Raw genomic sequence first — 72089 nt, forward strand, 5'->3', positions numbered from 1 at the left:
ACTGTAAAGCTGTCAGGAAAATAAAAGAAAGGAAAACTGCGGAGACAAAAATCACTTATAAAAGAAGATAAACACCCCAGAGCCCAGAAAAATGGAACACTACTGTGAAAAGAGTAGACAAAAAATTGGATTTAACTGTGTGCAGAGTACTTTATTGTTGCCATACATAGATGATTTTGCATCATTTTAATATCACTGAGATTTCTGCTTTCACTCTGATAGGGTGGTGCTCAAATTATTGCAAATTGTTATAAGCATTTTCAGCAGAACCATCGCATGCAGTGTTTCTGTCACTCTATATGATTCATAGACCTCACTCTCAACTGGACTATTTCTTTCACAAATGTTACTTGTGAATTTTCTATGCGGTGCTTTGACGATGCAACCTGCCCAATTAAAAATAATGTTTATGGCATACTCTGAACTCTGGGATTAGGACACAGACTAAAGGTCACAACACTGTTAGCATCCACCCAGGCCGCTTCTCTTGTCTGTGCCATTCTTCATTTCTCCGTCCCCTGTCTTTTACACTCATCTCTCTACTGCTGGCATCTAATTAGGGAATAAAACCTGCCCCTAAATTTGACCTCACTTAATATAGCCTCTATAGTTTCCTATAGTATAAGGTAGGTGCCTAAAATGACGTTTCATAAGTCTCATTGCCATTTACTGCTGTGCACAGATGCACAAAGATGACCAAACCCTGCCCCCGTCTTACTTAACCACACACAACAAGAACTGACCTCTGTCGCGTTAATACGCCATCTGATCCCTTTGGCAGCTGACACTCATAAAGCCCACTGAAGCATGCCAGCCATGCCATCTCAGCCCTATGTGCATGTCCCAACACTCCCTGAATACATTCTACTGTGGATGACATCGGCCAAATTTAGAGGAGCAGTGGGTGACAGGTAAATGTGTCATCTTATCTACACACATTGGGTTTAATATAAAATGAAAAGGTTCTGAGTTTAGTTTGTTAAAGTTACTTTACACTGCCACAGTGAAGAAGTTGTGCATTTCAGTTTCCAAGTATAGTTTCTTGTTTGGTGTTCAAATGTGACAGAAAGGTGACAGAGGCTGTGGTTTCACCGAAGAGTAAAGTGAAAATCTGAATAGACGGTGACTTTGTATTATTACCATTACTTACCAATTTAACTTACCACATTAAAAATAGTGAAATGTTCAGTAAACTTCAAACTTTAAAACCACACATATTCTATGGGTCAGCAAAGTCCAGCTCACTGTTTGTGGAGCACTGCAGTATTATTAACCTTACTGAAACCATATACCCTTAAAGCCACTTTAATCAATTCTTTAACCCATAAAATGTGTTTAATTACTATGTCTGTTATGTACTGACAAACCCATGGAAAATTGTCACCTGATGTTCTGTGGAGCATACTAGGCCATCTGATCACATTGTTTTGGTTTCACAGCCTCCAGTTTACTGTTTTAAGTTATTCTTTCGACCATGGCGAGTAGCTGTTGTCAGTGAAACTCGTATGCTACCTATTTAACACCGAATTAGCAATTAGCTGGTGTAAGGCTCAAACAGCACTACTTCATGCATGTTTCAAGGTTTGAAAAGCTTTATTATCATTCCACAATATAACCTGACATACAGTGAACTATAGTTCATCTAGGGCCCAGGTGTAGGGCACAGACCAAAAGGCATGTAGAACTGCAGGCACATATACACCATACAATGTCATCTCAAGGACAAGCAGATACAATTATAGAATAATACAAAAACACAATTAAAATGATGGTACAAATAAACAGCGTAAGTTTAAGTAGGGTGATGCTAATTGCAACATTACGCTCTACAGAAACTCAATGCAGACATGATAAAGGGAAAACTGAGTGAAGTTAATAGAAGTTAAATGCTAAATATGCTGCTGCTAAGTCTGCACAGAGCCGAGGTAAAGAGAAAACAATTAATGGTGCAACAAGACAATTTAAAAAAACACATTTATATAAGAATGTGAGAGTTCGGGGTACTACATTGACCTTGTACAATCAATGGGCAGTGCATGAATTGATTTTCTTCCATAAAGTGGTGATTAATACAATTTGTAACACATCTATATCAAACACAGAGTGAAAAATTATATTTCAGGTAGAAATTGTCAGAGAAACGGGCCATTGCTCCTCTAACATCTGGAGTTTACGCATTCGCATTTATAGCCACATAACTGGGTTTTATCTGATCTGATTTTAATGCTGGTTCCAAGGCTTCTTCCGTTTCTTTGTGTACTTATGACACAAACTGAAAACATTTCATTTTAACATCCACTTAATTAAGATTTATGAGACAAATATAATTTAAAAGCCCTGATCGTCTAATGCTTAATTTCCACAACATTTAAAAGTCTGCAGTATGTGAAGAGTTAAAAGCTTTTCTGTTACACAATCAGACCCTAGTTTAACCTGTCTTTAATGACCTGCTGCTTTTTATACCTTTACAAGACCCATTAAACCAGGAGTGTGACCTTATGCTTTCTTCTAGGAGGCCTAATTGTATATCATTTCAAACAACAGGTCTCCATTCAGAACGCCTCTTTAAGGATGCGCGTGGGATAATCTCATGCATTTTAACTTGTTTGCCGAGCTGTAATTCGGGCCCCTGCTGCTTCTCACCTCTTTTGTAATGCAGGCCAGGTTTATAATCCACTCCTGGCCCGGGCCACTTCACACCTCACTGAACACTGTGGTCTCCCGCTGAGTTTGGATGGGATTCAATGACCACCCCTTCACAGGACACACATACATAAACACTAGAGAACTCACACACCTGCTACCCAAACCAAATAACTCCCCTGTTTCTCCTCTGGCGTTCTGGTGCCTGATCTCTTTGTCTTGCAGAAGTCCATTCCTCAAGTCAAACAGAGAAGCAGGGACAAGTCATAGCTAACCATTACTCAGAGAAGTGATGTCAACAACTTTTTGACCTTAGAGGTCAACAGTGTAAGAATGTGAGCTTAATGACCATCAAGGGAAAGATAAATATTCCAGAGGTAATTCAACAGACAGAAGGTGAGGTGAAGATTTCCACAATATTCTGGTAGGTGAATGGAGGAATTGGGGGAAGACCTAGAAGATCAAAGCATTCCATTTGCACAGTGAGTATTCAGGGTGTGGACTTCGGTCACTGAAGATATCAGACATTTAATAACAGTTCATCACCCATGAAAAAGAAGCCTCTAAAAATAGGGGCAAGTCTAAAAGATTTGACCAAAAATATTTCTGGCAGAATCAGCAGAAACATTTACTGTTAGTGGAGGCAACACCTCCAGATGTTCTGGGCAAAATGCCTCATTGGTAGAGTAAACATACATTAAAGGTTTTTAACCACAACCAACGTGCTCTGTGAATCATTAGATTGATGGTGCTATATATCCTCATGTGGACGGAAACGGAACTGCTATAAAAGTGCAGAGCCATTGCAAACAGAAAAAAAACACACTTGAGCAGTGGTGGAAAGCACTGAAGCACATTTATTTAAGTATTGTGTCTAGTAATTTTGCTGAAACTTGATTTATGTTTAGATGTACTTATGTACACATTTTTCATAGAAAACATTCATATGATAATCTTCACCAAGTATGGCTCGCTTAGCATAAAAACTGCCAAGGTTTTATTTATTATTTTTTTTATTTTTTACAAATAGCAACATCATTCAGTGGCACTGTCATATGTCATGAGCCCCATACCTGTAAATCAGTAAGAGCATGTTGTCGATAGTTTCCTCAGAGTATGTTGTTCTTCATGACGCCATCACAGTGCCAATATGTCACATATTTATCTTGAAAACTGCAGCTATCAAACATGATCTCACTCTGACAAAATGCTGCATTTTTTCTAATTTACATCTGTGGTAGGATCAATGTGTGTTTCAAGTATTATTACTATTTGCTGCAGTCAATTTTAACAGAGACACAAATCAAAATTTTTATTAAATTAATTACGGACAAATAAGTGTCAACTAAAATACCAAGGAGGTAAAAACTGGCCCTGACTTTATTACCTAATATATAATATAGTCCCAATGTCAAAGATCATGTCGAGACCCACAGACAGAACGTGTGTTTTTGTGGATGTTTTGTGTCTCTTTGTAATAGTTTTTTTTATTACCCGGTGATTGTGTTTCATCTTTTTCTGGTTGGTTTAGATCTATTTGTAGCTGTCTTGTGCCTTTTTGTGGCTGTTTTTTGTCTCTTTGTAGTTGTTTCCTATTTTTTGTGATTAGTTTATATTGCTCTTTGATTGTTGAATCTTTTTCTGCTCGCTTTAGATTGATTTGTAGTTGGGGTTTGTTCTCTCTTTTTGATTGTTTGACACAATTTCATGGATTTTTCACCTTTTTGTAGTTGTTTGGGTCTCTGTGGTTGATTCACATTTCTCTGTAGTTGTTTGGAGTCTCTTTGAAGTCATTTTGAGTGTCTTTATAGTTTTTTTCAATGGACTGTGCCTAGGAAGCCTTTTCAGTAAATCATGCATGTTAACGTATGTTTTCTGTATACATAAAGACTGTATGTTGGCATCAGCAAAAAGCAAGAAACTGTAAAATCCCATGCATTTTAGGGTTATTTTCATTGATAGATGATGATGATGATGATAGACGGTATGTTCTTTGCACACAAATAAACTCCTACTGCATCTTTCCTACAGTTAGTCATCTCTTTTTCCTCACTGTGATATCCAGTGTTGCCTTCAGTGCCAGGGCATTTGGCATAGCCATGTGGAACAATGACAGCTGTATGGGAGTTCAAGTCTGGGGCAGAACGAGACCGAATCTCAACCACCATCCAGCAGACTGGACCAGCGTCAAGGGCAAGAATTCACAACAGGTGCCCTGCGAGCTTAGATTTGTATTCAGACAGTAGCAGGGCTCTGCAGTGCTAAGCTTTATCAGTCACAATGGTTCCACTGTTCACTGGGGTCTGTGTGATCATTAACACTGATGTTTAGGACCCGTCATGCCTTCAAACCTCTATAACTTTGCCATCCCACCCCTCTTTCTCCTCTATGTGTACCCACGCTGCGTGCCAACACTTCCCGGTATGGAGCTGTTTTTTCTGATACATAAACTCGGGACACACAGGTGGCTTTGGGGCATGCTCGTGCAGAGTATCTCTCACATGCCTCTCCGGGGAGGCGGAGGTGTTGAGGGATTAGTTGTGGCATGACCAGCAAAGAAGCTAATAATATGTTGGGTACATAACAGGATCATGGAATGAAACACAAACACTCAATCAGGCTGCACAGTTGCATTGTTTTATATTGTTATGACAAGTAAACACATTGACTGACACTTATTGCATACGGGTATAATAATTTAGTGAGTACAGTGGTGGCATTGCAAGGTGGATTACCATACATCTGACAACACAAATGTTACTTTTACATGAAGTATTAAGTCAAGTTATTTTATTATATTTAATTTTTGTAAAGTTAATCACAAAACGTTTATTTATCTGATGTGGAGAGACAACAGTGTTATAGACTAGCGAGGTGAACTTGTTTGTGCATTTTTTGGTTATGTTGACTTAAAAAAATAAACTGTTTTGTTTGTTATGTCTTCAGTGCTGCAAAGTAGAAACAAAAACAGAACTTTCAGTACGGATATTAAAACAGTATTTATGAAGAGTAATTCATTGTAACTTATTTTCTGCTTTTGCTCTCTTTCTTCTCTAATGTGTATTTTTTGTAATGAGTGTATTAGAAATATTATCACTAAGAGAATATTTACAATAAATTATATTCAGGAATAAAACGTGTACATACACATGTATAATTTACAGTTCAGAAGAGAGATTTTTCTTTAACGTATAGCACCATCTACTGTCTGTATGTTGTAATTACATCAAGTATAATCCCAATAACAGTTCTCAGCAAGGAGGACTTAAAAAAACAGAGAGACATTTGTACAAGGTAAAAAAGTGAAAAGACGAAAACTCAGATGAAATGAGCAGAATGGGACAGGTTGCTACAAGACAAAAGGACAAAATAGCATACATACAAAATAACATAAAAAAATTACTTATTTCTAAGAACTAATTTAGATGTATTTTGACTGTTTTGTTCAAGGTTATCAAATTCACCTTATAGTTTCAAAACGTGCAATAATCTGAAACAGTCACAAAACCACTGCGAGCTAAAACCAAAATCACACAAACTTAATTACTGTATTTGGGAAAACAGGACCCAGGCCACCATATTCCTACAACAGGAGATTCCTGAAAGAAGGAAGTGGGCCAGCCTTCCAGCTGGATTGCAGAGGTGAGGGAGTGGCCACCTGCCACCTATTTGCTCAACTAACAGAGACAAACTACCAGGCCCGGACTCTCCGAGAGGAATAAGCAAATCTTTCTGTCAAGCTTCAGTTCTTGGAGGAATTAAATCAGGTAAGACTCAAAGGTTATAGATCTTTATATCTATGTGTATGTATATATGTCATGTGTGGTGAGCGTAACAACTTATATCAACTAACAGTGGCTGCTGTAGGCCCACATTTACAGAGGTTAATAAAATAAAAACGTATGCCACCATTTACACAGTCACATGAGTTGAAAAGTCCTGATTAGTTATAAGCAATTGCTCCTTGCTGGTAGGACAGTGCAGAGTGTGAAACACAGCGTTGAAGTTAGATTAAAAAAGATTAGAAAAAAAATAGATTAAAAGAAATGGATTGATTATAATATTGAACAACTGCTGTCTTCTCCCAGAGAGAGAGAACATTGTTCACTATTGAAGCATGTCTGTGCAAGTGACGGAGCAGCCAGCCACATTCCAGTGCCTGGGGTCATGACGTTGCAATGTGCAGACCCACGGTACAGGATAGTTCAGGGAGCAGGACCCTCTGAATGTCTCGCTTGTGTTGACAAGTATCTACCTATCAGGAAAAGAGGCTTCACAGTGGCTGCTGCATGTTTCTCATTACTATTATTATTTATGCACTGAGAATCATATTTCTATTGCTACAACACACTAGACACTTCTGTTAGGTTGGCAGCACATTATGACTCCAGAAAGGTGGTTGCTGACAGTTTTCCTAAAATGCTGTTTCGCAGAAACCCTATACTGTCAGCAGTACGTGTTGTAACAGATTCTTGCAGACGGTGTTTTCCATTGCAACACTACTAGTTTACTTTGAAGGACCGGAGCGAAACAGTCAGAGTTGACTGGTACTGCATTACTGAGGTTAAGGATGATGTTGCTATGTCTGCTGATAGTCATGTACACTCATTCTTTGGGCTTGAATTACAATCTCTTGTTTCCCTTTTTGTAAGAAAGGGATTACAAAATGTTTACTGATTGAAAAATCAATTGATCAGTGTTTTCTGATGGTCATTCTTGGTCAGCATGATTGGTAAGGCTGAAACAAACTACTCAACATGATTAATGTCACATGGTCAGAAAACCTAAACTTATTTAGTTTATAACAATATAAAACAGTGAAAAGCAGCAGATGTCTTAATTATGAAAATAGTTGTGATTGCCTTTCTTTCATTTAAGTGGATACACTTGACACCTGAACTAATAGGGGCTAATGTCAGTGGATATTTTACTTTATTTTATATTTTAGAGCCTCATATTTCTGTAAAAGTGCAGCCTTGTTGAAGCTTGCTGCCTCTCCACAAGCTCCTTTGGAATCTCATTCTCATTTGTCACATTCTGAATCAGTCCCTCTCATTCAGTCTCTCACTTCTCACTATTTGAAGCAAATGGTTCAGAAATGGAAGAATAGTGGCAGTAAAGTACATCAGCACATCTGGATAAAGGACTGGGTGCTGAATATAACTATCTTTCATCCCACTGCAGCATTTGTTGTGACCGAGCATTGAAAGACTGTTCGCGCTGCCTCGGTTTCAGCTCGTAATGAAAATCTCCCTCGGGAAGAGTTTTTACCACAAGTGGCAGCATGACAGTGTGTGAGAGAGGCAACAACACAGTGTGCCTGGAAAGTGTTGCTTGTATTCGCTGAACAAAGAAAGAAAAGATAAAAAAAAAAAAAACAGCGTGGTCTTCAAAACAAGCAAAAGAAAAGGCTTCATGTTGTCATGTCAGTTGTTTTAAATACAAGCTATTTTTGCTTTATATTGCTTAGTATCTACTGTTTTGTGAGGGATCAGCTTGAAAGACAATGATGTATGAATCTAATTTGATTCCCTGATTGTTCTATGAAACTTATGTATCCAGGTCTGTCAATATTCTGTTTCAGTCCAGGAGACAACCAGTAGCCCAACAGTGACAGGGATTTATTTTTTAATCCCATTAGATGGAAAAAAACTGTATAGCCTCACAATCAACTACTAACTTGTTTCAACTTGTTTCAACTTACTACAAAGACATTTTGCTCACTATATAAAAAAAATGATTTTAAACCAGACCTCAATTTTTACAGTGCACCATTTTGTAGTTTTCAGTGTGTTAGTGTAAGAGATAAAGACTAGACAAAAATCACATACTTGTTACCTGAACTAGAGAAGAGATTTTTCTTTAGGCATTTGTAGCATATTGTAATATACACATGTCACATTCATCACTTCCTCTTCCTTATGAGCTAAAGAATGAGTTTCCACAACTCCACATGCTTTAATTGCATGTTTTCTTTTTCCCAGAGGTATTTTTAAACTTCACCCTCTGCCTCCTCAATCTTCTCATTCAGGCCTCCCACACCCAGGTGATGGTGCAACATGCTGGCCATGCTGCACATTCATCTTTTTTCTTGTCTTTCCTCTTTTTTACTACAAACACACACACACACACACACACACACACACACACACACACACACACACACACACACACACACACACACACACACACACACACACACACACACACACACACACAGCCCTGCTGGGGAATTCATGGCCTCAGGCTAACATAACACAACCCTGTCCAGCTCCGGCAGCAGCGGAAAGCCCTGAGAGAAACTAACATAACTCAGCTCCCTCACTGCGGACTAACAGCAGGAGACTTCATTTAGGAGAAAACATGTTATGACAGCTAAAAAGCACCTTACTGACGGACACCGCTGTGAGGTGGGTAACCTGCAGAAGTCTGATTTGGAGTATTTAGCTCTCTCCTACTGTTTGCTGAGTTGATATGCACGGAGAGTTTTGATAGACAAGGCAATACATTAATTAATGTGAGGAGTGGACTTTGGAGTTTGGGTTCATATGGTGACACCTGCTCTGAATGCTTTTGTCACGTTTTTTTAATTTGATGTTGTTTAGTATCCTTCTCAACTTCAGATGAATCCTTAAAGTTTAAAGACAAAGGGTTTACAGGTTTTCAGCTTTCTCAAATGTAGACGTGTAAATGTACATTAGACGTGACACGCTGTATTTGTGCCTGTGTCTGTCATTGTATTTATGCCTTAAAGGAATAGTTCACCATTTAGGGAAATACAATTTTTCGCTTTCTTACCAAGAATTGATGCAATCATCAATATCACTCTCCTGCGTGCAGGAGACCTTCTTTTTGAAGATTAAATACTTACAGTATATAGTACTTTTCTACCTTCTGAGCAAACAAGGCACTGCTGCTTTTCATTCTTCCATTCTCATGCATGCAGCAAAACTGACATGCAAAGCACTGGCCTGACCCACCAGAAGCAACTTTTAGTGTCTCACCCAATGACACTTCGGTCGGGGATCGCAGACCCCCTGACCAGACAACTGCTGTTTCTCCTGAGCCACAGCAGTCCCACACAAACACTGACCCAGTAAAGTGTTACGCTGCCTCACACTGCACCATTAAATGTTAGAATAGAAAAAGTCTAGGCCATTACATGACCTCAGTACAACAAACATTCTTCACTTATTGTGTATATTAAACAAAATACTTTAGTTTATTTGTGATTAAAGTTGAGAGTTTCCTGTTAGCAGTTCAGCAGTGGTATCTGTGTCCTCATTCATACTCAGTCAACAATGAACAAGATCAACAGCTTTCAGCTTTTCCCTTCAGGGATATGGGCTTTTGCGCTGGTTTCCCTGCCCCAACCCTCCCCCTTTTTTTTTTATACAGACTCTGGAACAGCACCAAGGTGGCAAAAAATGCACTCAGCTGAATACTTTTCAAAGTTACAGTGTTTTATGTACAGACTTCAGTACGGCAGCAGTGTTTCTTTGCTGGTCTGTGGTAACAGAAATTATCTATGTATACGTCCGTCACTTAATATTTAATTGGGATTTTATTTATAGAGAGGTGAAATAATTACAGTAAAAATAAACGGCTTCTCATTTTAGACGGACAAAATTAAAGCTTCCCCGCTGTTTTTTTTCATCTAGCTCTGAGATGTTGGACAAGTCAACAGAGATTGCATAACAGCCGAGAGCTAAGAAGCTTATGGTTTGGTTAGTCATCACTCAGCCCTGTTGTTTGCTCTGAGATTTGGAGTGTTGTCTGGGTTTCTGAAGATTGTCTCCCCCCTGTCAGGTCCGACATTAGACTGGTAGTTTCCCCACAGGAAGTCAAGTTTATGTTGCATTTTCCACAGTTATATGCAAAAAAAACCTACGGATTTGTTTAAAGGAAAAACTGAGAAATATGAAGTTGTTTTCCCTGTAGATTAAGATTATACAAGTCTCTACACTGTCACAGTTTTGCTTCATGAGTACCGCAGGCCCTCACTTGAAATCTAGGAAGGAATGTAATCATAAGATCTCAGAATCAAATGGTGTGAGTCATACGCACCACATGGCACGAGATCACAGCTTTACACTTTGGTGCTGAATACAGCATTTTCCTGATAGGCCTTTACTCCCACAGATGCACTTTTTTTTAACCTTGAATTTTAAAAAATTTGCTTATTTATGTAAAAACAAACTCTTCTGGATTGAAACTGGTACATGGTAAAAAATGTCACATTAAATATTACAGAATGTTTCTCATGGCATCATCCCTAATTCAAACTTTTGTCTTCGTCTAAAGGATGTTGGTGCTCACCCAGCCTTGAGAATGTATGAGGTGATGTCCGGTGACACCCTGTCCTGGAAGGTGCCCGATCCAAAACAAGGCGGCACCGAGTCCAACCCCGAGTCACATTTTACCGGGGAAGGAGGGCCTGTGAAGATCCTCAAAGTGTGCTTTTGCACCAACAACAACCTCGGCAAGAACTTCAAGTTGGTCAAATGTGACGGATCCTGGCAAATCAGGGTGAGGGGTAATCTGAGGAAGGGTGTGGACCTGTCACAAGACATTGATAAATACAGACACTTTGGTTTATGTGTAAATTTAAAAAGATACATTATTTGAAGCATGTGTTTTTTTAGTACATGAGTTGAAGTAGATTTTAATAAGTTCTAATAATTCGCATGGTGGCCAAAAAATCTAGGATATTTTTGTCTCTTTAAGGCCATCATTCAGTCGATTCTGGTCAGCGGTCGACTGGGACCAAACATTGAACGCACAAGATGTTATGGTCTCCTGCTGAAGCATCTCAAATCTGAAGAACTTCATTGGCTGCATCCAGATCTGACTGTCGGAGAGGTAGAACAACGCTACGAGAGCCATCACGTGGAAGCTGAGTGGAGGTAACGATGGATTACTGAGGTGTCTGTCCCTGATTTCCCTGGTGTTAGTCTAAAGTTTAAATATTTCAATTCAGTTCAAACATTTAATAAACTTGATTATGATTATGATTATGATGATATAGTGGATGATGATGGCTATGTTTCTTCAATACAGATATGACCTTCGTATTAGATATATTCCCGTCAATTTCCTGGAAAATTTCAAAGATGACAGATCTACCTTTCTGTATTTTTACCAACAGGTAAAAAACTTACTGACTGGTAGCATTTAACATAAAATTAAATTCAGTTATAAGTAATGTTTTAAATATCATATTAATATTATTAAATTATATTAAGTCTGTTTGTTAGCGATATAAAAATTGTCCATGGCAGTCAGCTAAAGATATATTTGTTGTCCATCACTCTGAAGTATAATTTCTACATAATGTTTACGGTAAACAAATACTGTACATATTGTACGTATTGATTTTTGTGTTTAACTTCATAACAGGTGCGCAGTGATTACATGCAGTATCATGCCAGTAAAGTCAGTGATGGGATGGCGCTGCAGCTTGGGTGTTTGGAGCTCAGGCGAGTCCTTTCATTCCTCTCAACGTTTTATGTTTTCACCGATAAACATTATTATTTCAGTTGTTAGAGAGCGATAAGAGCACAAGGCGACTGAGTTGAATACGCCGTCCATGATGTGTTAATACAGCATGAAATCCTGTAATCTTCCTGTCTTAGTGCTGGAGGTTTGGAAAAATACAAATACATACATAAGCTGATTATCTGCATGTGGTACAAGGACGTGTTGTTAAGGATGCACAAATTAAAATGCTTTGTTTTTACTCTCATTTGACAGGAGGTTCTATAAAGACATGAATGCAAAAGGTCTAGAAAAGAAATCAAACATTGAGCTGCTAGAGTAAGTTTTTACGTGTTTTTTATCTGAAGGATAAAATGGCCTTTTATTGGTATTGTAGCGTCAAGTTTATTATACCATTTTTAAATCCCCACTGGAATTTGACAAAATACTTTCTAGTCTACTGAAATTTGGAAAATCATGTTGCAATACTCATGTGTTTTATTCCCCGTTTCTTCTTTACAATTGTAGAAAAGAAGTTGGCCTGGACCTTTTCTTTCCTCAGCAGCTGATTACCAGCATGAAGGTGAATTGTTATTGATTTTCCTTTCTTTCAATAGCTTTGGCTCAGTTCTTGAAAAATTGGTTGCATGCATTTGTCAACACAGTACAACACTCAGCACCCAAAACCTTAAGCTTATGTTTCAAAAGCAGATCCTTATGTCAGTGATGTCCAAATAAACTGCATGTTGCGTAAATCAAGGTGTGGATGTTTAGTCAGTAGAACAATGAAGCACTTACATTTACAGCAACTTGTGGAAACAGTTCTCTCTTCCTGTAATATGTAAACTGGACAGTAAACACTCAGTTTTGACATAATATTTGGTCCTGCTGTGGTTATACACAGAACCATCATATTGGTTCTGTGGGGTTGACTCCTGGACCTCACCCCTTATAAGGTTTTTGGCAAAAGAGCAGGAAAAGTATTGTCTGGCTTGTCGTTCCCTGTTCTAATGTCATCACATCACAATGTCATTTGGTTTAATGGCACCAGACCACTGATGACGACTGGTGAGAACGGACCTTGTGCCCAACAATCGCATAGTTCGACATGTCTTCCCACACCTCTCTGATTTTCATGCATGACCTCCCTTAAGGGAGCAAAGATGTCAGTATTTATAAGCACACACTTTTCTGACATTCCCTTTACATTCACTGTAGCTTTGTGGAATTAATTTAATCCAAAATCCCCCAAATTCCGCTTTTCCATTAAAATATAAATTTACGCTGCAGGAATACTGGCAGAACTGAATACTGTGAATACTAGCACTGTTTTCTAGTTTTTCATACAAATGGAACCATCGTTAAATGTCCCTGATTGTGACTCAGCCCAAGCAGCTGCGGAAGATGATCCAACAAACATTTCAACAGTATGGAACATTCAGGGAGGACGACTGCATGGTAAAGTTTTTTGAGACCCTCAAAGATTTCATCAGCTATGACGAAGAGGTCTTCCCATGTGAACTTGTGGTGAGTAGCAACGTTAAGGTGCGGAAATGACAGAGCAGCAAAGGGTCTCTCAAGATCTCATTAAATACGCTTTTGTCAACAGCAAGGTTGGAGTTTGTCAGTGGAGCTGGTCATCGGTGGGAGAGGAATTCGCCAGCGTACACAAAAGAACTCAGCGGTAAGCATGGTGTGGATGTACAGTAGGTATTAACTGAGAGGGCCTTGACCTTTCATCATATAGATCTTCATTTTGTGTTATATGTCCGTTTTTTAACTTAACTGGATTCTAGCTGTAAGATTTAGCTCAGAAGTGGAGTTTAAATATGAAGTTAGAGCCAGCAGCCAGTTAGCCTAGTTTAATTTCAACTTTCCATGCATTATACGGACAGATCTTAATGTACCTTGTTAAATATCTAAGCTAACTGGCTTCTGCCACAGGTTCATATTTGTCTATATGGAAAGTTTGATCAAACACATTTTGTCTAGATTTGATGTGCAAAGTTATTATGCAGCTAATTAAAATATAAATCAAATACATTTACATTAGATCTAATACGTGTCAGATGACATCAGTAGCAACATAATTACACAATAAAGAAATGTATTTACACTTTACAAATTCTCTTTGCGTCCATCTTTCTTCAGGCTGTGTTTCTAGCTGACTTCAAACAGATCAGGAAAATACAATGCTTATCTCAGGGTGAAGGAAAAGCTCTCCTAAAAGTCGATGTCGAGGGGGCCAGACAAGTATGTACCACTACAACAACACTGTCTTAATCTGGGCAGTATTAAAAATGAAAGTGGATATGTTACTATAGCTAATGTGCCTAAAGGTCATGTCTTTGTGATAGAGTCTATCAGTCAATGTGGCCTCAGTCCCTATGGCAGAGAACATGATGGACCTTATTGATGGGTACTGTCGCTTGGAAAATAACACAGATGATTCGGTTATCTACAGACCAAATAAAGGTGTGTACAACTGTTTCCTCAACATAAGTGTGGTTCAAGTTTGAATTAAAGGGTATGAATTTGTCGACTTAAAGGACGAAACGTTGTGTGGTGACTTAAAAAAACAATTGAATTTTTTTTTTAAATTTGTTACTCAAACCTAATTGTTTACCCTAGATGCCAATCAGCGATGTTCTCTACCTGAAATCCCTACAATGTAAGTGGACCTTGTGCTCTATCTCAGCCTCAGTGACGCCGAGTCTTACGCGTTCACTTTGGTTGTAATATGAAATGCAAGTTAGTTTTATGTGAGAAAGGCAGTTTTATTAAGTCCTGCTGTCAGAGTGGTCAAGTAGCCATAATTTGAAATGTTATGACTTTTTGGGATTTCTCTCATCTGACCTTTTCTTGGGAGCAGCAGAGACACCAGCTCAGCAAGACACAGTATGGGTGAGTTTTACATAACCTTCATTATACATGTACAGTCTTAAACTTTTTGACAGCTACATGTTTCTGTAATCTGTAAATTGGTGAAGATATTATAGCAAATGTGAAATAATCTGTCTTTTGATGTCTCAGGGTCGGATATCTACTGTGAGATTCCCGATGAAAGACCAAAATCAGGTTTGCTGAAACTTCATATCCATTTGCTTTGTAGATTTTTACCTGTGGGAACTCTGACAAATTCCACTCTTGTTCTGTAGTTGTGAAGTTTGGGATCAGTCGACAAGACATTGTTCTCGGACGAATTCTCGGTGAAGGTTTTTTTGGGGAGGTCTACGATGGCGTTTACAAAAAAGCTGTAAGTACATCTTCGGGTACATACTGTATATGTACCTGAATGATATTAACCACCTGGGCCGTGTGTAGAGTGTGATGTTCGCATAAATGTGCTTGCCGTGTGCGTGTGCATGCAAGTGTGTGGGTTTGTGTGTGTGTGTGTGTGTGTGTACAGACTCAGTGTTTTTTGTTTGTTTGTTTTTTCATTGACCAGAATGGAGACAGGATTAATGTGGCAGTAAAAACCTGCAAAGACTGTTCATCTGAGGTGATGGATAAGTTCATGAGTGAAGCAGGTAATTAGAAATATATCTACAAATCAATACAATACCTAATAATTACACTGACAACATCAATCAAATGTGTTAACCTTGGGTATTTGCCAGTAATTATGAAGACCCTCAACCATGCTCACATTGTCAAACTGATTGGAATCATAGAGGAGAATCCTGTGTGGATTGTCATGGAGCTTTATCAGTATGGAGAGGTTAGTACTGCCTGGGTTTTTCTGTCTGATTGATCCAGGAGGGATGACCTCATTGTGGATGATAAATTAATAATAAATGAATACCCGTCAGACTCAACTGTTGACATTCTTGCAGCTTGGGAATTACCTGTGTCAGAATCAGAACAAACTGACGAACACAACTCTGGTACTGTTCAGCCTGCAGATATGCAAAGCGCTGGTCTACCTCGAAGGGGTTAACATGGTGCACAGGTAACAGATGTGTTTGATTTTTGTGGAAATTGTGATACTGCCCTTATCTTTTCTTATTTGAAGGGACATGTTAATATTCTTGTCGACAGATGAGGGGAGGAGAGCAATGGCGGGCAGCCAGCGTGAAAAAGCATCTGAATGCAAAGAGAAATGATTAAAAGTAGTTACAATAGACGCCTTTAATTTAAACTTAAATCATTTTTACTAAGCCAAAAAAATATATATATTTTTCTTTTGCAGAATGCTTTGACTGTGTTTCAGGCAGACAAGCAGCCGCTGAGAGATTCAATCTCCTCCGAAGAGATAACACAGACAAAGGAAATTGGTTTTTGCCTGTGTGGAATATGTAAACATTCCTTTTGCATTGATGTGTAGTAATCAAGGGGCAACTGTCGCTCAGTCAGTGAGGAATAAAGACACCGTAAGGTTTTATTAGGGATAATGTACACATCAGGGAGCTGAAAACATTCAGCTTGTATAACTGTCTTTATTAGGTTTTATCCAAGTCATCTGTATTTGTATTTACATAAACCTTCCAGTTTGTCTTGTTCGTGTTTGGTCACAGAGACATCGCAGTTAGGAACGTGTTAGTTGCCAGCCCAGACTGTGTGAAGCTCGGAGACTTTGGACTGTCGAGGTACATTGAGAATGAAGAGTACTACAAAGGTAACAAATACACACTGTGTTAGAATAAAAGCTGAATATAAATTGTGCCATATTTCATATTCTGTCAAATTAAATTGTAACAAATGTTTTTAAAAGCAAAGGTCTGCACAGAAGCGATGATTGATGTGATGATTAGATTTTTTCATTATTCCTATGTGCACTTGGCTTTGGCTGTGAAATCCTAAAAAAACGTTGTTGCTTCTTGCATATTTCTTTGCAGCATCTGTTACTCGCTTACCCATCAAGTGGATGGCGCCCGAATCCATCAACTTCAGACGTTTCACCACAGCCAGTGATGTCTGGATGTTTGGTGAGCTTCCCTATGCACAAACCTACAACACAACAAGTGCAAAGACATTTAGAGGCTTTTGTCCAGAAAACATCAAGAGCTAACTAAGAACTAACTCACAAGTCAAACATGATTATATTACATGGTAAGATTGGTGAGATGATCCTGGGTTTACAACGTGGACAGATTGTATTTCCTTTTAACAGTAAAACACTTATTATTTATGTGATAAAGTGAGTATATTAAGTGGCCCCAGGTGAATCTCATATATTTATTTGATTGTGAGTCAGAGCTATGAGTATGAAAATATGAAAATCTGTCCCTAAAATATAATTAGTGTGAAAAGTGGCCAGTAGGTGGTGCTGATACAGCAGCAGATGGAGATTTAAGACACTGCCTGACTATAATTGAGACAATTATCACTGCAATTATACCCGTTTGCCCTTGATGGAGGTATGAATGAAGCAGTCTGAATAAAAAATATAATATATAAATTGTGACAAAAAATTAATCATCATCAGCTGTGATAAACGATTAACCATTTCTCTTCCAGCTTTTTAACTTTGCGGCATTTGTGTTCTTTGTCTTAAACATTATCACAAAGTGAATATCGTTTTCGTTCATAGTCCTATCACGGAAATACAAGTTGAACATGTCCAAGCAATGTTTTTGTTTCTGTGTTTGTGTTGCTCTGTAGCTGTATGTGTGTGGGAGATAATGAGTCGAGGGAAGCAACCATTTTTCTGGCTGGAGAACCGAGATGTAATCAACCAACTAGAGCAGGGCATCAGGCTGCCCAAACCTGAAAACTGCCCTCCTGCCCTCTACTCACTCATGACTTGCTGTTGGTCCTATGATCCCAAAGAGAGACCCAGTTTCACAGAGCTGGTGGTAAAAATAAGGTGTGTTTTCATGGACACATGAAAAAAGAGCTCTATTCTTAAAAATGACTGATTGCATGGAATAAAACTTAATTGAGTCTCTTTAATTAAAGTATAGAGAGTCGAGCTATAGGCAATTAGGACGATGAGACCAGGGTTAATAGAGTAGTTACACATTGCAGTGGCCTTTCTGACATTATTTTCTCCTATCAATGAATGTGCGGTGAATTAACTCATGACGCATGGGACATAAATGTAAATAGATTGATACAAAGAAACATTTTCTCAACTATTCTCAATTTACTTTGACTTATAAACAACAAAGACAAAGGACTTAAAATGCCGGTCACACTGATTCATGAGAAAGATACACAAAAGGTGTCAATTTAGACAGTTATTACCTCTCAGAGTTAATTTGAGTTGGAAGTCGAATCACCACCACCTGTTTTTAATTATCTAAATAAATTGGGATAATATGAAAATGACATGTACATTTTTGATTATATGCAAAGCTCCAATTGCAGTCTAATTGTATATTTGAATTGACGGTAGATATTTACCTAAATTTGTTTGGTGTGGTTTTTTACCTCTTTTACAAACACATATGTATGTAAACACATAAACAAACTATTGTTTTTAATCTTTCAGTGATGTTCACAAGATGGAGAAGGAGCAGGAAGTGGAGAGAGAGAGGGACAGAGCACGTGCCACAAAATATTTTGATCCCAAGTTCAACTTCAATGAGCCACCTCCCAAGGTCTGTCCAATTCAACCACAGTGAAGTGTTATAAGAGATCACGAGTTCCAGATTTCAAACTTAGGGTGTGTACATCGTCTGATCCCCTTACCTTTACTTTAGCCTTCAAGACTGATGCCAGGCCCACGGTTTGGGAACACACTCAGCTTTGGTCTAAACATGCAGGTAGCCTCACCTTCACATATCCTCAACAATTACTGGTTTCTGTCAAGAAGACAGGCTTTACTTAAAAGTATATATGTATATAACTGATGTGTTTTCATGTCTGTGCAGCTGAATGAGGCTTTGTGTGCCAGCTCACCTAACCTGGCCAGCCCGTCTGAATACCAGTCCCCTGTCGACTCTATGAACACTCTTACGGTGCCAGTCAGGTCCCCACGACCACGCAGCATGGGGGTAAGAAACACTATGTACTTACAAGGCAGATTTTAAGCTGAGTTTTCATACATTTCATAATAAAACATTACATTTGATGAAGTAAACACTTATCTATTGAGATGAAAAATAGAAATATTGTGGCATATTACTCACTGCTACTGATTCTCTTGTAGGAGAATGAGTTTCGCCGAGTGGAACCAAACAGCATGGAGGACGTCCAGCGCCTGTGGCAGAAGGAGAAGCAAAACATGCAAGAGACTCTCCGCCAGCAGAAAGAAGACATGAAGGAGGATGAAAAGTGGCTGAAGAATGAGAAGAAACTCCTGGTGGGGATCAGATCATCACTAACATTTGTCAACCCCATCTCTGTGTCTTTGGCTTCCTCTGCTCCTGTATTTAAAGTGGCACTCGAGGCCACGTGGAACGAGCAATTGTTAAACAATTTCACTTCACTCGTACATTCTCAATGTCCTGCTAATCTTATATCGAATGTTCCCCTGATAACAGTCCCAAAGAGAGGGTCCCTGTCCGTTTTTATAACACGAATCTGCCTGTTCTTTTGCAGGATCCAATGGTAACACAGGATGGTGTTCCACCAGTGGTAGGTGTGCACCTATACAAACCATGATTTCAAGTTTAGATAAGACGGAAACGTACTTTAAAACACTTTAAAACCCTATTTGTTCTCTTTGGCAAAATAAACGTCCTGCCTTGAATACTGTATTCCTTCATTAAATTATGTAAATGCTTTGCATATTTTTTTGGCATTCTGGGAAAAGGAGGAAGGCACAAAGTTGAAGCATGTTAAGTGAAAGTTGATACTCTGAATTTTAAAAATGTATGTTTTAATCACAGTTATTTTCTAGATAAATTCTAACGAGCTGTTTCTCTGTGTGTTCTTTTTAGTCCCCCAAAGCTGAGATAGAGAATGGTAAGCGCTTGAAGAAATTCATAAATTCACATTTAATAACACTGAACACTGTTATGTCCCTTTAACGCCTTGTGCCTTTCTTCTATTACTCGTTGTCTCTTGTAACCTTATTCTTTCTGTCCTACAGCACCGCCAGAGAAGCCCCCTCGGCTCACAGCACAGGTATCACTTCAGTTTTGGATTGTATTATATTTGTATCTCAAAGAAAACACATTTAATTTTATTGGCCTCGGGTTTAAGGTAAAATTGATTTAGAATGAAGTAATTTAAAACAAAAAGATAAATGATCCAGTTTTAGTTCCCATTACATCACATCATTGCTCGTTTCTAAGCCTGCGCCCACAGCTGAACTGGACCGCTCTGACGACAAAGTGTATAGCTGCGTCATGGAATTGGTCAGAGTTGTTGTCCAGCTCAAGAATGACATCACCACGTTGCAGCCAGAAGAATACGTCAACATTGTCAAGGTAAAATATGGCAAATAGCAGTTCTCTTACTTCATTTCTGTACAATGTGTTGTTGCTTTACCTGACAATTTGAAGGAGTATAAATTCCTGAGTTACACAGCAGATTAAATCTTTCTATTGATCCCTGCTCACAGACTGTAGGGAAGGCTTTACGAGATCTCATTTGCAGTGTGGATGACGTACTGCCTACTTTACACAAGTCTGTCAGAACAGAGGTACAGTATATCTTCTGCTGCATGTTTGCTCTCTTTGCTCATCTACTCATTCACTGTCTTTATTGATTTAATTCCTGAAACTGCTCATGCTCCTATGCCTGCAACAAAAAGGGACAACATACTTCCTCAATGCTTCTACCAAACAAAAAAGAAATGACTGTTTAATGTTTATTTGAGGAAACCAAAAAGGGTTTCTGCAAAGCGATGATTAACTTTTTATGAAAGAGCTGATATGCACAAAGAGTGGGGACAAAACGTAGATAAAGTGCCACTTTAAAAAAAAAAAAGATTATTATATATAGAAATACTAAGTACAAACAAATCTTTGTTTTAGACTTTTAAATGAACAGATTAACTTTAATAATACAAGAAAGGCCAAATCAAACAACATATTACTGTAATAATTTAACATTTAACATTAAATACCTTTTTTTGTATGATCCAGTTATTGTTCAAATTTCTTGTATAACCTCTTTAAAATATTGGTGAGAAAATTGTTTGTTTACCACTGCCACAGATTGAGGGCACCCAGAAGCTGCTGAACAACGATATGGCAGAGCTGATCAGTAAAATGAAGCTGGCCCAGCAGAACACCATCACGTCTCTGAAGGAGGAGTGTAAGAAGCAGATGCTGACAGCAGCACACACTCTGGCTATGGACAGCAAGAACATGTTGGATGCTGTGGACCAGGCAAGAGTCAGGGCAAATTTAGCCAAGCCTGTGCTGCTCTAGTGGACTGTAAACATTCAGGCTCAGTTTACACATTCAGCTTTAATCAGTCATCTGTCAGTCAGAAATATAATTTGCACAAGGTTGAACATTTCTTTTTGCCCATCAGATGTAAAGTAAGCTTGCAGGAGCCACATGTTATCTGTAGTCATCATCCTTTACATTGATTTTGTTTTGTTTAAATATGATAATAAAACTGACCATTTATGGACAACTCAGAATAAGTTCATGCTTTTCAAGGTGTGTGTATTTTGAAATGGATGATTTCTATGATGGCCTATGATTGATTCGTCAGTTATTGACTTAATTATGTGCTTACAAATGCAATTTTGCTTGTAAATATACAATGTGTTTTTATGACAAATAATAGGTTTTACAGCAGAGAAAATTATTCATGTAGTAGTGTCATTAGTAACATGTTGAATGTAAAAATGGCAAATTGAAAAGGTTAATCAGCGATTCAGGTGTTTAGGTCTGTGCGCACTCTCACTATGGTGGATGTTAAAACTGCCAACATACTATAAAAACTATGATGAAGACTACAATGGTTTGAAGATTGGATTGTCAGCCATGTTTCTGGTCATCTGTTCAGCTTGAAAGAGTATTATGTCCATCATCATGATCATAAAATATGACATTCTGACAAATAAATCAATTGATATAAAAAAGTAACACTACTGTACATAAATGTCCGTTGACATATATTTGAATCAAATTTTGTTCACTGTTTCTTGGTATTGAAGTTTTAGATGCTTCCTCACCATGACGTTTGTGATTGGGTAACGTAAGCACAAACCGCTTATATTAAGTCGTAATGATACTCTTTTTGTATATATTTCGATCAGGTCGAACTATTTTTCAAAAAAAGTCACATACTGAAATACAGCTTGAAAGAAAATAAAAATGCAGAATAAGAAGAGCTGTGGCGACCCCTGAAAGGGAACAGCCGAAAGGAAAAGAAAAAGAAATAAACATCACTTAAACAGTTACCCTACATTTATCTGTTATATAGATGTTAGGCACCATGTACTGTACTACATAAAAATATTTTGAAATGACCACATAGCTGAATCACCTGAAGCAGTCTTGAAGTACTATAAATGTTGAATTGCATATTGTACAGGTTTTGCTTTAATTGTGCAATCTGCCGAAGTTTAACAGCAGAGTTTTCTGTGTTTACATGTTTCAATGTACACTGCATAAGTAAGTGACACATTAGAGAAAAGTATCTATGTGCACCTACAATCCTAATCTATTTCCTATGAAATGCCTCTTATATTTAGCAGACGAATATGGGAGGCAGCTGCAGGAATGACAGTCTCTCCCTTACAGCAGTTAATAAACCTCACGTAGACATGCTTTAACACTTTTCATCATTGAATTTATTATATAGCTTATGGTCATTCAAAAATAAATGTATTTGTTGTAACAAGGCCAGAAAGAAAATGCTATGAAAATGTAATTCTTTTCAAATTAGCATAATTCGTGTTCCCCCAGTTCGTGTCCAGAGTAATGTGCCATTACTGGGCAATTAAAGGGCATCTTAATGTGACATAAAGCCAGTATTGCATGGCTTATAATTTTACTATACTGTTACCTCAGTTAACATTTCAATAAATTAATTCAGGTCAACATCAACATCATTTTATACACTGTTTCTGCTGATGACCGGGGTTTGGAAAGTTACTTGGAAAATCGAAGGCTTTTCATAAAGGTCATTAACACTACATCACACAGGAATACCAATACACAGGAGAAGTATTTAGTCCATTAACACGGATGCTGGATCCATGTCGTCATTAACTAATGTGGGTTAGCATGTTGCACTAACATGCTAAAGAAATAACATACGAAACACTGGCATGTTCATATACCTACAACATGGCTACTGTTAAACATCGGCAAGTTAACATTCAGTAGTTTGCAGTTTGAGTCCTTAAGATGAGACTGCTACAGATAAACACTTTTGGTTTTTCCTCATTAGGGAAAATGATCCTAAAAAGTATTTTGGTTTGATGGTGTGTAAACAAAGCCATGTGAGGCCACATGGGCAGCAGTACGATGTTACACAAACTTGAAGTACAGCTACATTATAAAAGTGAAACATCGCGTAAATGGAGACTATTATGTCTCAGTCTGACACAGTTCTTCACATGTGCTAGATCATGCCAGCTAGCCAGGGGGGCAGAAAGAGGCCAATAGTCCCAAGCAGGCACACAATTATGAACATCCATAGGAAGATACGATCAATCACCATAGCAACATATTTCCAATCCTCTTTCACCTGTGTAGAAAGAACAACAGTTTAAAATAGCAACAACTATTCTCTCACAATGAGTTGAGTGTTTTACTGTATATTTAAAACTTGATTGGGAAAGCCTCTAATACCCACCCCCCCCCCCCAAATCTATAAAATCTAATTTAATAAAAAAGATGGAGACGTGAGACGGATAAAGTAAATCATGAACCTTCAACCAACAGTAATGCAAAGAGCAAGTGCTTTGGGTTTGACTGTCATTCTATTTGATACTCACACTGAAATCAGCATCCTCAGCCCTCAGGTGATCTGCAATGTAGTGCACTCCTTCTAATGCGCGTATAACACTTGGTGAAAGCAGGAATGTTGAGTCTGATAGAGTATTTTCAACTTTAGATGGCTGCTGAGTAGTATTGACTCTGGCTCCTGTTAAATGTCTATTCATTGCTCCAGTCACCTCTTGTCGATTCAGGCTGTTCTGTGGGTTTTTCTGCTGCGGTGGGGGAGTTGACCCTGGAGGTCTGGGTGAAGGAGGACGGAAGGAGAAATATGATGTCAGCGTTCCCAATTCCAAATCCTCATAACAACTTCTCTCAGGGTCCTCCAACATGGTGGCGTCTCCCAACCAGTTAGCCGAGGTACTGAGGCAGTTGCCAGATTTGTACCCAGCTACCCGGCCATGCCCCTGCCGGAGCAGCAAAAGCCTGCGACGTCGGCCATCTGGCGAAGGCCGTCGCATGAAGAGCCAGCGTGGAATTAGGTCCATGAAGACGGAGTGGACCCAGCGGGGCATCTTATGTGTGCTAGGAGAGCGATGATGGACATTGAGAACAAAGACAGTGATAACAATAGACAAGGTGACGAAAATCATAGTGAAGAGGAGGTACTCGCCGATGAGCGGGATGACCAGGGACGTGGATGGTATGATCTCTGTGATGAGGAGAAGGAAGACCGTAAGGGACAACAGCACAGAGATGCACAGGGTGATCTTCTCTCCACAGTCTGAGGGCAGGTAGAAAACCAAGACAGTGAGACAAGAGATCAGCAAACAGGGGATAATGAGGTTGATGGTGTAAAACAGGGGGAGCCTTCGGATGATAAAGAAGTAGGTGATGTCTGGGTAGATCTCATGGCAGCAGTCATATTTCTTTGTATTATATGTTCCCACAGCATTGACGATGGCCCATTCACCACTCTCCCAGTAGTTGTTGAGATCCACAGTGTTTTCAATTCGCTCCAGGTCAATCTTGGCCTTATCATAGGTCCAAGAGCCAAACTTCATTTTGCAGTTTTGTTGATCAAAGGGGAAGAAGGTGACGTCGATGCTGCAGGAGCTCTTGTAAATGGCAGGAGGGACCCAGCGAATTTTACCATTGTGAAAGAGGTGAGCTTTGGTCATGTGAGTCACAGCAAATTCACCATCAGCACTGGGGGACACAGAAATCGTCACTGAGTGATGGCGACATGACAGAGACTTAGTTATAGTTTTAGAAATGTGAACATAAAGTCTGAAATAACAGATGAGCTATAATTTTCTGGCAAGTTCTATTAACACTTTTAATTAAAAAAAGATGTATTTTTTCCATTTTAGAAACCATGCAGTGAAAAAGTGATTTCCTAATAATAATAATCTTCCTTCTATTCATCGCTTTTAATGGTGATAACAGCTTCTGCTGAAGACATAATGATGAGTCCTTATCATTTCATCAGACTCAGACCTTTTTAATTTCACTTACAGACTGATTACACAGGTTCAGTGGAGCAGAACTCCATCATCAACCTTCTCCATTTAATCTCCAGGTGGTAAATTCAGGAGAGAGAAGAGGTTTCAGAAAAAAAACAAAGAGTATGGTGGATATTTCTACAAAAAAAAGGTGCACATAAATATGAATTCAATATTTTCTAATACAGAAACTCCACCAACATACAACAAAATGTGCAAAAAAAACAAAACAAATAAGACCAACAAGTCGAGGTGAATAAACAGAAATCCAAACATATGACAAACCACAAGATGGCGCCATTCTCATACCAGATATCGTCCAGTCAAAGGGCATCTTTTTGAACCAGTACATAACTGTGCAGTGTGTTTGGCTGATGGATTTTTCTCATTAGTTTGTCTAGAACACACTTCCAATCATCCACTGTTTCATGTTTTTTAGAGTGTTACAGTATGTAACTGTCTTTTAAAATATATATTTTGTTGCAATATATGTTCCAATGGTGAAATACTTTTGCTTGACTGTTATTTGTTTATTTTTTGCTTCCTATTGCTTCATACTTTAATTTCAAAAGACTAAAATACCTGTAGGGCTGGGCACAGCGTGATTGGTCAAATGAACAGTACTTGTTACTGGTTTTCTTTACTAAATTACCTGAATGGCTTGGAGAGATGGAATGTTGGTCTGGTAAAACAAGCAATTTGATTAAGGCTGCTGCTTAAACTCTGAGAAACTTCACTATTTCACTATTTGGTAATAGAATCATTTAAACACCATGCAGCCACAACGTCCAAACAATCTGGTGTAGCATTTGCTTCTGAGCAGCGAAGCTCCATATGCTGCCGGCTGCAATGTACTGCAAGTTATGACACCTTTGACACCACCATGGCCAGCGTACAATTTTTTGCCATGCTGAACCCTGGCCTGACTGGTTTAAATGAATCAGGAAAGTAATGAGCAGATTGAACAATAATTGCTATGATTAATAATGTAACTGGTATATGCCTGTCACATCGCTCACTCACTTGTTATAGAGGACAATGTCTGGTACCCATATGAGCTCTGATGGCACTCTGATGGATGTCACATTGTCATAGTCAGACGGTCTCCAGCGAAGCTTGTAGTCATTCCACTCCTGTGAGACACAAAAGCCACTGATGTTTTGGGAGCTGTGATCATTTATTTAATTGTGATTTACGTCAATCAGTTCCTCACAAAGTTTGTCAAATATCAGATTTTTAACATTTTATATCATTTAGCCACGTGAGACAAAACTTAATAATAAATCAATACTTGTGCAGTTTTTTCTAACCTGTTTAAGCCAAACATTAGTTGTCATCATTTGGTTCTTCTCATCCTAACAGACACACAGTGAGAGAGAGATAGTCAGATTTAAAGGCTGTCAAATCTGGGCCTAGGCCAGAAGAATACTGTGAATGTGAGAGGCACCTGGAGCTTTGTCAAAGCAAACCCCAAATACTTATAACTTGCCCCAGCTTCAATAACTTCATGGATGTGTTCTGTGATGATGATGCTGTGACGAGGCAAAGGCTACATAATCTAGTTTTTCAAACTTAGTTATTTTTACTGGACTGTATGTAAAAATGCCTAAACATACAGTTGGAAAAACAAACTTACATTTACAGTGCCTCCTGGTTTCACTAAGTAGTGAATCTCTAGGAATAGGTCATTGCACCTAAAAATGCATAAAGTGGTTTTTCAAATGAAATAAACTCTGAAAGAAAAGTGACAGAGATGAACTAACCTTGTAAATAAATTGAACACACATGTAATAAACAGTGCATGCATGGACTCACCACATCAATGAGCTGTGCTATGGACAGTCCAAACTTGACAATAACCACATCAGAGATGTTTGGCACAGGTCGCGACCACTTGTTGTAACCAATGAACAGCTTTTTGAAGAGCTCATCCTCAGCGTGGGAGTGGGTCTTGTCATAACAAAGACCTACAAACACATGATTTTTTTTAATCCAAAAAAATGTTTTAAATGTGATTATTTCACTCCCCTTGCTGTGCATTATACATATAGTTAAGAGGTCTCTTGGCAAGGCAGTATAGAGTTTGTACATTAGATTAAGCTGACATGACACAGTTAAAACAAAATTAGAGTTTGTTACTGCAAATGTCCCTTTGATATCTTCATACAACAGTTAATGTTAATGTAGAGGGTGTAGCAATGAAGCCATAAAGAACAGATGTAAGGAAATGGCACAGAACATAGGGATCATATCCATGTCCTCTCATTTGTGTCTCCCTAAATCTTCACTTAGCAAATATCAGTAAATCGCTCTGGTATGATATTGAGGGGTTGAGGAGGAAGGTGGAGTACACACAATCCGACTGTAAACATCTAAGGCTTTTCTTTGTAAAGTCTTATCGACTTTTCCACATCTTAGCAAATCTTTTGATCTCTTGATCTGAACTTCCCATGTGGGTTGCTTGCTAACATCCCTAAAGGTGAGCTGACGGAGGCTGGAGAAGTATCTCTCCTCCTTCAGCAGCAAAACCATTTCAGCCGTAATATCTCTCTCTTTTTCTCCTTAGTTGTATTATTACTTATGTGTGGTTTCACTGTGAGGTGGCTCCATCAAATTAATTTTGAATGTGCAGTTTAGACAGATTTGAGTACAACTCAAACCGAATCATTGTATTATTTTTCAGCAGAATAAATAGCATGGACATAATCAGGAATCCCATCCTTTATGGATTGCCGCTTCCACCTTCATCAGTGTAGTCAGAGTCGATTACACACATCATTACTTGCTAGTTTTAAGTGGAGGCGAGATCATTTCTCAGTAGTAGACGGTGTTTATTGTTACACTGTCTGTCACTCAGAGTTACAACTGACGCATAAAACAATTAACTGACAGTTCTAACTCAAAGCAGAGAGTGAATGTTTTAGCACCAATATCTCAGACTAGTAAAAAAATCTGATGCTAAATCACTAATGTATTTTTCAACACAACATTTTTACATTTCCTTTTGATAAGGATCCCTTCAACTTACTTTTCTGATTTGTGACCAAGATGCAGACTATACACATCTAATGATATTGTATCAGTGATGCACTAATATGAGCTGATTGGTCAGTCAGGATTTGGTCTATACATTATACCGTGTGTGGACCTGAATAATTAATTTATTAATTCTGCTGCATTAACAATATTGGAGTAGTTCAGCAGTTTTGAATATTCAGTTTAAATTAGCTTTGTGTAAAGACTGGTAACAGCTGGCCTGGCCTCTATGTAAATGTAGAAGAATACCACAATCAATACCACAATACTATTTGTTTATTCTGTTTAAATCACTTTAAACAAAAAAAAAAAAAATCTATCTATAATTACTAATCACATCAAAACTTAAAAGCAATAATTTAAAAAATTCTTTAAATGCCACAGGCCTTACACACATTACCTCTCCCATTTCTATGGGGCTGAGTTTGACGGTCTCATGAAATGACACAAACTAATGCAGTGTGCTACCATCAAGGCTCCCAAAACGAGACCTTGGACCACTGGGTTCTGGCAGCAGTTAACTGCTTTGCCAAGGCCCCATCATTGCCTGTCCACATGTGAGCTTTAGTTCTGACATCGACGAGTCTTTGAAATCCTTTTGGAAGACAGCCAGGTGAGGTGCTTAAGTGTTACACATTGCTAAGCTGAGACATTCATGCAAATGTGTTTAAATGATTTATTGCCCATGGTAATTGCTTGGCTTAAGGGGCTTTCACACAGAAAGGCTGAAGCATATGCAGAAACCAAAAAGTCTCTGATTTACCTGAAGCCTGTGGCGTACAAAAATGTGTTATTGTATAAGTTGGTAGAAAATAGTCATTAGACACTTTAAATGGTGTGTGGATTTTCCCATGCAACATACACTTTTACATTTACTGGCAACATGAACTACTTTCAATCTAGGAAACAAACAAGTGTGTGCATTTATCTGGGAAGTACCAGATGTGGGGCTCATGGGTGCCCTGGATCAAAGCTTCCTGCCAGTGGGGACATGAAATAAGATGACACCTTCAACATCGACCACCCTGTTGGACTGTGGACAAGACCCTTGGTGAGGTGTACGAAACACTGACCGGTTTGGATGATCGAGTCAGCAGCTTCTCAGGCCAGAGGTGTGACAACAATGACCTGGGAATCGCCAGCCTCAAATGGAAAAGCTGAATTCTGTCACCGTCACAGGGAGGAGTGAACTGGCACAAGACCAGCATGTCTGACTGGTAAAGCGTGTAGGGACAGACGGACACCAGCTTAAAAACCCTCTCTCTCGCGTACGGTAAGTCACAGGAAGATATATGCCATCTTCCACCTCTGAGCCAGCACTGTGCTCTCAAATCGTGCTTGCACTGCAAGAAAACAACTTGTGCGAAAAAGCTGCTGAATCGACTTCCAGTGTTTGATGGATTAAAGTCAAACTAAAATTAGGTATCGTCTTATACACCGCCCGAAATATCTTTGCTCTTTTGAGTAACATCTTTTCTAACCGCTCTCTCTTACTTCTAATTTAGTTCACAAAATTCGGACCTTTAACGAGGCGAGCAAGGGATTGTGGGGGAGCGCGAGCGAGCAGGTGAGGGGACGGAAAGGTGGGTTACATTGATTTACTTTTACGCCTAATTACCATTTCATTTGGAGTTTCATGACTTTCTAAGCTTCCCAAATGTGGAGCAGCTCTCGGGCTTCTGAATTTTAAACTCGACATCTTTTTCTTTGCCAAGTTACTCGCGTTGACACTACGGCGGTGACACGTTAAAGCACTTTTCTGTCTGTGGGAGACATATCGGGGGCAGGAGAAAATAGCTAACTTAAAGCAAAACTACTTACCTGACTGACTCGAGAGGAAGCAGCAGAGAATAGCCGACCTTACACAGAACAGGTGGTTGTGTCCCATTTTGTCCTCGGCTAGTAAAGAGCAGTCCCGCTTGGAGGACCACGGAGGTGCTTCCGTCCGCTGTGAAAACGTTATCTTGAAGCCGTGACGCGTGAGCAAAATGTGTCATCTTCACAGCTGGGAGCCATATCAGCACAAGTTCCCCGCTACTACGGCTGCTTTTATATTTGTGGGCGGGGCCAGAGTGCGACTGAGTAACTTCGCCGTCTTTTCCCTAAAGCCCCGCATCGATCGATCGCGCTCATTTCATCCCCGCTCAGACTAAATGAGAGCGAGTACTGAACCTTAAGTTTGAGGAGAGCTATCCATCACTGGTGCTGAATCATGAAGAACTGTAGCCTGCCTCTGATTTATTTACAGACTTAAGTACCAGTTCATATTACTGTCTCAAGGATTGAAATCACGAAAATGCTGTAAAGTATATGATCCAAACAATTTCGCCCCTTTACGGCATCATCCAACCGAGCAGGCAGAACACATCTGATTACATGCTTAGAAACAACAGATATACTAGAAAAGTTGTAAGATAGAAAATGGAGCAGTTTCACGTTAGACACTGTCTGCGTACAGTACGGTAAAAAAAAAAAACGGTACAGAATGCCTGTTTATTTAATTTAAAATGTAATTAAAACTTGATCATTATAAAAGCAGATGGAGCTCACCAGACGTCAGCATGATTTTTGTATTGAAAACAGGTAGACGGGTGAATGAATATGATTAGGGAAGTTTTAGTTTTCCATACAATAATAAGACAGTAGAAGCTATAAAACATGGCAACAGATAATATTAAGCTTTGAAAAAAAAAGTTTGTTGTTTCTTGCTATTTACTTCCTTATAAATATTAATTTATGATTTCAAGTTTTAAAGCATTTCTGTCTTATGAGTCCCGGTGGGGTAAAGACAGAAGAGGAATGAACAGGGGACCTGGACACAAAACTAAACTTTTTCTCTCATGTTTAAATCACAAACACATAATGTTTAAAGTATTTTAAACAATACACACGTAAATGATTTCTGTGTCTTATGACTATTGCCACGTTTGTGTGTCTCTGCTTATTTCTTCCTAATGACATGGATTTTCTATTTATACAAAATCTAGTAAACCATCAAAAGGTTACTGTATTGTTTTCATTCTGCCTTTATAACAAAGCTGCCTCAGTTGCAGTCTTCTCCTTTTTCTGCTGCAAAAACAAAGTCCCCATTGAAACATACTAGCTCCCATCCTCACCCTAGAACCAGATGGAGAAGACTAACAGATTCATTATGCTTAGTCTCTGAAGACCGATCGTTTTGGATTCATAAACACTCAACTTGGCTCAAACCTGAACCACATACTGTTGCCATGTTTGACCTCACTAAATTCCACACATAGAGCCTGAATGAAAAATATTATTTTATGGGTTAATGGTTATAACTTTTGTAAAAGTCAAACATGTTATTTTGAAACACAATGTTTTTTTTGTTTTCACTTTCCTCTTATCATCTGTACAATATGAAATTATCAGCCTTACTGTTGGCTCTCCTTCTTCTTTGATAAGATATAAAAATATTTAATTACAAAACTTCCCTTGCTCTCACCAAAGACATTAAACATCAGTCACGTGTTACAGGATGAATGAAGGATGAACTTTAGTTTAGGCACTTCCTTAGTGATGCAATTTAACAATGTCTTTCAGCTGCTTTGTGAAGGAAGCATGCAGGGCCTGTGATGACCTTTCCAGCCTGTTGGCTATGTTTGCAGCAGCACGAAGCATGTCTTCAAAGGCCAAGGACTCTTTTTTGATTCTGCTCCGGAAGACGAACAGTCCAGGTCACCAGGTAGAGTTAAGGGAAGGAGAAACCACGACACACATAAGGAAATCAACAGGGGCAGATGTGGAGAGAAAGATTGAGCAAGTGAAATTAGAGCTGAAGTACATTTCAAATAGCGTAATACATATATTTGCTGTTAAAGCTGGTTAATGGTACAAGGTAATTTTAAAAACAAATTTACTGCATTGTGTAAAAATTAGACAAGAACAGTATCTGCAAATGAATTTGTCTACCTCAGCCTTGGTCAAAAGGCATTAAGCTGCATATCGGATGAATAGTTACTTTAGTAACCACAGTAGCTGTGAAAAAACTAGTTTCAAGATGTAAAATATTGAAACCAGTCTAGACTCCAAGCAGACACAACTTCTCGCATCATGAGATTAGAATCACAAATGTGCAAAATCTCCTATTGGTGTGTAAATTTTTAAATACAAGTTGAAACCGCAGCCATCAACCACCACTATCACTGTTATTTTGTTTTGTTCTGCAACAAGAGTGGATCTTTTTCAGCGGATCTCTCTACCTTTTATTCTTCAACATCTTAACATTTTAACAATAAACAAATGCATGTAAATTTCTCGAAAAAAATACTCACTTCTGCATCCCACCAAGGGCATCTGACACATCTCCCTCCAGCTGCTTTTCCAGATCTTCTTCAGCTTTTTCTACCAACTCATGGCAGCTCTTGTGATCATCTTGAATACCAATAATATTTTCCTTAATCACATCTTTATAGGTCTGATCCCCCAACTCTGCCCCAACAAACTGCACCAAATTCTCCATCACTGCCTTGTTTCCAGTTTGGATGGCCTGCAGATAGGTCAGCTCCTCTTTCTGGGCCTTCAGCCTTCGAGCAAAGGCAGTGTTAGTGCTGAAGTGGACAGAGCACTTGTCTGATTGGGGTTCATAGTGTAGCACCGATGAGGGTGATGGTGAAAACACTGCTGATGTGATCCATTCATGGTTGTTTTCCATCCTTTCAGGTGCATCACCAATGGCCTGCATCACTGTGTCATTGTTGGCCATTATCGGTGAGAAAATATCAAACCCTGAACCCCATTCACCATCTCCACTTTGGCAGAGTGCAGGGGTTGTCATGGATACCCAGGTCAGGATTAAGGAAATCCAACAACACCACATGGTGACCTGGAAAGAGGAGGAGGTAAGCGACTTCTGTGAACTCTTATCAACAGGTGAAAAGACACTTACCATATCATTTGAATTAAGTAAACATATTAAGGACCTGGACTTTGTTCTTCACACGTGTCTTAACAGGTGCAAGATCAAATGCTCTAATCCTGGATCAGGTTATGCAGCAAGTCAATTCTTCAAAAGCATCAGGTTTCCTGTTGGCTATGTGCTAACGACAAACCACAGAGAGAGAGAGAGAGAGAAAGAAACAATAAAAAGAGATTGAGTGTGTGCTTGTGAGTGTTTGTTTGTGTGTGTGTGTGTGTGTGAGTGTGTACATGTGTTTGTTTGTGTGTATTTGTTTGTGCATGTGATAGGGAGCAAAAAAGTGTATTTTTAAAGTGGTTATTAGGAATTTAAAGATGATGCAAAACTGCAGGAGAGCATCTCCACTGATCTGACGGTGAAAGATTTGCATAAGCACTGCATTATATTTAGAGCAAGTACATGTAAACAGGACCAGAACCCAAAACAGATACATTGAGTTACAAGAATGTTGCGTGATGCCTGTGTATTTCTCTTATCCCTATATTAACATTAATGGTAGATACTTTATTGCAGGTGAATTAATTTAAATTGAGACATTCCTTTATTTTTTTGGATTGTTGTATCCTACACTCTCAAGTGTGTAAAAAGTGTGTGCCTGCACAAACATATCATCCTACGGATTTCATCGGTTTGCTCAGGTAAGAACATTGCATCCATAGTTGGATAGACTTCCTGATCCCACATCTTTCAAATATGAGAAGTTGCCTTACACTGGCTAACCTTAGAAAATAATGCTCTTGAGTAGGTTTGATATAACAGATCTGTTGCTGGGACAACAAGATCAACATAAAACCAGCAGATCTGGGACTATAAAATTGTTAACAAAATTATCCAGCTAACATGTTAATCCACGTACGAAGTACATTGCCCTGGTTTTGTAATATATTGTTATGCTTATTTAATCTTTAAAGAGTCTTAAAAAATTTGACACTCTGAATGTCAAACTGCAAATTGTATTAGTAAGCATTTCACACCAGTGTGTAGTTTTTAACATATTTATTTCTTAGAAAGATTTTTAATATACTACATAACAAACACCCCATATAACACTGTGAAACACAATAGCAAAGCAGGCTGCATATATATTAGTATCATATATATGAAATAATTCAGTAGTTATTAAATTTCAGAAGTATCCAGATTCTAACACAAATTGTGCTTATCATGTTAAAGTAGAATCTGTTCCTGGAAAAATTAGCATTGGTTCAGTCGTATGGTGCTCATGTTTTCTAACACGAGTGAGGTAACAATGCTGTTTGTTGTTTGGTTTGTCATTACACACGAGGGAAATCCTCATGCTTTTTGGTTGGGCAGTAGCTTAGTGGACACATGAGTAGAGTGAAAGTTGACATAGGTAGTATGTCAGCAGCATTGTTTGCAGGTGTCTGGTGGTTTTACACAACATCTTTTCACATTGGAGTTGTTACTTTTACAAACCTTTTGTCATGAGGTGGGATAGTATCACTATATTTTGTGTTGTACAGTGACTCTGCCGCCTTTGTTTTTTGTTCAGAAAAACAGCAACTGTGGCATCTATCATTTTGCAGACCACCATCAATAACTCTCTCCTTACCATCTGGAAATACATTCAAAAATCTTAATCAGGCCTGTGAGTTGGAGGCATTGCACAGGATTTTTTGCTGTCAGAGCACATTTGGTTTCTTTTACAGCAGCCTTGAAAGTACTTCAGCGTCTTATAGCTGAAGTGAAAATGTGAGTTGGACCTGTCAGGTTTTGCCATGTTTTGTTGAGAAACACAGGATGAGTTCCCAGTCATGCTTGCTTCTTGGATGAACACCATAAAATTGCCTATTTATTTTAAGATGAGTGGCTCAAACCCATAAAAGGAGAAACTGTTGGCTGCCCTCTCTCTCCCTCCTCCTGTTTCTTGTCATTTTAAATGGTGACCTCACATATGTTCCAGCAGCTGTTAAACAAGTAGTAAACGGAAACCTTCAAACCAATGCAGACTGCAAGCAGACACACAAACCAGGAGCCTTGCATCACAACATTAGGCAAACGAGGTTGCTCATTTCTTTGAGTGACATGTGCATTGTAACTGACGGGCTGATATCACCCGCTGGAAAAAAAACATTTTAATGAGTTTCATCTGAGGTAACACATCATTATTAGAATATGCATTGGATTTTTATCAGTAAACATCTCATACTGTATGAATGAGGTTTAATATTCTGTCACTTTGAATATGACAGATAAATGTTACTCAGGAGCATTAACAAACAGCCAGGAACTGGACTAGATTCCCTCAGCTATCTTGTAACTAATATAATATAGATCATATGTTGTGTATACGATATGATTTTGAGCATGCACATTTCAGAAACTAACCATTTTTATTTATTTATTTATTTATATCCTTTTGGCTTATCCTGTGAGTTCAGGGTCGCCACAATGAAGATTAAAAAACACAATTTCCGGAATGGCATTTTCATTTTTCTATTACAGTTGTTTTGGACTTTAATAAATCAAAACCTTATGTCATAGTATGAGAATACCTCTGCCCTAATGACAGAATACAACCAAATGGAAATCTTAAAATATAACTTTATTGGCTCTATGTTCACTTTCCACAGCAGCAATAAAAGGACATTTAGTGACATTATTTCAGTCTCTAAAAGCCCTGCTAACTAGAAGCACACATTCTCTTCTTGAGCAGCCGTCGTCATTGGAAAATCTCTGCCCAGTTTCCACCCTTGAATCTTTTAGTTTGGTTGAAAAACTGTTTGTGTTAGCATCTTTGTGGCACGTAGTGGCCTTGTTTGCCTTCACTCTGATGGTTGTGTCATTGTGAATTGTTAATATAAGCTTTATTTATTTATTTACTTGGCTCAAAATAGCAAAAGCTCGCTTGCAGAATGCAGAACTGGATCACATCAGAAAAAGGAGATTTAATGCAGTTAAAATGCTAAAATGAAACACCACAAAACACTATTCCTACTGTAAATTGGTTGCCCACAATTAATTTGTTATACTCAGTAAAGTTTGTGAAAAGATTCTACAGTTGTTTTGAAAAAAGTTTTTTCCAAACTTATAAAGGGAAACTATAGAGTTTATTTGTATACATTTGAGCTGCAACTCCTGATTGTTGTCAGTTAATTAGTCAAACACTTTCAGTATTAGTCAATTAATCATTGGTCAATTAATCAAAAGTGTTCCAAAATATTTTTAACAAAAGCTTATGACAACTCCCTAAAGCCCTAGAAATGGTTTAAAACTAAAATATATTACATTAACAAAAAATAGCAAAAGGAAACAAATCAATCAATTCAAAAGTACTAGCAAGAGATGCAACAAAAATAGTTTCTAAATAACATTCTGTCTCTTGGCTTAACCACGTGTTTAACTTCTGAAATGAATTGCGTGAATTAGTGAATTATATTATTTGCTTAAGTGCATAGTTTAGATACATTTTCCATTGAAATCTGTTATGCAGCTTTTTTGTTGTATTTTAAATGTAGTACTCATGAACGATGTGCACCTCTTTAGCAAAAGTGTTTTGTAGGTTTGTTAACACTCAACTGCTGTAATGTTGCTATGACAACTAAGTCTTAGCAATGAACTAGTTAAGCACAAAAAGGCCTTGCAAGTTCAGTGTTTATATACAGTTAAAGTGGAATGATTTAAAATGGAAACTTACTTAGAAATACTTTTTCAATGTTTTTGCACATCCAACGATTCATACAAACTGTGATGTGCATGTCTAAATGCACTTGAGATAAAAAAAAAAATCAGGGTTTCGAAACAGGTCTCTTTATCTGAACCAACCATCCACATCAATAGTAATCTTTTGCAACCAAATAACACTTAACTGTGTATAAAATTTAGATATATTTAGTATTATAAAGTTTTTTCTTCTTTACCAATGGATTGGGAAAGCCCCAGCTTCTTATTATACTGTACAGTAACTAAAAGCCAAAAAAAAAAAAAACTTACCAACTTCCAGTAATATTTCACAGCTAAATTCTGCCACTTCCACTTTTTCAGTCAAGCAAAAGGACCCAAAAGGTTATGAGTACTATCCACAAGCACTGAGGACAAATACTCACTCGGTTTCCTTCTTCATGTCAGGGAAAAAATGCAGACACATGCACACACAATTAGGGTTTGGCTGGAGTGTGTGGTTGTCTGTATGCCCCTGTCTGCTGTTGGGAGGGAATAGAAGGGGAGGGGGTTGTTTGTAGAAAAAACTGAAACTGAATGATTTCTTTCTTTGCAGTGGAAAGAGGGGCTGGGAAAAGGAAGGTTGAAGAGGGATATAATCTACTTTACATCTGTAGGGTCTGGTGGGCGACAGGGGAAACATGAAGGTTCTGTAGAAGAAATGTATTTTCATGACTATGGTAAATGTACATTTTCTGTGTATTCTAGAAGAAATCTCACTGATGTTCATTTGGGTTGTGTAATTAGGTTAAAATCTCAAAAAAGAAACAAACAGGTTTGTTGTCTTCCTGGCAGTTATGCCTCCTAGGACAGAATACAGGGTTAATAATGCACTAATAAAGCAAAGATGAGTTTATTGGTTGGTTCAGAGGATTATCAGAGTTTCAGAAATAATAAAATTTTCTGAAATGTTCCATGAAAACAAATAACACTAGCAACAAAATACCAGGTCTTTTACTAAATTAATTTAAAATGTAGTTTTTTGTTTTGTTTTGTTTTGTTTTCTGCATTCAGATTTCCTAGTCTAGTCTAGTCTGTCCTTCAAGGATGATCACATGCCAGGTTAAGGGTTGCTTGGTTCGAAAGGTGAAAGGGGAAAATCAATTTTGAATCGAAGCATGTAGTGTTGGTACATTTACACCTGGAAGGATGCTGTGCAACCACTGCACAGTGCTGGCAGTTGAGTGACAACTTAAGAGTTTTTTGGGGGGGGCTTTTTGGCAATTTTGGCATTTCCACATCATTCAAAAACCAAAACATTGATTTTGCCTTATTTAAATAGCTATAAAGGAACTATTCCATAACCACCAAGCACTGAATCTCTGAAGCACTGAAGAATTAGGCCGGGTCACTTATAAAGAAAAGAATTATATGATCTAGTCAAAATTAACTTCGATTTGAAATTAGATTAGATTAGATTAGATTTACTAATTTTCATTATTCACCTCCCTATAACCATGGGAAAGCAGGCACCATTCGAATAAAGTAGTAATTAAAGATAAACCTTTAAAGTAAATTTTAGAGGGGATGCCACTTAACTTGTTTTGTTGACAGTGTTTTGTCTGCAGAATACATTTGACCACCAGGTAAATAAGAGTATTTAATTTGCTTCACCCTCCCCTCACAAGTGCTCTTGTCTCTTCAGTGTAGACTAATTAATGGCAATGAAAGAGAAAATATGCATGTTTCTGGAATAATGCCAAAGGCAGATGAGTTTACTAGCAGGAAAAAAAAACAATTTTTAATCTTTCAGATACAAATTCATGACACATAGTAACAGCAACCAATAATCCTTGTGGTTTTAATGATTTAAGATGGCTAATGCAAACCAATGTTGACCACAGGCTGAATTTTAAAAAGGCATGGAAAAGATCTATGATTTTTATCAACCTATAATCGGCAAACAAGATACTCAGTGACAGGTCACACGCAGATTTTGGCTTATCTTAGAAGAGGATTAAACACATTTCAAGTCATGGATGATCAGATATAGGATGCATGTATGCTCCATTGTCGTGTGGTTTTGGGAGTACAACATATTACCTTTTTTGCCTTGCTTTTGTCCAAGGGTGCTTTCATAATAACACAAATCACCCTTTAAATGCAGCTTTGAAATAAATTTGATATGAACCATCGTTTTTCATGCTTTTCCATGTTGTTGTTGATTTTGATTATACTTACCACACCAACTGTGATAGAGGATGGCCTGATTTTGATTTGGGCTTGTCAGCAAAAGTTGCTCCCTATCACTGCCATATTTGTTTTGGCAGAAGAACATCCTAGAATTGTCAGTGTACAGTATATACGCATATCAGATGTCCCAGTGTTAAAAGCCCCAGCCATGTTTGAAGGTGAGCAGCATGGTGTTGGGAGATTGGTTAGCGCTGAGAAGGTCCCTGGTTTGAATCCACCTGCGGCCTTTCTGTGTGGAGTTTACATGTTCTCTCCATGTTTTCCTCAGGTTGCTCTGGTTTCCTCCCACAGTCTATAGACATGTACCTTCAGACATGTTAATCTAAATTCTGTGACTATGAGTGTGATTGGTGGTCTGTCTGTGTTAGTCTGTCCAGGATGTACCCTGCTACTTGCTCACTGACAGATAGGATAGGCATGTACCCTAGTTTTTCTATGAAGCTCTGTTGTTCTGCCCGTAAGGACACCATATGGGGCTGCTTTTCATTCTCAGAGTAGATTTGTTCCACATGAGCCTCAGAACATGTGTCTCTGCAGAAATCTAAAATGTTTAGACTTTGCTAAATTAAATCCATGTACAAAAATAAATTAAGAGTTAATAAAAAATATGGGTGATGTCCACATGTGTGCAAACTTTTAAAGTTAAACATTTTCTGGTAATTAATAAAAATAGAGACCACAAATTAAAGACATAATATAAAAAGACAAGTAAATGTGGAGCTGATTTTAACCTATTTATGTACTGGTAAATAATAATACATGAGGATTTATTAGTTTGTTGTACAAAAACAATAAAAAAACACATAAACTATTCCACTGGATGATATATATTTAATCATTTTTAAACAAAAGATCAGCATAACTATTATTCAAATGGATGTAAATCACCATACTGTAACTCAACCTGAGACCTCAACCTTTAGCAGTTGACCAACTGAGGTACAAGAAATGCTGACTTGGAGCATGTGAGGCAATGCTTGTTGATAATATATCATTTTGGAATAAAGAAATCTAGCAGAGCTGTGTGTCTGGCTGATGACTTTTTAATCGTTTTTAGATTAAACAACAAAGGTCTATTGCACAAACAAACAGGCTGCAGGCTGACAAGTTACCAAAAGTAAATACAGAAGATTCAGATTCTGTATGATGATTGGGGACGGTACAATTGATTTTAAAATGACCAAAATTATCCTTTAAACAGAATGCCATTAAATTATCAGTATTTGTACTGCGTATTGATGCTAATAAAAAGACATTTCAAATGAAAGCAAAGTATTAATTTTCATAGCAATCCATTGGAGCTTTTATATAGTGGATTAGACCATGACCATGAATGTATTGACCAAGAAACTGTTTCAATGTTTTCTAATTGACAAGCACCTTGTGTACCCCGAGGGATGTTATTGACCAAGGCCAACGACTCTGTGCTCTCTGCAGCCACTTATCCACAGCCGTGCACAAGCAATGAGTGCCACAGTGTGCTGGTGCTGATAAACTTTACTAATCCACTCAGGGACCCAAACACATTTCGGGCTTTTCTTAGTGCTCAGAGCCAGCATGCTCTGCCACTATATCTACACTCCCTTTAACGGCAGAGATTTGGGAGCTCAGGGAGTAACAGACAGGGATTTATGATAACGTTCACTTTGTAAAAGTCTATTATGTGTCAAATTGTGCAAGAGAATTATTACATCTTTTAGTGGAAATGTTTCCTGAAATTGTTGCCAATAGATATTCTGTAACAGTGGAAATTTCTTTCTTGACGTTACATGCTGACCCCAAATAACTAGGCCTTCTTATAAAGTTGCACTTGAACACACCACAAAGCAACTGACATACTGTACAAATACATTCTGACATGCATAACACAGTGTCTGCCTGCATGAGATAAAATTGTATGAAAGTAGAGAGTAGTGAGTTCAAAAATCACTGCAGAAAGACAAACTATCCTACAGCAAGAAGCTGTCACTTAAATGTTAAAAGCCGACAACATATCGATATAAATTGGCAGCTTGTAGTGTTACTGTCAGCTAAATGGTTATCTATGTTTTACCTGAAATGGGTTCAGTATAAACCCAACATCATATATAAGCCATGTTTAGATCAGCAACTCAACCAGTTAAGTCCTGTAGATGGTGATTTAGTCTGAGTTTATGTTATTCAGCTAGTCAACCTGTCTAGATAGAAAGATAGAAAAATCCTTTCCTAGTCCAATAATTTAAATCATACCGGATTATTTTGTGGATTTTTTTTTCCATCTGTCTACTACAGCTTGTTAGGCCTTCAGCAGATTGACTCCCTGCAACCAATTGAACAGGTTGACTTTAATGTGAGTGCTATACATTTTTTAAAATGGGATTTTACAGTACATGCCAGCTCCCCTGCCTTTCCTCGATTAAATCCTGCAGTGCCAGCAAAAACATAACCACAGAAACATTTGTGCATTCTTATTTTACACAGCTTCTCAGTTTCTGCAGTGCAGCATATGTTGATGGTGATATTCCTGAGATACATTATAAATATGATAATTCACATTATTGGAAGAACATAAGTAAAAAAAAAAAACATCTGCCTAGGAAGGTTTTGAGTTGTTCCATAATAATCTTAGGCATCCTAAACAAAAATATTAATTTCCTCTTTGGAAAAAACTGGACATGACTTTTCAAATTGTCAAAATGTCAGTAGGGCTTTCAAAGGAACCAGATAAACTCTGATTGGCTATGATTGCTGTAAGACACATTAATATGAATTGTTTCTGATACATCCTAAAGTCTGCACAATTCAAATTTGACCAAAGCTGCATTTTGTTCACTAAAATAGAACCTAACACAATGACATTAACATATAATATAAAAGGCCATACGTTGCTATTCTTGTGCAGTGAAAGAACATTTGGCTCTGCACAAGTTGCCTGGCTTATGTTATGTGTTTCACAACAGATGCCACTCTTGAATCAGAAAACACAGAGCTCCATCCAGACCTTATTATATAAATCAACCAGCAGGAAATGAGACAGCCTAAGGAAATCCTGAACACTGATTAATCAGACTGACGCTGATTTGGCCCAATGAAAGTATCTCCACATATCAGAGGTTGGGTTCTTTAACGTTCCAATTTTCTTAGGTTATATATAATGTAATTAACTATCCCCTGACAAATATAAGTGGATAGAAAGCAAGCTCAAATTTAATAAGGCAAATATGATTAGCCAGTTTGTGTGCTTCCTGCAGACCATGACGACAGAATAGGCGACTACATAATGGAAGTTATTTCTTGACTCTATCCTCTCGCAGTGATGTCAGCACTTACCAGAGAGGCTACAAAACCAGATAACACGTTTGTTTTAAGATAAAGACAAACATTGTTTTAACATATTAAAGTCTCACCAAACAATATTAGGCTTGTAAGATATAAGTAAACAGTATAAATTGAGTTTCTTAATTATCAAATATGTTTACATCCTGAATGATGTAGTGCTTCAAAATGGGAAACTGTCCTCTTAATTTAGACAACTTCGCACATTATTAAAGTGCGGACTGTCATAGACTGTTTAACAGCAATATCACTAAAAACTTGGATGTCTTCCACAGTGTCACTCATAAATCATTAAGTCTAAATGAGATTGCACACTGTTTCTCAAAATTGTCCACGTTTGTTTATTAATTGATCTATGTGGCTTAAGAGAGATGTGGTATTTAAACAGGAGGGAATCACACAGCTTGAGAGCAATCATAAGAAGCTTTTATCACATCCACTGTGTGAGAAGTAACCTACAGTAATTGGGGGTCTTTATGTTAGACATTACAATTTCAGAAGAACTCGTTTTCCACATTATTGGACTGTTTTCACGAAAACATGTAAGTAGAATTATCAGTACATTAAATAACCAATTGTAAAACTACCATAGCAGTAAAAAATGTTACATGAATTTCACAAAGGAAGCCTCATATTTGATTGGCTTCTTATTGTAGAGGTGTTAGTTTTGTTTCCATCATATGCAAAGTATTTGCTGTATGGGCCCATTGCTGGTGGTTTTAGTAGTACTTTGTATTTTGAAATTAAGGAGTAGCTACGCATGAAAATAGATACGTGACATGCATAACCAATTTAAATGACCTGAAGCAGCACTGATTAGAGGTAGTGACTGTAAAAATGGTTTCTTTGGAAATTAAAGTCTGTGTAAAGCATCAGTAAACATGAGTTGTGTGTTTCGCACCACATGAAAGTGTGATATTAATCGTCCAAATCTAAATAAATAAAAAATACATTAAATATGCATAAAAATACATTTATTTTTAAATTATGCTTCAAAAGCATGAAAGTGCACGCTGCTCTGGAAGGCTGGGAACTTGTTGTGTGAAGCACAAGCATCATCTTAAAATGGTCTCATCCACTTCCATAAAAGTCTTTAACATTCAGTCATTATTTTAACATTGTAGCTGTAATAACTGTGTTGTGTAAATACAGCGTTCAGCTCACTGGGCTGTTATTCCAGACATATCTGAACTTGTTGTGAACTAACTCACACTTGTGCTGGTTTGAAACAGTATAATTTGATTGAAGATTTAGGACTATATGTTTTGTTTAAAGTCCCCCAAATTTTATTGACTATGTCAAAACATCTTTGCTTCTATCTATATGATAATTAGTTGAAAGAACACAAAAGAAATGTGCACAGCAATAATCCCTAATGTTTTGAATATTATTTGCAGGGGTTTAGTTCACAGACTCTTGGCCTGATGTTTTTATGAGGTCCTTTATTTGTTTGATGTGATAGTGTTAATAAGACAGGCCCCTAGTCACTTATCATGCGTTGGTCCTTAAAGTAAACTGCAGAAGTCAAAGCAGACGTGGGAATAACTGCTGTATCAAAAACAAAATCATTTTTGACCCCATGTGTTTGTTGGTCGACAATTCTCTTCAGTAAGCAGCACGCTTTTATTTTTTTACCACTTCCTTTTTAAAATGTTTTTACTATTTAAATCTCCTGCATTCTCCTACAGACTAATCCCTGTTTTTGACCCTATTTTTTATCTTCTTTTCTGTCTTCCTCTTCCATGCAAATACCCATGACGTTTAAGAATATTGTTGAAAGCGATAAGGAACCTTTAGGCAACAATTTACTTTATATAGCAAGTAACGAACTAAGTCTGTTAGGCCATGTATGTCACAGTTGAGAAATCACTTTCTGAAGTTGTTTAAAGTTGGACAGAAGGATCTTTTTTAGGATTATATACTTTTCATCCCTTCCATTCATCCACTGTACAATAATGTACATGAGTAGAATTTAAGGAAATGAACTGTCTCAGAGAGTAGGGCATGCTTTAGTTTGATCCAGTGAGGAAAAAAGTCCAAGTAATGCAGAATATTTTTCCAATAAATATATGAGTGTCTTGTGTTCTAGATATGTGCATCACAGTTATTTGTATTGTCCCTCTTAGAATCTCTCATTTAAGGCAGTGTTTTCTAAGACTTGTAGAGGTGGGAGTATCCAGTATTTGACTGGAACCATAGTGAAGTAAAAAGAAAAATAACCTAATAATGTGCTTTCTATCATCCCCTTCTGACCACAAGTGGTGAAACAGCTCTGTGGTATCTCATCTGTATCCACTACATCCGTGTTCCTCTGGGAGGCAATCGGAGGAGGTCAGCAGAAGGAAAGTGAAAATTAGGGTCCCAGCTGTGTCTCCATCCAAGCAGGAACTCTTAATCAATACTAGCCAGCCAAAAGAGGCATATCAGGAGTCGTGAGGGTCAGGGTCACCCATATCAAGCCAGTGTTACGTGCCAAATTGAATACTGGGGCTCAGAGGGTCTTTGGGTGCTGACCTACTGGAATGAAAAATAGAAAAAAAGATTTATTTCTCCCTTTTTAGCTTCGGCATAAAGAAGCTTTAGATGTATTTTTACCTTTACTCTGGCAGCACCTAAAAGTCAAAAGTGAAGAGAGCAGACATGAACTGGCACAACGTAAATAATCTTTTCTTGATGTTGGTTGTCATGTAGGCACTGCTATAGCTGCCATTGGTATTCACATCACACAAATGCCAAATGCACTCAACATAGCTCTGAGGAAATCAGGCTGTCCTTTAGGCTCTCGTCTAGTCTGCCTTAATAATGGGATTTCCACACATTACATACACACTCACTCAGCGCTAATGTGGGAGAATAATATTTCCTGAAAAAGAGGCACTCGAGTCCCAAATTGAATTTAGAACGTTACATTGGCCTTAAAAGGGGGGCTGCGGCACGTGTAATGCCCAGGAAATAATAGTTTGCTTCACTGAACAGCCAAGCACTGGGCAGAGGATTAAATGAGGTGCTGCTCTGGGTTTGCCACATACTGGGGTTGTCTAAGTACAGTTAACACAGATTTTAGCAGATCTACTGTTAATAAGTTGTGGTTGGACACTTTTAGTGTTAATGTCCAAAAGCATGATGGGTCTGGAATTTTTAGCATTTAACTTCTTATTTCTCATTTCCTTTGTGTATCCTGTTCTCTCACCTTTGCAGACACACACACGCACACACTCATTACTGACATAATATTTCCCAAAATTTGACAAAGCCCAAATATGCTCAGTGATCGCATTAACACATGGACATTACCTGTCTACAAAGTGCTCTCTGAAGCATCAAACAAATTGTATAAAATTGTATAAAATTCATGTGTTGCATTTTAATTAAATGCATGATGGATGCACGCTCATGGTGGAAGGAGTCATTTCCAGGATTGTTAGTCAGCATAGATATTACTTGATTGAAATCATCTCCCTTTTGTCCCTCTGGACAAATATCCCTACATAAATTCTTCACTTCCTTTTTTTATGTTTCACTGTTTTGCATCTTGTCCCACTTTGGATTGAAGTGCAGCTTTTCTGCTAAACTGCTAGAACATTACAAGCTGTATATATGAGCAGATGGACTAATGGTGGTCAGACACCTCCACCTGCTCTTTGCTTGGAAAGAAGACCCCCATGAGGTGACTTAGTTGTTAATTAGGTGCTTAACTTCCAGACTCCAAAGGCAAATGAGACAACGGGAGAAAAGAGGTATACAAACAGATATCTAGTTTTTCAATGGGCTGCGCAGAGAGAGGGGCGTTATACTGATGAAGTAACCCTATCTTTCAGTCTGTGTTGTACATGTGGAGGCATATGTGTATGCTGAACCTATGATGAGACAGTAATATTTTGCCTCTGCTGAACATATCTACAGAATACACTCTTTTCTCATTACATTTCATCCACTCACATTGTATGTAGGCTCTTGGCACAAGCATTAAATGATAGTTTTATCATTATCAAAACTGTACTACACTAAAACAAAAATAACTAATTTGATCCCTTTGTTAGTAAGTAAGTTTTCATCCCATTGTAAAAGTTTGTACAAGCAAAACACAACACTTATGTTGTCCTCTAACAAAAATCCCCCCACAAATCTCAGATTACCTTGACAGAAAGTGTAACTTGGATGGCAAATTAAGCAATACAGCAAGTCAATATTTACTGGTCCAACAGCAAGAATGGACACAACATAACAGCTTCACTTCTGTCTTGGATTCGTTTTTCTCTTTTAGCTTTTGCCAACAAATACAATCCAGTCAGATTATTCTATCGACATATTAATATATCTTATCTCATCTTTGCTTCCTCAAAAGTTTCCAGTGTCCATGTTAAGAATAGGATTTTATAATTAAGCATAGGATATATATGGATAATGAGAGTTTACACAATTACACAGATCTCACAAGGAGTCTCTGGGATGGGAATCCAAAGTTCCAAACTAGCAGCAGGAAGCAGGTATTTTAGTTTAAAAGTTTTATATATTAGAGCTTTAAATCAACTCAAGTCAGCTGCTGCATTGGCATAAGATTTGCTGTTGACGTTTGCGGTCTCAAAAGGACAAATTTTCCATAGATCCTGGTGCCTCTTTTTTCCCTTTAGCGCACATGAGATACATTATTAAGGGTGTATAATAAAATATGTGAAACATTCATGCTCCCCTGGGAATAAGAAATTTCAGTGACTGCAGGCCTCAGTCCAGAACTTGTTTTATTGTAATTTCTTGACAATAGCAAAATCAGAAGCCACCAGTGTTTTACTTTGGTTCAGTTTGTTAATACTCAATAATCAATATACAGTTTATTATCTAATCAAATTCTTTTGTAGAAGTTACTGTGAACATTCCACCCTATGTGCCCTTCTAGCCTAGTTTTAGACATTTAATCTTGTCCTTGTATCATTGTTTTGTATAGTTGACTTCAGCAGCTTGTATAGCTGTGCTTTTGTTTGTCACTGCTACTACTGCCTAATCCCCCTGGACGTTAACACTCTACCTATGACCTCTGCTGTGGAGGTCATGGAGGTCAAGTGGACATGTTTCAAAGAATAATACGAAGATAATCAAAGAATAATAAATCATAGAGTATCTAATGAAAATGGACAAAGAGGGTTAGTTCAGAGGAGTTCTCTAGAAGGATTTTAGTTTTGCTACCATTCAGTACAAAGTGCTAAAGGAAGCTTTTAGCAAATGTATTTCTAAGATTCAAGGACCATGCCCTGCATTATCCATGCACTTATGAAACACAATTTCTCCTTAGTACCCTTATTCATTGATGGCAGTTATACAACACAGTTCCCAAATAGTTTGGTCTGTGTTTACTGTCCCAGGTCAAGGGCTCAGTCCAGGACAATGCTGTCTTGTTCCTCTCAGATTACTGTGCTTAGTTACAAAACAAGCTGATGGCATGGCTTTAGTCAGGGTCAAACACTGTCGTCCATCTCTATATATCAAATTCCATGTTGACTGCAGAGAAGTAGGATTTAGCTCCCTGCATGGTTCACTGCTGCTGGACAGTGTATGTGCAGCAGAAGGCACTGGTCCAAAACTACAAAACAGTTGGCAACCATCACTTGATAGCTTAGAATTTTTGCCATATTGTGAGTCACAGAAATTTCTATTTGACTTCCAATACCACAGAGTTGGATGTTGTGAGATTGTCAAGTTTTTATTTTAAGCATAAATGGAAAATATAGGGCAAGTCAATGTATCAGCATCAGGCCTCTTTATGTATTTCTGTATAGCAGTGCTTGTTGGTATGCTACAGCTTTGAGATTTTGAAGTTGAAACACTGTATATTTGGTAGCTTTATTAAAAGGCTTCCATCACAAACCTCTGTTGGACATTTTATACAGCATACGGCTTAAGACTTGGAAGCAGCTGTTAAAACATCCGACCACAGCATTAGAAAAAAAATGATCATGTTTCAGTGAATTCATGTGTATGTGAAGTGTCTGGATTAAATAACTGCATTTATGTTTGATTGAGACAGTTAAATGGAAACAAAACAACATTTTAACCATTATAAACTGAACAGGGATGAGTAAAGAAGTCCATACAAACGTATTTCTTTTGGCAGGAGTTGTTTAAATTCATGGCTGATTGGTTTGAAACCGGGCAATGCTGCCATACTTTATTCTAGTGTCATTTTGTTGAAGAATAGTCTTCATTGCTTTGAACCTCAAGTTTGAATCACAGGAAATGTTCCAATTATGCAAACAGGACTCAAGCTTATTAGTTTTGAAGGGTATGAACTGAGTTTGTTTCTTGATTGTCAAATACAACTACATTATACGGGTAAGAGGACCATAAACCATGTTGGCAATTATGTTTATATGTTTTTTTAAAAATAAGTCTTTATTTCAGTTTAAAATGTATTTATCTGACAAGTGACTTTAAAGCTTCTTCCTCCCTAAGTATTCTTTAATCTCTGCTCCTCTAAAAATGCATGTGGTGGAATAATGACACCAGGGAAAATGGTGAGTGAGGCCCACCACTGACAAATCATTCCTGAAACATTTGATTGCAGTTTATTGAAAAAAAGGTACATTTCACTATACATTGACATGTTTATACATTGACATGATGCTTCTCAGTAGATATAACATTACTCTTATCGGCAGTTCTTAGGAATCGGGTTTATACAAGACTTTCAGGGAGCCCTCTGCAGCTCTCAGCAATTCCCTAATTAATTCTCATCACAGTAAGTGAAAGTGAGTTTCTCAAAGGGGGAAGTCAATTAAGGAATCATGGATGATTTATTGTTTGCTACAAAACATTTTCTCCTTCCCATTTGACACCAATTTTACAACTTTTTTATTTAGGTCCAGAGGTTTTATTATAAGCGCTCATGGAGCATTCTACCAATCCTCACTTAAAATAGCTTATGACACCATAAAGCACTGATTTATGATACATTTTCAGTATTGAATGAAATGTAAACCTTTGATATCATTTACCTCTTGGAAAGAAAGAATCTCAAACCTTTCCAAATAAGTGAACTACAAAACACAGCAATGGCTTGACTGCAGTAAGTAATGAGCACGTCTGTACAGTATGTGGCTCTTGTAGCAGAACTGATAGATATTAATCCTCTATTATTTTTGCCCCCATGTGGATCAATGAACGTTGTATGCCCATGAACCAGTTTCCTGATTTGTACCTTGTCAAAGATGCTCTGATCCTTGCCTCTTTTAGCTTTTTCTTATATATCATTTTCAAGTACTTGACTTACTTACTGCCAAATGTATACCACCCCATGACAGGTGTCACTGTAATAAGATAATCAGTGAATCATTTAAAGTAATTTAATGCTGTGGCTAATTGGTGTTAACTCTGTTGTGCAAATCTATTCTAATTATTGTAGTTCATCATTCCATCTTAGTCCCGAACATACAAGTATGCTTGCATTAGAGTAAAGAAGTGAACATTAAAAAAAAAAAAAAACTTTCAGTAACAATGTCACTAGGGGCAGAACAGATTTCACTAAGAGGGGCCATTACTGGAGGACCCTGGAATCAAACCACGGACCCTGATCCACCTTAACCATAGCCACCTCCTCAAAATGCTACAATTTAATGGCTGTCATGTTAAACTTCTCTTCAACAGGCATCCCAAAACCCTGGATTTCTAGTCCAACTGTGATTCCATTGTTACTGAGACAAAAAATAATAATAGAGCAAAACGTTTATAAAAATCATAGTTGTAAACTGTTCAGCATCATCATCTCAAACAGGCCTTTTTGACATTTACTGAACAGTATCTCAATGCATGCACACTTTACTTCCCTGCTCTGTACTACAGTGCACATTGTATTTACGCATTGTACTGCAGTGATAAATGACCAAACAGGAAACAAAGAAGTGATTTTAAAATAAATTAGCCACTTGGTGACTGAATAATTAATTATTATATCAAACCTCAGAATAAATGCAGACCACAAAGAACCAACAGCTGCTACTTTAATACAGATTACGCCCAATCTATCAACGTTCTCCATGCTCCTGTAGTGTGACAAATTGACCTATTAGGTGCTAATTAGGTCTAGATTGAGGTGATAGAAAAGCAGCGACACAGTGAAGGATGTACTTCCACTGTGAGGAGAAACACGGGACATGACTAATAATGTTTTTTGCCTTGAAGTCTCACTTGTGAGTGACAGTTTTGATCGCCTCTAGTGTTTCCCAAAACTGCAGAGAAGTAATATGTCCCAGGAGTGAAAAATGAATTTAACTTAGAAACAGCCTCTGATAGTGAACACCCAAACAGTTTTGCGTGTTTGTGTTGTGTTTTTGGATCACAATAACTAAACAGGTTTGGGGAGCCTCACTGTTGTCTGTGTTGAGAGGCCTAAGGCAGCAGTCCATCACTGTGGTTGTGCATGTCGTACATTTTAGGTTATACTCTGCTTCTACGTCTTAGATTCACTTCAATGCATTTAAAGATAATGTTTAGCCCTGATGCCTTCTAGTTTTGGTGACAGCGATGTTGGCTTGTCTTTTCCTCACTTTTGTTTACATTTAAAGTTTCAAACAACTATGGGATGGATTGCAATCTATACATACGCACAATGAATGATCCCCAACTTAAATTATTACGTCTTGTAACATTCATTGTAACATAAGAATTTGTGTTGTACAATACTTTGGTTCATGACAAAATCCATGATAAAGTTATTAACCTGTACTTTGTTAAGGGATTATGAGTTGATATAACTATGCTATGGTGGTAAACATGGTGTCCCTGCTAAACATCACCATGTTAACAACATCAGTGTTGACATGTTAGCACGTTGCCATTCAGATAGAGCATCCCTGGGTTTAATCTTAAAGCCTCGCAGTGAGCTGCCAGCATTGTGGCAGACTCTGTAGTAATCAGATATCACAAATAACAGCTGAGTATTGAAGAGTAATAACTGAACTGAATATTTTACTGAAAATTATATTTGACCTTTTTACTTCGACAGCATGACTCTCAACTCTTGCAGTGTGGCAAAATGATCTTTTCTGTTACAGTACCTTTGCCAAATTAGCCTATTTAGAAATATTTCTGCTGCTGAGGTGCTGCAGCTGTGCAGTGTGGGGAAGTGGCTTTCTCTTCAATGAATCTGCCTGCAGGAATTCATTATCTTGAAAGCAAGTGTGGCAAAGACTGGGCAGGTGGTATGGGTAATTTCACATTTCTCCTGTGTCCTGTGAGTGAATATGCCACTTTGTATTACCCCTCTGTAGTGGAAGAGCACATTGGCGCGGCCTATCCAACTGTCAGTACATCTGAAACGAGCTGGTGTTGATAGCCACCTGATTAAATGAGAAGCTGTGAACTCTACTGCAGTAATCTGTCTTCACTCTCTGACTGCAACTGTCTTAGTGTAACTTTGTATAAACAGATACAGTACTTTTGCTGAGTGAGGTTCATAACTGATAGTGTCACAGCTTTGGTCGGATATTTCCAATAAGAATGTTCACATGCACAGTATTACTTACATCAAGCATGTGAAGTGACTTATTGAACATTCCTCAATTCCCCAAAATATGGCAACCTGCACAGTTATTCTATTACATTAAGTTGGTTAACATCCTCGGCAGTAAGGATTTAGATCATGCCACACTTACAGTAATATTAGCTGTGTTTTGTGTACAAAATGATGTTGTTAAAATTGTAACAATGGAGTTGTTAACACACTGTGCAATCAACAACACTGTGGTCCCCTTTTTATAGACCCGTTTGCAAAGTTAAAGCATTTTGCTGTTTTCATCAGTTTTGGATTTAAAAGTTCTGTTCAGCTGAATCCTCTTGTTCCTCCCAAATTGTGACGAAATAGGCCTGATTTGGGGGACTGTTAAGTTTGCTGCGACAACCGGAATGATGGTTGTCATTGAAATTTAGAGCATATTTTTTGTTGTATGTTGATTTTACAATGGCTATTACTGACAAAGCCACTTCAAACTGTAATTTTCATTATGCTGATGACACCATTTTATATGCCACTGGATCTACCCTCTACCCTTAACTTGGCGGTTGCAATCTAGTCTGCTTTTGACACATTTCAGATTTCATCAAGCTAAACTTCTGACATAATATATAATATTTTCAAGAACACAGTCAACTGTAGCCTTCAACCCTATACACACACTACACGGTTCCCAAATGAAAATTGTTCACTGAATATTTTATTTATGCGACATGTTTAAACTAGACCTGGAAAAACTGGTTTCAGGTACTAAGTACCCAATAAGTAGAATGAGCAGAAAATATAGAAACTTACATCTTTCATCTCGGTTGATTTTAAAAGATTGTTTTCTTTCATTCAATCTCATGTGCAAATCCTGCTTATAAAGTAAAACTGTGATAAGTACATATGTAAAATCTTTTGTCTTTTTATATTTTCTATTTTGTACACAGGTATCTTGAAAAAGAGATCTCTGTGTGAAGAAGTGCCTCACCAGGGCTACTGTAAATATATACTCCCTGTTTCAATCTTTATATGTTTAGCTCCACTCACAGATAAATCTCACAACACTGATTTTCCCAGTTATCTTAAAAGCTGTTTCCTTAGCAGCTTGAAGACACATTTGTGTGCAGCCCAAGTCTACAAAAAAGAGAAATGTTGATCACAGGTGGAAATTTATTTGTTTTCTTTCTCCATCCCTTATTAAGTTCCTGAACCTTCCCACTAACACAATATGCATATGCACACAGCGTCCTCTTTCCTTCTGGTGTAGGGCTGGTACCATAAAAATCATCATACTGCTCCTTTCCATTGTTTGTACTGGAGCCGCAGACTGAGTGTACTAATCGTTTGGTGTACATTACCAAATTAAGCAATCTCTGCTCCTGAGGAGTCAAGTAAGTGATCAGAGGATAGTGCATCCCACTTCATTATAAATCAGAATCCAATTTAAATTCACATAAAATACATAATTTATCTCAACATCAATACAAAGCAGTGCCCTGCACTGCATTGTTTAAAGCAAGGTTAAACTGTTGTGTGCTTTGTAGATATATAAATGTGACACAAGGACAATAAAGCCTTTGAAGCTATGACCAGTCTATACTGTGCAGGAGGCAGCAATGTTCGCTAAGGCAAGACAATATTCTAGTAAGTTATTTTATTAATGGATGTTATAGGCTAAAATTTAAAACTATCTCAATGTTTTAATTTACTACTGCATAGCTAAAACGCATTAAAAGTCCAGCAAATGATATGGCACACAAAGGTCAATCACAAGAAAGATACAATCTGGTAAAAAAAATATAATATTTTTCGGAAGAAATGGAAACACACAGTATGTATGTTTCTTTTAACACTCAGCCAATCTCAAGTTGGCCTCAAGCAGTGGTGATGGAGAACGGCAAGCAGAGTTTCTCATTAGCTAGGAGACTTTTTCACAGTCAACAGATACAGTATGAAAATAAGGAATGGTGGGGTGGAGAGAAAGGTGAAAAGAATTAATGATTTTTTTTTTTCATTATCATATCACTGTTTGCCAGAGCACCATGTTGTAACATCTCATTCATCTCAACAATCCCATTAACCACATCCCAGTGTAGGAAAACAAATGTATATTAGAATGTAGAATCAAAAATGGCCTTTCCAAGGTCAAACATTTTCTAAGCAGGTGCATAAAAGAACTATCATTAGCCTGTTTCACATATTAACACTGGAGAGTGTCCAGAGGATCACCTCCGGACAAAGTTGTCATGTAATACACAAAAATGTTGTCACAGGAGAAACTGCTCAATTTAAGTAAGGGGTCACTGTGTACAGGACCCAAAATATTATAGGAAAATTATAAACAAATTTAAAAAGAGAGACCATCTGGCAGGCGCAGGCAATTTAAAACAAAGGAATGTGCTCCACGCACAGGCTCATGCACATAATCAGACTTTGTACTAGCTGGCTGGCAGGAAAAAGTCTGGGTAATCTCTAAAGCATCTCGCCCAGGCATTTGCATTCTCAGGATTCCAGAACAAGGCTATTTTAATATCTCTTATACTGTAGATGTTTCAGCACATCATGCACCACTGCAGGAGTGTGCTTAACAGAATTCTCAGTGAAGTGAATTTTGCAGCACAGTAATGCCTTGAAACATCTGGAAATTCAGTATAGCAGCACATGCACAGACTTTCTTAAACCTGAGTTACTGTTTTCTTTTGATTAGTTGATTTCATTTGTGCAGCCTATGTGTCGATTGATGACACAAGGTCACTGGTTCTTGCATTATCAATAGGGAGCATCACTGGAAGAAGAAGTAGCATATAATTAACCTCGTATGACAAGGGATGATGCGTTGAATGAAATTTATAGTAATTGGAAGTTCTGCAAAGCATGAATCAAGTAAGACAGTAATTATGTGTAAGGGCGTGTAATATATAGAAAAAGTGAGTCTATTTTGTATGACTAATGCATAATTCTAAATCACATATTAAACGTGGGGCAACTGTGGATCTTCCTTATGGAGGACTCAATGACATTTTTCATTAACAGCAGGTAATAAAAACATGGCTGCGTCTCTTATTGATCCATATTTACAAGACTTTATAGTGCACCATTTTGTTTTTGTGTCTGAATTCTCTGTCTGTGTGATTCAAAGTATGCACTGTTGATCCCTGTATATACATGGAATAGATGAATTGTAAGGATTTCAACTATCAGAATACGAAGGACAGTCTTTTATTTTTAATTTACAAGACCAGTACCTGTTTGTAGTCACAACTGATGAAGATAGTATTTTTATCTGTTCTTTAATGCAGTTTATTTCTTAAACTTAAAAATGAATTAAGATTTACATTGACCTAACAACAGAAGATATTATGATCATACGTATGATTTACTTGTATGTGAAAAGCACAGTAAAAAAAATCTATAGCCAATTTAAATGTATCCTTAATTACAGTTAGTCCTCATGCAACTAGTGTTTTAATTATCAAAGTTGTTGGTTGAAAATAAACCGTGGAGTCCATTCTCTTGTTCTTGTAATATTCAGAGCTATTAAAAAGCCATATTTCCAGTCATCTGGCTAAATGGCATTTCCCTAGTTGATTGTGATGGCTCTAGTCAACACTGAAGAGTTTAGGCATTATTTTGACTGCAGTATTTGTCAGACATAAAGGTTATCAAAGCTTTTATCAAATGGACTTCTCTCTTAATACTGAGTACAAAGTCATAGCCTGCACACATACATATTACACTGTTAATCAGTAACAGATTTATTTTGTTTCTCAAACAAGGACACGATGTCAGCAGATGTTACTTGCCAAAATCTATTCATCAACCTAAAATCACTGCACTGCTGTGATTGTAAAGGGAACAGTTTTCTGCTCACATAATGAATCACATCTGTGAGCATCACCACTGACAGACCGGGCAAGAGGTCAAAGGACAGAGGGAGTGTTTTTCTTTTGCTAATAAAATTTTTCCTGAACTGTAAGTTTCTCTAATTAGCGTTACCCACATGACCGGAAATGCTGAAAAAAATAATAATAAGAGAAAAGTTAGCTGTTTCTTTGGATGTGTGAGAGAAGAGCATGTTCTCAGTTACACATGCAGTATTTTATTTATGCTCTGAACTGCAAAGTCTTGAGGGAGACGCTGTCTTCTGCAAAATAGGTGCGTGATGCCAGATCTGTAAATGTCTGTGAATCACTGCATTATAAATCTCTTGACTTCAGAGGAGAGAAGGACGATGAGGTACTATCTCATGAGTGACATGTCAATTATTCCTCCCTCCCACCTTCACTCATTTTATCCATTTTATATGTGGCTACTTGCCATAAACACCAGACATAAACAGCTATCTCAGACATCTTGAATCTAGGCCTGAATGCATTTTTCAGATGCAGGCAGACACATCATTGATGCAGAGTCCACCTTCCTCATCACCTGGGGACAGGATTACTCTTGATCTGAATTATTTATCCGACCTGTTTGCAGTCCTGATCACTTTAACTTTGAGGCTTGGGCCACTGTTAAATTGGAAATCCCCAAGTCACTGGCCACTCTTCTCATCTTCTGCTTCCCTCTGACATGCAAGCAGCTGTGATCACAATTAGAGGTAAACAGGTCTTTTTAGAAAAGATGTAGGAGGCTAGTCAATAGTGGCCAGCAGACAGGGAGACATTACAGCCAGCTAGTGATGTGACTGGTGTCATAGCAACACACCACATCAAACCTGACCCCACCTAAAAGATGCTCAAGAATTTGCCACTGTTTGCAGTTTGCTGTAGGTATGTGAGATGCTTAGCTGCCATTTACTTTGCAATGCTGAAAAGGGGACTGGACTTCATTAAGGGGAAATTTAGTGACGCAATACTTCACCTATTAAATCTTACCAGATAACACTTTTGACATTCTTTGTCTGTGAATTGCATATTCAATATATTCAATGAGTAAAATATAGTTATACTGTACTGAGCAGCCTGTTCAATTCTGACATAAATATAAGCAGCGCTGTCAAAGTCATATAGGAGCAGTGAATGTTAGGCATTTCTCTTATTGTGTCACTTTTTTAAAAAAGACCTGTTGTTAGGAAAAAGAGTTTTTCTCACTTCTGCAAAATAATTTTTTTAATGAAATGTGACACAGTTTCTCTTGATATACATAGCTCAATATTAATCACAGCAGACGCAGCTCTTAGCTGGTATTGATCACTGCAGAATGTCCTATGGATGTGATATGACTTGCTGCTTGAATAGGAGGAGAGCTAGAAGAGCATAATAAATATGTTGACAACTGCATATTTTATCCCTGGACCCACATTTCTGCTGAGACAGTAATCAATGGTTCAACCAGAGGAGTCACATATTGCGGGCTAATCAATGAGTGTGTATTTAGATTTAGTATCATTACCATATACAGTATAGGTACTAGATATTGTAGAGGCTTAGAGCCACAAACACGGTACACATATTAATTATTTTTTTCTCTTCAGAAAGATGTTTTTAATATATACGGCGAACACCTATGTGCTCCTTAGCGCTCTGAAAGAGAGCAGCTAGCCAGTTTTTCAGCTGCCACTTAACAGATGAAACAGTGTCCAGCCCAATATTATGAATACACAGCCATGACTATAGTCAGGATTAATCCCAGAAGTCATCTGTATTCCCAACTGGCTTGTCACCTCATTTACAGTTTAACGCACAGACACTAGAGCATGTATGACCTTGCCAAATGGATAGAAAATGTCATTTTAAAGATGCCTTTGAGACATTTGAATTCTACTGTATTGTGTTGTTTTAGTTATGTATTTTGTACTGTAGCTCATGTTTCCATTTTTGCAGATAGTAAGGAAAAAAGATAAAGGTGGCATCAGAAAATGGCTATTTTTTATCAACAGAATATGGCCAGAACAGGGCATCCCAGGTTGAGAAATGGGTGTCATGACCTGTCTCTTCACACAACACACCAACAACCCATCACATCCGTAATGCCAGGTGACATGTACAGAAGACTGCTGCTAATGCCCAAGGTCAGGCCTCCGCCTTGAGTCACCACAACAGACTGTTGTGGTGACCCCCCCCCCCTCGGCCAGGGCCATGATTGAAAACCAGTCTGTCGTCACATTTCATTGTGATATTTGCAAAAAATATGACCTGTTGTTACAATACTGATTTTATTGCTGATCTGAACTGAGATATATCTGGGGTCTGTCTCTGTGTGCAGGGGTATCCAAGCTTTTAAAGAAAAAGAGTGCCAGAGGTGTAGTCGTGTGGCCTGCATATGTGAGGACATCTATGAAGATAGATTAACAACCTTGTACCCCTGACAGCCAGCAGTCATCATCTGTTTGTGTGAAGCTCATTCCTCTTCACATGTGTGGACCACATGACATACACAGGCAGTCATCCACTTATCAGGGGATTGTGTTCAGGAAAAATTCATAGCCCACTGAAAATAACGGCCAACATAAATTAGCCCTGCCTCAACAAGCACAAAACTGAAATATTACATGATCAACAATTGTGGAGTAATGTGAAGCCCAGATGGCACAGCTGTTGTATAAATAAGAGGCAACATATAGAATGAATTAGCTGAGTTGCTTTTATTTTTGATCTCTGGTCTGTTTGAAAAATTTAAATGTAAAAGCTTTATACCACCTATAGTAGTATCGTGGATCAGTTACCCTGGTCTCAGGTAACTGATGATGCTGTCACCTATGGCACTTTTTTCTTTATCCATGCCATCACTCTCTATTTGAGGCTACTTGGGGAACCTGTAAACTCTTACTGGTGGATTTTTCCTCAGCTTTCAGGTTCTTTAGCTGCCAAGTGCTTTACTTAAGAACACTGAAGAACAATGAATTAACACAAAGACGTTGCATATACAGTCGTAACATTATGACCACCTGTACAATCTAATGCAATCCAATGCAGCAGCTCTGCCATGAATTTTGACAATGTTATAATTTTTCAGTTTTAGGGTTGAAACTGTCAGAAAGGTGATCATTCTACTAGGTGTTTATTATTAAGGTCAAAATGGTTAGTGGAGTCGTACTGGAGTGCATTATAAGAAGAGGTGGTTTGAATGTCACTGTATTGGATTGCATTAAATAATCTGTCATAATGTTGTGCCTGATGGATGTAAATGTGTGGGAGGTATGAAAACTGTACCTTTTCTAACTAAACCTTCCTTTCTAACTTACTACAAGTCAGTAGCTGCTATTGATTATTGCTTTTCTTTTCTTTTTGCTCCACTCTAATAAGTCCCCTCTGAAATGCATACATACACAAACACACACTGTGCGTTGACCATGCTGAGTCATTTGCTTTTCTTAATACACATTCCTGAAGTTTATTAGCACTGCGACGTTGACAATGTCAAATGGGGAAAAAGACTTTCCTCGAGTGTTGCACTTATTTAATCATATTCAGCTGTTGTTGCTTGTTGGTCTGTTTGTTTTTAATTCACTTTCACGTTCTCGTAGAAAGGGAATGTTCATGAAGGTATGTCAACTGATTGAAACTTGAAACAATCTTTTAGGCTTTTGTCCAATTTACAATACAACATGACAAAAAGTATACAAGGAAACTATAACCAGTCTGCTGTTGTACTGAATTTTGTTTTAGCCCTTTGTAACCAATCCAAAGCTAACAATTTTAGCTTATGCCAATCAAATTACAAATTAATAAATGTAGTGGTAGTCCCACTATAATTATCAAAACATGTTACAGGCTTTGTAAAACAACTCATTCCTGTTACTTACAGTAGACTTGTAAGAATAGGACTTTTATTCTAATCTGGACTTTACTTCAGCTAATGAACATGTGATATAAAAATTAATTTAATTTCAATTATTGCATAGATGAGAAACAACTTCTCAGTTATATGTGCTGATAGCTGTTCAATACCAACATCCACATCAATGACAAGGAGACAAATGATCAGTTTTATTAATGAAAACTGCCACTATGGTTGTGGTTGTCAAACTACTGTACAGTACACTAAGAAGCTTATTTTACAAATGACATGCTCTCAGGGGACCCTTCAGCTTTACAACCCTCCATCTGCTTTACACGGCTGTGAGGGCAGCATCTACAGCAGTGCAGGACAAAGCCAGCAGTTTTTATAGGTATATTACTGTAAAGGTGAGTCAGTTATGAGAACTGAGCTATAAAATCTATAAGCTCTGTTATGAGTACACGCTGGAATTTTAATTCCTGGCCCAGCAGTGTTTCTGTTGCACTTTAATGATAGATAAATAGATAGTAATTTTAATAATAATTCCAGACTTTGTGGAATATATATATAGATTTAAAGACAGAAAAATAAATCGACAATATTTTGTTGCTAACTTTATGTTCTATAACCAATTTAATGTGAAAAGACTTCTTGAAAAAGTTTTGCAGTCTGATTTCAGCAACTTTACTTTGCTGAGAAAAAAATGCTGCTATTGCAAAATATGAAGGTATTTATATTTACAGTTCATCAAATGTATTAATGTGTTTGTAAAGGTATGCTATAATTGCTAGAAAATCAGATAGATACAAAAACTGCAGTGTAAGCAGTGAATATGTGATTTGTTTTAATCACATATTCTACAGTAATCTACAGTATCTTTCTGTGTGTGTGTCTTTTTTAAACAAAATTTAATTGAACATAAATTTACATTGTTTTACATTCTTTAAAGAGCATTTTGCATGCAGCCACCAAACACATCTTGGATGGTTCATTCCCATTCAGCTTTCCAACTTATTTGAACAATTTGAAGCAGCCGACTTCTCGTTCCAGCAGAATTCCTACAATGAGAATATATAAACATATTCAAAGTGACACCCTGTTTGCGTGTCTGTGAATGCAGAGGCTATGCTTGGATTGAATTGTCGACTGGCAAATGAGACTGCCGCTCAAACAGCACAGGCCCTTGATTGGATGACAGATGGAGCTAAACTGTATTTTTCCCATCTTCCCAACCTGATGCTAGACAGAATTTCCTACCCCCCCCACACACACACACACATCTTCCCTGTATTTGGCCTCCTTTCTATTTTCTTTTCAAATTTTGTAAAAAAAAAAACACATACACATGACATATCAGTAAAAATAGTGTGACCTTGAAATGTGTCACTCAGTTTAGTGTTTCTGAAGGCAATCTACCTATCGATCTCTGTGCTACTTGATGAATGTTGTAAGCCTATACATATGTGTTGAAGGTCAATAATGACATTTGACTGAATGACTCTTTAACAGTGCAGACTTTGCTTTTATCTACTGATTCATTTGTTAAACCTAGAAGAAGATTGATCATTGCTGTTTCCATTCTGCACAATAATAGACGTAAACTGAGCTGCTGGATGTTAGGAGTCACAGAATGGGGGTTTCATTTACTGTACTGCAGTTTATATGAACAAGGGCAATAAATGTAACAAGGTGTCGCATAGTAATCTCAGCTGATCTCTTGCAGAAAGGGACTGCATCACCTTTATCATTGATCTATTTTCCACAGCTGCCTTTCTTAAAATTGATGCAAGACTCAATGTAGGAAATGCCCTGAAGATGCAGTGAGGAATATTGCACATTTGCCAGAACAGCTCATGTCAAGTTCCCTGACTATAAAAATTCAATTCAATTCTTAAGAGGCTGCCAGAACAAAAATTGTTTCTTCAACAAGTTAGTGCCCAGTTTTGTCTTTAATATTTGTTGTCAGGCTGAGAAGAAAATATTACTGTTCCCAGTTCAGAGCCACTGAGTTGAGAATATAGTGCCAATTTCCCAAACAAATTATGTGAGATCATGCTTCCACTAAATTAGGTAATAACACCATTTGAAATAAATTACCGGAATTGAATTAGATTGCTACTCAGAGGATGATATAGCTTTTATTGTAGTTGAATGAAAATTGTTCTGCAATGCAAAAGCAAAGGCTGCTGAGCTGTAAATAATCATTCAGACTCATAAAATCTGCTTCTACTGCAGTATTAAAGAAATTCATTTGAACAGGCTGCTCAGTGCAGTATAACTATATTTTACTCATTGAATATATTGAATATGCAATTTGCTGCAGTACTATATGTAGTAATTAGTGTTGGTGAGAACTCGTGTTATTTTGAGATCTCGTCTCCTGATTAAAATAATGCTATGGCTGCTTGATCTAGGCGACATCTGCTTTGCAAAGCTAATGAACACTTAAGTTAGTCTGATCCGGATCATAATCGCTTACACTGAATAGTTTCAGGATCAGGTCTTAAACAATGCACCATTTGGACTGAAATTCCATTAGAGGTATAACATCATTTTTATTGGCTGCAAAAGCAATATGATCTCAGAAAGGCTTCTTAAAGGAAAGATGGTTAAACACGATTTACCCTTTCACCCGTTGGTAGGCACCGCATTTATGAGAAATGATTGCTTCAGACAATGCTTGATTCGAGTAAAATGAAGAATAGATTAACTAAATTCAGCACTTTATTACACAGCTGAGGCACCAGTTCTCTGTGGTTATCAAACTGTAGCAAAAGGATTCGCGGCAGTCAAAATTCACTCTTATTCCCATTTTGCAGCTATTTTTAGGGAACTGTGTCACCGAGCTGTTGAATTATATTATTCCATCGGTAGCTGCAATGCTAGATTCCTTTCTAGTAATGTATAGAATGAAATACACGATAAATATTTGTGTAGTAATAATAATACTAGAATCTTTGAATTAGAATAATTTCTGTAACAGACTTTATTGATGCAGTACTAAAAATTTAAAAATGCATCATCTTTTTTAAATAAATGTAAATGATGTAGAATGCCCTCAGTTCTAACAGGAGTCACAATGTTTTTGTAGTATACCAATCTTTTATGCAAAAACTAAAGCAGTTTCAGAAGGGATATTGCAGTATGAAGCTGTATAAGTGGGAATCTGGGTTCCCATTTAAGTCAAAGTCCAATTACAAACACTTTCCATGTGAACAAAACTGCATCTGCACCTCAGCATCTGTAAAAGAAACCTGTTGAAAACGCAGGGTAAGATTTTGACTTACAGTACGGTTTTCAAACTGCTGCCAGACATTTGAGTCTATCAAATATAAAAATAAAAATAGAAAAATATATATATCAGTCGATCAGTGGTTCAGTTAGTAATTATATATTAGTAATAGTAATGCTGGCTTAAAAAGCAAAAATGGTGCATGCATAGTCATACATATTAAAATATGTCATGTTTATTTGCAGGATCTTTACACATTTATCTGAGTGCTGCTAAATCCTTGCAGTTTATTTGTCATTATGGTGGTACGGTGTCATAACAACACTTTTAACACTGGCGAATCACTTTGACCCAGTATCTGTAACACAAGGGCAACAATGGAAGTAGGTTCTTACTGCTTGGTGTGACAAATGCTTCTCTTCTGGTCATTGAGGGACAGAGGTTGGGAAAAACAAAACAAACTATTGTTTTCCCCTGATGGTAATTGTGCTCCCTGCATGATCAGTCGCAGTACGGCCAAACCCTTACAAACCCTGCACAATAATCGAGGTTGATTGAAGGACCCATTTTCCTTGTGGATCTAACTGTTAATTGCTGTCTATCTGGGAAACTTGGACGAGTTCAGATTTCATGGATCCCAATGACCTTGCAGACTGATTGGCGGCTGTCTGACAGCCGCTGTTGTGGTGTGTTAAGTGTGGCCAGTGTGTTTCATGCCAGTTGATGAGCCCAGAGTGGCGCCTTGTCACAAGCACTGACATAGCTCCACCTGTGCCGACACGCTAAAGGACCATTATTCATAGCTGTCTTTCCCTCTAATGGCCATACATACACACACAGACCTTTTCGGAGTTTAGTCACTAACACTTGACAAATAAACAATCACACAAAAATAATTTGTGATAATTGTTGGTCATACGTTTTACAGCAATTAAAACATTCCAGCTTCTCTGATGTCTGTTAGAGTATTTGTGACAATATACAATCTAGATCCTATTAATTTTGCCCCATTGTTGGGCAGCAACTCATGTAGATATCATCAAAATGTATTCAGAAAAAGTGCCTAGGTCTGAACAACATACCTGCAATTTGTCATAAAAAAACTCTTAAATAAGCAGCAACAACTTAGGTTTAAACAAGATCCTACTACTAGTGTAGTTTTTCCCCGTAAAAAGCAGTGTCCTAGTATCTATAGAGCAGTTGATGCTTTTTGTAGTAAGCAAAAGAAACAACCGTCCTACTCAGCCCCAAGGGTGAAATATCTGGCCACTTAGCTACTTGTAGGACCTTCAGAAAGTACTACCCCCAGCTATTTTTTACGTGGGAGAACTAAGGCCCAGAACTAAATTTAGACCCTGGTTACTCTAGTGGAAATGCAAAAACTAAGTTCCTGGTCCTGGGGAAAAGTCCCTTTGTTGGAAACAGGGTTTTAGTTACTTCAGGCTCTTTCGTCCCAATGTGAATGGGCTTTTTGGAGTAGTTTTTGGTTAGATGTTTTTTTCTAAGCTTGTACAGGCTAAACTGGCTAAATGATACTACATTTATTGTCAGGACCATTAAGCATCATCACATTCAACAGTCTCATCATCTCACTAGTCCACCTTTACACCTTAGTTGTGTTTATACATAGGTTTACTATCTAGGTCAGGTTAGAGGACAGGCTTTTGTGCAAGAGGTAAGTTCTTCACAAAATAAGTTCCAAATGAAACAATTTATCTGCTGATCACATGCCTTACTACAACACAAGGCATGCAAGTGCAACTGCATGTCTGCAGTTTTGTTAGGAATCAGGGATATATTATCATTGCATATTATTATAGGTATATTATTGTTGACACCAGATAGCATTGTTGGTATCCTCCTATGAATCTGATAACTTTAACCTTAACCTTATACAACCAATAAAACATAACAAAAGATTAAATAATTGTTGCGTTTGGATGGAACCAAATGGTTGTCCTGCACACAGTGGCACTACATCAGAGGAGCAGGCTTGTATGGTTTATTTTGTGTTTAATGTTAGCAAACTACATGTACAAGGTATCAAGGAAGCATTGACAGCAACAAACAAAGAAAAGGAAAACAAACAAGCAAAAAATAGAAAACTGAGGTTTCGAAGGTAAAGAATAAACTTGTTCTTACGCGAGATGTCGTCTATGAACAGAATTGTGCTTGTGTATAATTAAGTCCACAGGGTGCTTTAGGTTTAATTGGGGCAGAATAAAGATGTGTTCTTCTTAGTAGATGTGAAATGAATTCGCCCTGATTAAGTAACCTGTATGTCTCCTGCATCTGTTGTTTGCAGCAGTGATGACAAAGTCTGACATAGTGGAGATGATGGGTGACAGAGTGTTGAAGGGGGTGAGCCATCATTGAAATGCTGTGCTGGGAAGGCAGGCAATTAGGAGAATGCTTTGCTTTTGACATGGCCAGCGTGGACCTTTGAAGGGGAACATGACATAGCGTTAAGATCCTTGACTTACTAAGTCGCCTCTGTTATTTATTTATACAACATAATGACTGAGCCAGATGTTAATTTGAAAGCGCCACTGAACAGAAACTATAGTGGTAATTACCATCTGCTGATGGTCGTTGCAGTATGTCGATATTTTGACAAATCCATATGGTGTTTCCACCAAACTGTAGCAAACTAGACTGGTTAATACCAAATGGGTTTGTGAAAAAATAGAAAACATATAAGCTGCACTAAAAATGGCATTGAGCAGTTGATTCTGCAAATGTCTGCTTAACTCAACTCCGTAGAGTCTGTTATTAATATTACAATAACCTCATAATATTAACAAATAACGTTAACTCCTAGAAAAGGATAAGGAAAGATAATGCCATTCAAAGAAAAATTGATTCCAGGGCCATTTCTTTGGTGAATTTTCAGTTTTTTTACCAACCTGTAATGTGACCTTGAGAGACCTGCACATCTGTTTCTGACAGACCAAGAATGCAGCGGCAAACTGGAAATCATTTTGCTTTTACAAATTGCATATATAAATTGGGTTTTATATAGCGAGGCTACACAGCAGCCTGTGATCTACTTTTGCTCATCATTCTCAGGCACAGCATTACAGATATTCACAAAATTTGCTCCATCCATCAAATAATGTGTTTGAATTAGATTGGACAGGTAGCATTACTGTAGTAGCAAAGGTCGTTCTGCAGTATCTGTTGGGACTATCAACATCGTGATAGCATGCAGAATGTAGGATGCATCTCAGCATCCATCTTGTATAATAATGATAATACAAAGTTTGAAAGCACTGTTAAAAATATAAAAACATGCTCGCTGCTTCACTGATCCAGAAGATTGGCCATTGCACTTCAGCAGACACCAGCTTCATCCTTGCAATAATAATGGATTGCTTTATGCAAAGCCCCATTAGTGGATGTGCTCACACTAATAATGGGAGCTAGTTACTTTCTATCCCAGTGCAGTCATGTAAGGCAGTCTTGTCTTTGATCTCAGCTCAGTGTTTGGTCTGGACACTCTAATTGGTCTTTGATAGGCTTCAGCTCTAATCAAGTCCGGCAGGGGCAGTTTAGGATTTCTATAAGAAATAAAATAACAGACCTCATCAGTACCAATTCTTTCATCATGAGTGCATGCAGGCCAGTAAGATTCACTGTCAAAGAAGAAAAACGCTAAATAAACTAGGTAGGCATGGCAGACACCATTTAAGGTAAGGGTGATTTATAATCTGATCCTCCCTTGATCAAAGAGTGAAGGGAAGTGAAATCTCTTCTCTTTCAGAGAATGGTGGTTGATTGTAGAGGGTGCTTCAGATGCTCATATCACTCCAAGGCAATTTCATACTGTCCTATTGTCAGCTGATTCTCCCGACTGCTGCATGCTTGGAGCTTGAAGAAGCTTTATTCATTAGTTATTAACTGTTGGGGCAATGTATTGTTTGGAAATAGCTCATAAACTGTAAAGAGTCTACAGGTGGACAGCACTTTCAATCCTTCTCTATCTTTACAGGTGATGTGAAATAACCATTAAGTAACCGTTAACCTTACTGGTAAACTGGTACATTTCAGGTCTCCTGTAGAAGCACTTGAGATGCAGGAAAGTGAAGTTTTGGTGTATCTCATAATTACTGTAATACAGTATGCGGAATATGGACAAAATGCCAGACTGTCACTTTATGTGATTAAAGGTTAATGTCCCAATTTCCAGACTGGAAGCACAACAACAATACAGAATTCAGTCAGGTCTTTTGATTATCTAATTACACTCTGCCATCATCTAACATGACAGTTTTGTCTTGTCCAACATTTACAGCAGCAGTACTGAAAAAAACCAAACCATTATGGTTTTATACTTTTGCACCTGTTTATAAAATATACTGGAGGAGTACAGTACAAAAGTACCTTCAGTACAGCTGCAAAAATGAATATAGCTCAGTTCATTTTCTTTGTTGCAGTTAAAAGATTTTGAAATAAAACACAGTATAGAGTGTGAAATATATCTTCAGTAATAAAAAGCAAGAGATAACATGCATCTTGAGGCTTAGAGGGAGCAGCCAGTGAGTATAAATGTTGTATAATCCAAAACTTTCTTCACTAATATTCTGTGTACAGTGAGTGTATGAAATACTGTAAATAAAAGTCCCACTAATTGACAGTTTTTCACTTAAAAAAAGATACATACTGAATTGAATGAAAGAACTGTGTCAAACTTGGACTCTGACTGGCTGCTATGTAATCTTGTTAGAACTGAGTGACCAAAGCCGGCTCAGCAGATAAACACTGTCTTTGTGCTGTTGTCAGATTCCAAGATACAGATTTACAGATTCAGCATCTGCTTTTCTTTACACAAAACAGACACGCTTGTTTGCCGGGACATTGTCTCAGGTGAGTTTGATCTACAGAGTTGATTTTCCCATAATGCACTATGTATTGTATCATTTCTATACTAAGATATTATAACCTGTATATTCAGAAAACAAACTTTGCACTTTTTACTTCCATCATTTGGTATACTCTAAACAAAATGTATTTTCTATTCTGGTCAGAGTTGATTGTGTATAATAAAAGTATGTTTTATATTAGCAATTAACTAAAAATAATGTATCCAGTAAATGCATAAACTTATTTTGTCACATAATTGAGTAGAAACCATGTAAGTGAACCATCTAAAGTAGGGAATATGACTATAAAGACTGTATATGATTTTGACTTGTCTGAAAGAGGCAGCTTGTCTATATAACAACAAATTCTCCTTTATCAATGCTCCGTCAGCCTGTGAACAGATCTGTTTATTGATTCAAACGGCTTTATTCAACGGATTTAAGATGAGTACAATATTCTTACCAAAGTAATCTTTCCTAAAATGTATTACTGCTACCCTTATGGACGGGGATAGACTCAACTGAGAGTGCTCTTGCTTTGACTTCACTTTAAAAAACTACACCTATGAATATGACAAAAGTATGTACTGCACAAAGGCAAGAAAAAGTTTGGAACCACCTACAGACTATGAATTTTTCTATTTGTGTTTTTGAATTAATGAAACACACAAAAATGAGCAAAGATTGATGTTAAAGCATATGTGAGCACAGAGTAATGATCCCATCGAATTTGTATGTTAAACTTTACCTTCAACAAAACAAACTACCTCTGTCAAATGTTTTTTGCTTTGATCCGAACATGTCATCATTCCACAAAATGTTCTTCCAGTCATCTCAAATCCACTGTTTGTGCAGCTCAGTCCACTGGAACCTTTCCTCCTGATTTGCAAACTTTTGTAAAAATTTTTCTCCTGGCAATGCCTATGAGTCAGTTAACCACAGTATCTGTACACATTGGTTTCTACAGTATTTTCTTTTATTCAATAATGCAGCCAATTCAGGAGAAGTGAGTTGTAAGTATTTGTCTTCTTGAGCAGTTGTGCACTTCTATCTTCTTTTGTCTTATGTCCTGACTGGGTCCAGTTGCAGCATACTGTGTCTGTGGAGACTATAGTGTAAACCTTTTAAAGAAAAATTTAATTTAAATATATGTTGTAGTAAATAACCTTCCTTTCTTAAGACAAGTGTGGACTGACGTTTTTCTAAAGAAAGTTCTATATAGTAGCAATGAAAACAAAATGAAATGAGTCACTTTATCAATAAAGGAAGAGCCAAATAAAAATTCATATTATTGGTTTATGGGACATTAACCTATCTTAAGATGTTTTAATACCCCCCAGAGACATCCATGAGCTATTTAAGAGCACACACTTTTAAATATTTGCAAAACTGATCACTAGAATGTCACATATTTGTCAGGCAGTTATTGCTGAAAGTACAATTTAGTGTGGATATGTATATCATTTTGGCAATTGTTCTGGGCTCAAATATGCTTAAACGTTTTATTTTTTTAATTTTTGTGTGTTTTGTGATTTATTTACAACCATTTGATTGGATAAAACCAACAAAACATAATAAAAACAAATCAGTATGTAGATGTTTCCAAACTTTTTCTTGCCAATAAATTTCTTTGAATGAATCCATAATAATAATAATAAAAATATGAAATGTTATTGTTTTATTTCAGAGAAATATTGATAAATCTCTCCAACAGCATGCCATAAGCTCCATTAATTCCCTAACAATATACAAAATGCCTCATCGAGACCCACTGTGACCAACACATAGATTAAACCAGAAAATAAGCCGGTGCATGTTTATCAGAGAGGCTCTTTAGATCGGTGCCCTTTGAAAACAGCTTTAGTTTGCCCCCACTGGGCAATTGAGAGGAATTAGATGTCATTCTTTCTTTCAGAAATAAAACGGGCCTATTATTGAGAGTTAAAGCTTTGTGAGCAAAAAAGAAATAAAACATAAATAAACACACACTACATACTGCATAACAGACTCTGTATCAGTCTGATATTGAGTGATGCTGCTGAGCCCTAATATTGAAATGTAGAATACCTGATGAGTTAATTGTATGACAAAGACCAGATTATGTTTAAATCGTCACAAGGGATTTAGCAGTGTCAGCAGATTTGAACTAAAAATACAGATGTATGTGTATAATGCAAATGGGTCAACTAGAAACAGAAATATTTTTGCTGAAAGCTGATCATTATATATGTGCTCTTGTGCTTTTGGTTTCAGAAGGGCCGACAGGGTTCCGGACTAACTTTTTTCCATTCGAAGCACTGCTGCTTCTTAATGAAACATTTAGCAGCACCAGCACAAAATTTCGATGCACCAATTAAATCCACATGCAATGCAACACTTATCTGTTTTTTCCATATAAACTCTATTACTGATAAATGCGTTGCTATTACATGTATGAAGTTGAAACAGAAATAACAATGTACTGTTTATTTTATAACAGCAGTGCTTTAAGAGAAAAAAATATTGTTGCCCTTGAGATCAGTAGATGACAAGTCTTCTCCACAATGTGATGTTTTGAGATGTAAAGTGTCAACTATGTAGCAGCATTGTAAATATGTATTTACACATGACCACATAAAGTTTTACCTTATATTATTTACCAATATCTACAACACTGATTGAGAACTAACACTGTGTCTACACAGAAGCCCGTCTTTTGTTATGCATTCAACATGACAGTGTCATGCAACCATTACGTTCCTATTTTAAACATTCTAGCTGTCTGTGCATGTGTCCCTCACACTTCATGCACATAGATATGACCTGAAACATATTGGGGTTCGACACACATACAATAAAACACTCCGCAGAGAGTGTATTTCTACAGAAAACATTTTATCTGTTCTATCATTTCTACAGAGATGTTTCAGAGTGATGCCTCCTGTCTTAAAACTATCTTTGATTTGCACACAGTGGAGCTGAAGTCTGCTTCCTCACTAGCTTAAAATAAACAGATACTTTTTAAAAATGTTGGGCATATTTACAAGGCCCACTGGTGTAATTAGTGATACAATTCTAAGCCCTGTGCATGTAGAAAAATACAGCTTGAAGCTTTGACTCTGCAGTACAACCATTGCTCGGTTAAAGGGTTTAGTGAACAATCTGCTGCACCTCACTGTTTCAGTCTTTTCTAGTTTGATGCATGAAAATTGTACAGATGCATATATTTGTCTTTAAGTTGCACATACAAATTGTAGTTGCACACAATATACAGTGAAAAATCGCCAATGAAAAGTATTCAACTGGTAAAGTCTCCACACTAAGTATTCCATTTAAGCAACTGTGTGTTTGAAGCCTTGCAAGAAAAACTGGCCTTCAAGTGTTGACATTCATTTCCAGAGTGAAATAACATTGTCTGGCATATTGTTACTCAATATTCAAATTGACAAAAAAACATCTGACATCTGACTGCAAATACAATAGACAGATTCAGTTTATGGCCATTCGCTGAGAAAACACAATTTCCTCAGCACTTAACTTGTCCATGTGGCCCCGCTTGACCTGTTATTCTGTTCTTGCTTTGCTTTCTATTCATTTTTGAAGTTTTGTATTTTGTGAAGATTATGTCAAGTGGAGCCACTTCTGTTAGATTTGCTGCAGTGCACATTGCTGATTTTTTAATGACAGACGACTGAAGTATTTTTGTGTTTTATCCCAACCACAGAGTTCTTAAAGGAATGAAATGTTGAGTTTCTGACCAGAGTTTGTACTAATGTATTTTTATTTTTTTATCATGCAGTCTTGACAATCAAAACCCTTAACTGCTATGGCTGATCTCACCACCATATAGCATATTGTTCAACCGTGACATGGCCAATTTAGATGATACTGGTCAATTATCCATCTGCCGGTGTCATTAGTGGCTGTAGAAAATAAGAAGGGATTGCACTATGTACAGTAACGAAAACGACCTTCTGAGACCTTAACCTCTGCAAAGCCAACCTGCACATAACCTGCAATAATGGAAACTATTAACTTTATTTTTGCCCCCAGAAAACTTTTGTTTGCAGCATATCTGAAAGAACACTTGTTACCCAACTTAGTTAACCCTAAAACTTAACTCAGCTCAACCTATAATAGCTCAGCTATTAATCAAGCATTAATAATAAAAACACATGATACAGTTTAATTTTCAAAATGCTTAAGCTTGTATTTGAATGTCAGACTTAAATGTTTGACTTGATTTAGTGTCTTGTGTGCAGGGTTTGAGTACACATAAT

General features: G+C 37.6%; 3 protein-coding genes and 1 long non-coding RNA gene across 6 annotated transcripts; 2 read left to right on the plus strand and 2 right to left on the minus strand.

Annotated features, from left to right (window-relative positions):
• Window positions 1-6261: 6261 nt before the first annotated feature.
• On the plus strand, window positions 6262-21610 carry ptk2bb (protein tyrosine kinase 2 beta, b). Its single transcript, XM_067482090.1, has 31 exons — window positions 6262-6410; window positions 10948-11172; window positions 11371-11549; window positions 11704-11791; window positions 12043-12122; window positions 12397-12459; window positions 12649-12703; window positions 13507-13647; window positions 13730-13804; window positions 14272-14373; window positions 14478-14595; window positions 14752-14791; window positions 14993-15024; window positions 15154-15198; window positions 15279-15376; window positions 15569-15650; window positions 15741-15841; window positions 15957-16072; window positions 16638-16738; window positions 16959-17048; window positions 17725-17929; window positions 18557-18665; window positions 18768-18830; window positions 18939-19061; window positions 19217-19369; window positions 19609-19644; window positions 19950-19974; window positions 20102-20136; window positions 20307-20441; window positions 20576-20656; window positions 21174-21610. The coding sequence occupies exons 2-31, from the start codon at window positions 10975-10977 to the stop codon at window positions 21387-21389; spliced, it is 2985 nt and encodes a 994-aa protein (XP_067338191.1). The 5' UTR covers window positions 6262-6410; window positions 10948-10974; the 3' UTR covers window positions 21390-21610.
• Window positions 21611-21619: 9 nt separating this feature from the next.
• chrna2b (cholinergic receptor, nicotinic, alpha 2b (neuronal)) lies at window positions 21620-30437 on the minus strand. Of its 2 annotated transcripts, none has more exons than XM_067482091.1 (6): window positions 30224-30437; window positions 27182-27333; window positions 26677-26721; window positions 26390-26499; window positions 23921-25070; window positions 21620-23670 (listed from the first exon to the last, which is right to left on the minus strand). In XM_067482091.1, the coding sequence occupies exons 1-6, from the start codon at window positions 30288-30290 to the stop codon at window positions 23545-23547; spliced, it is 1650 nt and encodes a 549-aa protein (XP_067338192.1). In that variant the 5' UTR covers window positions 30291-30437; the 3' UTR covers window positions 21620-23544. The 2 variants fall into 2 exon arrangements, with proteins under 2 accessions (XP_067338192.1, XP_067338193.1); XM_067482092.1 differs by lacking the exon at window positions 30224-30437 and adding an exon at window positions 27003-27060 and having other exon boundaries at window positions 27182-27284.
• Window positions 29648-33506, plus strand: LOC137102499 (uncharacterized). The gene is made up of 5 exons (XR_010911236.1): window positions 29648-29824; window positions 29908-29985; window positions 31967-32108; window positions 33086-33264; window positions 33378-33506. It is a non-coding gene; the product is annotated as an uncharacterized lncRNA (long non-coding RNA).
• Window positions 30828-39954, minus strand: si:ch211-142k18.1 (uncharacterized). Of its 2 annotated transcripts, none has more exons than XM_067482094.1 (3): window positions 37296-39954; window positions 32698-33248; window positions 30828-32075 (listed from the first exon to the last, which is right to left on the minus strand). In XM_067482094.1, the coding sequence occupies exons 2-3, from the start codon at window positions 33240-33242 to the stop codon at window positions 31937-31939; spliced, it is 684 nt and encodes a 227-aa protein (XP_067338195.1). In that variant the 5' UTR covers window positions 33243-33248; window positions 37296-39954; the 3' UTR covers window positions 30828-31936. The 2 variants fall into 2 exon arrangements, with proteins under 2 accessions (XP_067338195.1, XP_067338194.1); XM_067482093.1 differs by lacking the exon at window positions 37296-39954 and adding an exon at window positions 33346-33462 and having other exon boundaries at window positions 30860-32075.
• Between the last annotated feature and the right edge of the window lie 32135 nt (window positions 39955-72089).

Source organism: Channa argus, chromosome 17 (assembly GCF_033026475.1).
Source record: "Channa argus isolate prfri chromosome 17, Channa argus male v1.0, whole genome shotgun sequence".
NCBI lineage: Eukaryota > Metazoa > Chordata > Actinopteri > Anabantiformes > Channidae > Channa > Channa argus.

Bases quoted from the DNA above. Each gene is read 5' to 3' on its own strand.
- ptk2bb (XM_067482090.1), top strand. From the start codon at position 10,975: ATGTATGAGGTGATGTCCGGTGACACCCTGTCCTGGAAGGTGCCCGAT. The intron at 12,704-13,506 runs GTGAATTGTTAT...ATTGTGACTCAG, and splicing joins AGCTGATTACCAGCATGAAG to CCCAAGCAGCTGCGGAAGAT. The intron at 18,666-18,767 runs GTCTGTCCAATT...CCTTTACTTTAG, and splicing joins TCAATGAGCCACCTCCCAAG to CCTTCAAGACTGATGCCAGG.
- si:ch211-142k18.1 (XM_067482094.1), bottom strand. From the start codon at position 33,242: ATGTGGTGTTGTTGGATTTCCTTAATCCTGACCTGGGTATCCATGACA. The intron at 32,076-32,697 runs GTGAGTATTTTT...CTTCCGGAGCAG, and splicing joins GCCCTTGGTGGGATGCAGAA to AATCAAAAAAGAGTCCTTGG.
- chrna2b (XM_067482091.1), bottom strand. From the start codon at position 30,290: ATGGGACACAACCACCTGTTCTGTGTAAGGTCGGCTATTCTCTGCTGC. The intron at 26,722-27,181 runs GTGAGTCCATGC...TGTGTCTGTTAG, and splicing joins TAGCACAGCTCATTGATGTG to GATGAGAAGAACCAAATGAT. The intron at 25,071-26,389 runs GTGAGTGAGCGA...TGTGTCCCCCAG, and splicing joins GACATTGTCCTCTATAACAA to TGCTGATGGTGAATTTGCTG.